The following is a 70,913-nucleotide window of genomic DNA, read 5'->3' on the forward strand; positions in this document are numbered from 1 at the left end:
ACAAAGGCTAAAGTGTATGAGCTGACAGAGATTTGAGGTGTAAATCTAATGGCTTCTATTGCCCATGCACTAAAATATGAAAAGGTAAAACAGGTCCACCACCATTGAATCCTTGAAATGCACTGGCAGAAGGAAGCTTCACATTATTCTGTTCAGTAGCAATATTTTTACCACCAAGGGTTTACAGGATTCCCACAGAAAGTCCAATAAATGAGCTCACATACAAATAATTATAATGCATTGGAGAAAATGAAGATTGTGAGAGATGGAACAGCCAGAGACTATATGTGTACATTATGCATGTAATTCTCTAGGAATGCAGGTCTTTTTATATGTTTACATTGCTCAACTCTTGATAATTATCTCCGATGTTTAATATTGGTCTTTTGCTTTTTTCTTCGGTGTTCTCCTCATTTAAAATACTATTTTCAGTAAGATATCACAAGAAATGTACACACTGCCCTACTATGTAACTGTACCCTTTTTGCACAACACCTTGTCAAAAAATTTGTGTTCAATTAATAAATAAATTTAAAAAAATTCCTGGGCTGGGGATATGGCCTAGTGGCAAGAGAGCTTGCCTCGTATACATGAGGCCCTGGGTTCGATTCCCCAGCACCACATATACAGAAAACGGCCAGAAGTGGCACTGTGGCTCAAGTGGCAGAGTGCTAGCCTTGAGCAAAAGGAAGCCAGGGACAGTGCTCAGGCCCTGAGTCCAAGGCCCAGGTCTGGCCAAAAAAAAAAAAAAAAAATTCCTAGCAAAAAAAATTACTATTTTCACTATTTTAAGAAAAATATACTAAAAGCAAAATTGATGATGGTGTTTTAATCCTATATTTAGTTTTTATTTGTTGTTGTTGATTGTGGGGCTTGAATTCAGGGCCTGGGTTCTCTGTCCTTTATATTCCAAGGCTAGTGCTCTACCAGTTTGAGCCATCATTCCACTTCTGGTTTTCTGGTGGTTCCTTTGAGATAATAGTCTCATGGACTTTCTTACCTAGGCTGGCTTCAGTCCACGATCCTCAGAGCTCAGCCTCTTGAGCATCTAGGATTACAGGTGTTAGCCACTAGCACCGTGGCTTCTATATTTAGGTTTTGAAGGAACCTAAAATGGTGTACAAGAATTCCAATTCCTGACTGACACTAATCTGAATCTGGATGTTTGATAGTAACTGTCTTAATGGGCCTACGCACGAGTACTTTCAGCAGGCAGTCACCGGGGATGGGGAGGTCAGGAGGTTGGAGAGGCCCAGCCAGGTGAGGGCAGGATGGCAGGTGGTCCCTCTTCTAGTAGCTCTGGTCACCTTGGCAGCTAGCTAAGAGAAGGAGTGGTCTGTGTTCGGTGCTGATGGGTTTTCCGGACATATCGGACCTCCCCCATCTCCAGCAGCAGAGGGTGTGGCTTGGAGGCCCGGGGCGGAGCGTGTCTGGTCAGAGGTTGACGTACATACGGCAAGGGGCGTGGCGTGACGTGCGGACGTAGTGTGGGGCCCAGAGGGACTAGAGCGCCAGAGCCCGCGAGTGCTCACTGGTGGTGGCGCCCCGACTGGCGCTATGGCGGCGGCAGCGGTGGGCTGTTGCGGCGCGCTGCGGTGGAAATGGCTCCTTTTACCCCTGAGTCCCGGCTTCCACGTGCCCCGAGTTGGGCCCGCATCCGCCTTCTGGTAATGGAGCCCCTTCCTCCGGGAGCTCCAGCGTCGTACGCTCGGATGGGTGCTCGAGGGGCGCGCCGGCCCTGGTGGCCGGGTGGGCGAGGCCTGGGCCCGACCCAGTGCGGGTGAGGGGTGCGTGCGCCGCGGCCGGGCTCGCTGTAGCTGTGACCCCGCGGCGGCCTTAGAGGCTCGGGGGTCGTCCAGCCTGTCAGTGCGCGGACTGGAGACCGGGGAGGTACATTTGCTCGCCAGCGTTGACTCCCCATTGCTCCCCGGTTGGAAGAGGCGCCCTGCCCAGAGTGTGGCTGGGGTGGGGCAGCCTGTAGTCCCTGCTTCGAGGGCAGTGGAGATGCGGCCCACACCAGGAGAAAAGTAGGAAACCTTGGCCCCAAAACAAACTAAAGCAAGCAAAGAGGGCTTGGCGTGTGCCTGCCTAACAAGCACAAGGCCCCAAGTTCAAACCACAGTACCATCAAGAAAAAGAACACCCCGAGAACTTCAGTGGCCCGTTAGTGCTGAGTGCTGGTCACACTAGAGTCATGAAATCCTGGCTTCCAAGTCTCCCTAGCCTTTTCCTACAAAACTTCTCTCCTCCAACTGTCTTCAGCTAAAACAAGAATGACAAGAGAAACCTGGCGTCATCTCCGACGTGTTGTCTAGAAAATGGCTGTTCGTGGTCTCCAGAGACAGCCTGAAGTTTACCGAGGTTCTGTTCCAGCCAACATACCTACACATACACATGTACACTCATATACAAACATACACAGTGCATGTATGCAGTTAACTAGAAATGAACATTTGCATTAATGAATAGTATTTCATTTCTACCGGCATTTAGGATCTTACTTTAAAAGCTACAAATTAAAACTTAGTTTGGAAGAAGAAAGGACCGCAAATCTGACCAGCTTTAAAATTTTCCATAGTGTAATTGACTAGCTTTTGAGTTTCGTACTTAGGTTTCTTTCACTGGTTTAGAATTTCTAGAAGTTTTTCAGGACTTTTGGTACAGGCGGACAAACATGTCAGTTGCTGCAGTTATGCATTTTAACTGAAAAACGGGCGTTTAATCTAGTTTCCTGTTTGCAGAAAGGATTGGGATGAGGTTACTATATTGCACTGTATCATACTTCTGATAGATAGTGTAGTGGTTGCAGGCAGACCCTAGCCACCTTGCTCCTCTCTAGACCAGTCTTTCTTTCTCTCTTTTTTTTTTTTTTTTGGCCAGTCGTGGGCCTTGGACTCAGGGCCTGAGCACTGTCCCTGGCTTCTTCCAGCTCAAGGCTAGCACTCTGCCACTTGAGCCACAGCGCCGCTTCTGGCCGTTTTCTGTATATGTGGTGCTGGGGAATCGAACCTAGGGCCTCGTGTATCCGAGGCAGGCACTCTTGCCACTAGGCTATATCCCCAGCCCCTTTCTTTCTCTTAACAAACATGTTTTGGGGCTGGGAATATGACCTAGTGGCAAGAGTGCTTGCCTTATATACATACATGAAGCTTTGGGTTCAATTCCCCAGCACCACGTATACAGAAAACGGCCAGAAGTGGCCCTGTGGCCAGAAGTGGCAGAGTGCTAGCCTTGAGCGAAAAAAGCCAGAGACAGTCCTCAGGCCCTGAGTCCAAGCCCCAGGACTGGCAAAAAAGAAAAAAGAAACTGGTTTCTCTGGACTTTTTTCTGTCACCTTACAAATAGAGTTAAAGATCAACTCAGCACAAACCTGAAAGCAAGTAGTGCTGCTTAATCCTTAAAAGAGGTGGCAGCCCCATGTAAGTAGGTAAAAACATTTCTGAAATAAACTGCCTCAAAACAGCTTGTATTTTGAACTTAAAACTGAGCGGTGTGCCAAAAAACTTGCTTGTAAGTCTGTTGTTTGGAATTAACCACCCTGTTCTTGTTTTGTAATCCCAAGGTGATTTGTTCCTGGCTTAGTACAAAAGTGTTTTCTGCCCTTGTGCTCAGTTACAATATTAATATTTACAGAATCTATCTGTTGAAAGGTTTTTTTCTTTAGCATACATTATTTGTACAAGAGGGTTTTATTGTGCCATTTCCACATCTGTAAACAATTCATGCCAACCAACCTTACTCCCTCTTTTACTCTCCCCCATCCCACTTCCCCTTTCTAAAACAATTCCAGTAGGTTTCCTGGATCTATTTTCATACATGCAAATACACTAACCATATTCTTCCTCACCCACCTGCTTTTGCTTACCCCTCTTCCCACTGGACCTCACCCTCTCCAACCTGTTTCAGGTTTTGGTGGTGGTGTTGTTTTTTTCCTGTCATTCTTTTTTTTTTTTTTTTTTAGTGTGTATTAATTGCACCAAAGGATTCCATTATAGTATTATTCCAGGCATTCACACACACACACACACACACACACACACACACACACACACACACACACACGTTTTGTTTAGAATAACTCTCCATTGCTTTCTCATCCCCTGCTCCCTCAATGGGAAAAAAAATATTCTGAGTTCAACCTTGGGACACCCAGTCAAAGATGAGCTCCTATCCTTCCCCAATCCCTGCCACCATCTCTATCTGGCAATCGGACTGAATGCTACACCAGTGCCTGAGCCCTGCTGGGCACATTTTGCCCTGAGATTGGAGAGAAAACTTGCTACTGCTTTCTAGACTCTTGCCTTGTAAAGTTTGTGAGAATTTGAAATAATGAATGTGAAGGGCCTAGAGCATAATAATCAGTAATTAGGAGGTATAATTAGTAATGATACAAGTAGTAATGGTATAAGTAATAATATAATATATAAAAGGCATATAAGTAAATTCCCAACATTCATTAAAATTTAAGCCCTAAGGGTAACTAATGGTTACCCTTAGATAACCATTAGTTTATAAGAAATAAGGGAGCACAAACTGAGGGTGGCTTTTTTTTTTGTGCCAGTCCTGGGACTTGGACTCAGGGCATTGTCCCTGGCTTCTTTTTTTTGCTCAAGGCTAGCACTCTGCCACTTGAGCCACAGCGCCACTCCCGGCCATTTTCTGTGTATGTGGTGCTGGGGAATTGAACCCAGGGCTTCATGTATACGAGGCAAGCACTCTTGCCACTAGGCCATATCCCCAGCCATGAGGGTGGCTTTTGTTGCTAAGTTAAGTGTGAGGCTGCAACCTTCAGATGCTCCCCTCTGCAAGGCTGGTTGTGAGTGCTGATTGGATTATCTGACCCTTTACTCTTCACTTCCCCTATGGTAATATTAAGTGCAATGTGCACTTCAGAGTGAAATTAATAGCATATGAAGTTCCCAGTAGTCAGAATGCAGACTCAGTGACAAATTCTGGGTATAGCTCAAGCTGGGATGTCCTTCCCTCTCTCTCAGAGTCAGTGTCTCTCTGAGGGCAGCAGCTCTGCCCCCTCAGTACCTTTGTGTTCCTTACACTCTTTCCAGACACAAAAGGAAAAGGGAGTCAGGGACAAATCTGAAGTGGGAAAGTATGCGTTCAGGGAATTGTAGAAATTTTATCCTCCAAGAAATTAACATTTTTAATACATTTGTCTTCAGTGTTGATTGCTTCTTGGAATTTCCTAGATAAATAAAAAAACTGGTAGCCTAGCTTCCAATCCAGACGTTTTGATGTAGTACAGCCCAGGTATCATTTAGAAGTTTTGGCAGATGATTCAGATTGAATTTGAGCCCCACTGAAATAGTGGGAGTCAGGAATTGTTCTTGTAAAAGAAGAACTGAGTAGGTGGCCACGTAGAGGGGTTGGTGAAAGTAGATTGAACTTGGTGACTTGAACCTTATTCCAGGGTCGCTGTCCCATAGCTTCTCTTTCATAAGATTGCACATGGTACATTGCGAATGCTAGTGTAAGGTTACTTACTCATCTCCTGATTGCCTCCAGGCTGCCGGACAATACAGCCTTAGTGCCCAGCACCAAGTAGGTGTTTAGGAAATTCATGCATTTGGCAAAGTTTTGGTGTTTTTGTTTTTTGGTGTTTTTTTGGTGGTGGTGGTATTGAGCTTTGAACTCAATGCCTAACACTTGAGCCAAACCCCACTGTGTGTGTGTGTGTGTGTGTGTGTGTGTGTGTGTGTGTGTGTGTGTGTGTGTTTTGGTACTGGTTCTCTCTTTTTACACTCAAGGCTGGTGCTGTATTAATTGATCCACAGCTCCATATCTGTCTGGTTAATTGGAGATAATCTCTTGGATTTGCTTGCCTGGCGGGCTTTGAACCAGGACCAGCCAGCCTCCTAAGTAGCTAGGAATACAAGCATGAGCCACCAGCACCTGGCCCCTTTTTGCTTTAGTTTGTTTTCATATAGGGTCTGCTAACTTTTTTTGCTTGTGCCATCTTCTAGGTGCCATCCATCTCCACCTCTTTAGTAGGATTGATAGAAATTTTGGTAGTTTTAAAAGCAGCTCCCAGGGCTTACATCAGGATTATTGAATGTCTTTCAGGATTGTCCCTTTAGAACACTTGGGTTACAGAGATGTTATTAGGAAGGGAGAAGGATTGGAAAAGACAGATGGACAGCTAGATGAAAGTGATGGATTTTTGTCTTCTGTTTCTTTTTTCCTATCCAAAAATTGGGAAAATTTTATCTTCAATGTGACTCAAGTAGTGAACAGCTGTTAGGGCTATTGAGGACCTTGTCTGTGTGACCTACTTTTCTTCCAGTGTGCACATAGTTGTTAATCCAAGGCCTGGGATGTTTTGAGAGGTCTTCTGATAAGCTGGAGCAAAAGTGTATTCATTTCAGATATCTGCATTTCTGTGGAAATAAAGCTTTCAGTAACTCTGTTGTCTTTAAGAATAAACCTTTTCCTTATGTTTGAAGTTGATTTGCTTCTGTTCTATTTATGAACAAATAGTCCTCTATTTTCCTTCTGTCACTCACAGATGGATGAAAGGTGTGGCATCTCCAAGGGATGCGCTGATGTGCTGATGCAGGTCCCTTAGGTGTACACTAATAGGAGAAGTGGACAGAGCACTAGAGAGGTCCTTTCTCCTTAGGCTAACTGCAAACCCTTCACCACCAAAAGCCAACCATAGCTCCCTCTGTCTTCACATTCTTGCTGTTGAACTTGGGCCTTTGGTCATGCTAAGCTTTCAGAAGTGTCCTCCCCATGACATTGTTTCTCAGAATTTTACCCATCTTTGGAAATTCATCTCAAAAGCTACTTTTCTTCCCTCCAGATCCCTCTACCAAGCTTTGATATGAACTGTCTCTCTGCCAGAGCCCCCTTCAAAATCCTCTGCTTTTGAAAATCCTTCTCCAGCATTGACTCCCATACAGCTGAACTTTATAGACTACATGAATTCATCCCTGGTTTCCTTGTAAACAAGTGATTTGGGGACTGTGGTAACTAGAAAAGGCACCTTTGGAACGGGCAGTCAAAGCATACATCCAGCTGAGAGAAGTTAGGTTTTTACAGAAAAAAGGGGAATGGCCATGGAAAAGGAAGGAAAGAAGCCTCTGAGCTGGTGCTCTGCAGGGGTGCAGAGGTATAGGGAGCTCTACCAGCAACCTTTCACCTGAAAACCATGCGTTTATGCATTGAGGAAAGGTTCAGCAGGAATGGGAGCCCTGGTCTCTAGAGTACAAGGAGTAATGAAGGGGAATGGTGGGGCTTTATTTTTATTTTTATTTTTTGGCCAGTCCTGGGGTGTGGACTCAGGGCCTGAGCACTGTCCCTGGCTTCCTTTTTGCTCAAGGTTAGCACTCTGCCACTTGAGCCACAGCGCCTCTTCTGGCCATTTTCTAGATATGTGGTGCTGGAGAATCGAACCCAGGGCTTCATGTATACGAGGCAAGCTCTCTTGCCACTAGGCCATATTCCCAGCCCTGTAGGCTTTATTTTTAACGAGAACCCTGTATGTGCTGTTGGCTCTCCTCAGGGAATGATCTTGTTTAAGCAAGTACAGGAAATACTAGCAGGAATTGTCCTATCCAGGTGCCTCAAAATCTCTTCCTCAGTTATAACAGTCCTCCTTGAAGGTTTGCAGAGCAAGTCTCCCATGTCTTTATTGTCCCTCTTGCTCAATTGGGAACAAAGCAGATACATCAATAAATGATTGTGTGCTAAAGGGAGCCTGTATTCACTGACTACATTGATTTGCTTCTGTTCTGATCCTGAGATAGCTGAAGTCATCCTAACAATGAATTAAATTCTTTAGAGGAACAGGAGGTTAATAATTAGGATATTGGTAGAATCAGTGTTGCACTGAAATTGCTTAATGGCCTTACTATATTGCTTATTTAGTAATATTTCTGCAGATAATGAACTTATGTTCTCTTATGTCTTCTTCCCAATTTCATCTTAAATTTTCCAGGAACTTTGTTAAGATTTGAAGTCCATTCAACATATTCTTTTTCCTGTGCTCCTCATTACTTGAAGTTGGCAAGTCAGATAAAACTGAATGAGGAAACAGGATTTTTTTTTTCTTCAATAGCGCTGTGGATGACCATGAGGTAGGAGTGCAGTTTCTCCGGGCATCTCCCCTGACATGTCCCCTGTACACATCACTGTCTTCTGCAGATGGGTGGGGAAGCTCTTGGAGCATGTATAGGAGCTTTGTACAGGCAGTACTGGTGCATATCCCTGGAGAGTCTGTTCTGGAGCATCCGGAAAGGCATAAGAGCCTCTGACAGGACGAACACTGGCAGAAGCCCTGTTGTGAGGCCTTGTCTGTGGCACACAAGACACAATTCTGGAATATGGACTTTGAATGGGCCACTTATGGGCACACAGGAGTATGTGTGTGCCATACTTGAGTGATTTAGAAAAGCCCCCTTCCACAAAGAATATATCTGCATGTTTACAATCAGCAAGATCATGTCAGTACAACTGGTGTTCCTGACTCAGTCCTGTTGCACATGGCTGGGTCACACAAGAAGTTCTGCACTTAAACAATAGTCTGAGACCAGGGCCTTCACTGGGGACCCCTGAAGACAAGCCCACCTTTATTGTGCTTCCAAAGCTGCTAAAGGTTCAGAAAGCTCATCTAGATCTACTCGGGTGCAGATCCGGCTCCAGGCTCCGCTCCTGTTGCCAGCTCTTCTGTCTCATTGTGCACAGCTCCATATCAACCTGCATGTGGGTATTCATGACCTCCAGCTCCTCAGGACCATGGGCATATATGGATGGATATTGATTTCAGTAAACCCTCTTGGTGCTTTTGTCAGATGAGCCCCTGACTGGGTGCTGCAGCAGATTCTAATGGGAAGATTCAGTTCTGCTAAGGAAGATGCAAACTCATGTTACAGTATAAGGCTGAAAGCTGAGGCACACTTCTGTATCCATGATGCCTGAGAGGGCTGCTATGCTGATTCATCCGTGAGAGGCATTTCTTTCATATTAAGTTTGTAAGTTCGGTGTGCTAAATGATTTTTCTTTTTCTTCCAGCACCACTGTGACCTCTGCCAAAGTGGCTGTGAATGGCGTTCACCTGCACTACCAGCTGACAGGAGAGGGTGCACATGCTGTCCTGCTGCTTCCTGGGATGCTTGGTCTGGATATTTTTAATGAATCCACTGTGTTATCTATGTTGTAATCATGTTACTAGATGTCAAATATTGATGGTTAATCTTAGTGCTTTGCCAAAATGTTTTAAGGGATATTTGCTATAGTCACATTAGAGTTGTTTATTAGCATAAGCCACTGGTGCTCAGCTTATTTCCTAGTTTCTAATTATAATGACAACATCTTTAGGACTGTTCATTTTAACTTAGTAAAATGCCATCTGAAGTTTATAATTTCCTTTGAATAACGTGGGTCAAAGATCATTACAGATTTTATTGTGATCTCTCTTATTTATGTCATTTTTTTTTTTTTTTTGGCCAGTCCTGGGGCTTGGACTCAGGGCCTGAGCACTGTCCCTGGATTCCTTTTTGCTCAAGGCTAGCACTCTGCCACTTGAGCCACAGCGCCACTTCTGGCCGTTTTCTAGATATGTGGTGCTGGAGAATCCAACCCAGGGCTTCATGTATACGAGGCGAGCTCTCTTCATTTCTTTATAATAAGAAGAATAGGTAATCAAGAACTAAACCATATTCATACATTTATTTCCATACAGTCTCATTAATTCTGAAAAGCTGAAGTAGTAATGGATTAAATGAAGACATAAGACCTCTGTCCTTCTCAAAAATAGCCACTAAGGGGCGATCAGCAGCAAGTTTTGTAAGCCCTGGGTAAATGATTCAGTCCTTCTGAAACTACTTTCCTGATTATCTTCAAAATAGCAGCTAACCCCTTTGTATTGAGATTATTATTGTATCTTTTTTCACTCTGATGTTTGATAGAATAAAGCATTAATCAGTTTGTAACACAGTGGCTGTTTTCAGGAAGCGGAGGGACTGATTTTGCACCCCAGCTTAGCAGCCTGAATAAGAAGCTCTTCACAGTAATTGCCTGGGATCCTCGAGGATATGGACATTCTAGACCTCCAGATCGGGACTTCCCAGTGGACTTTTTTGAAAGAGATGCAAAAGATGCAGTTGACTTGATGAAGGTGGGCCCCAGGGAACTACTTAGGGGGAGGGAATGGCTGGGACTGTCTTCATTTATTTTCTGTCATTTTTTCTCTAAACAAAGGCAGTACGCTGTGGTGTCTATAAAACAGGGATGGGAAACATCTGGCCTACAAAATCATTTGTTACGTGACTGGACATTCATTCTTCTTTTTAGCTGCCCACCATCCATCTGTCTATATTGATAATTTTGTATGGCCCTTGAATGATGTCATAAATATCCAAATGACCCTTGGCAGAAAAAATTTCCCCACCCCTGAAAATCCAAGAGTTCCAAGTAGATATAAAGAAGTAAGTAGATTTATTACATAGCTTAGCACTTAGAGACACCACTGCCAAGACTTTTAAGGCTTTGCCTTTCTGACAGATCTTAAGTCACATATAAATATAGTTTTTTTTTTTTTGGCCAGTCCTGGACCTTGGACTCCGGGCCTGAGCACTGTCCCTGGCTTCTTCCCGCTCAAGGCTAGCACTCTGCCACTTGAGCCACAGCGCCGCTTCTGGCCGTTTTCTGTATATGTGGTGCTGGGGAATCGAACCCAGGGCCTCGTGTATGCGAGGCAGGCACTCTTGCCACTAGGCTATATCCCCAGCCCTTAAGTCACATATAAATATAGTTTTGTTTTGATGGCGTGTACTGTATCCAACATTCTTCCAATTCTCTGTTTTCAGTGACCAACTTGTTAAGGAGAAACCTTTTCCTTACTGATGCATTTGTATTTGTCTTACAGTAGCTGCAGACTGCAGATGTCCTTTTTATCCATGGTTCTGCTCTTGATGCACTCTAGAAATACTAAGTGGAAAATTCCAGAAATTGTGTGTGTGTGTGTGTGTGTGTGTGTGTGTGTGTGTGTGTGTGTACCAATTCTGGGGCTTGAACTTAGGCCTCAGTGCTGTCCTTTAGGTTTTGTGTTCAAGGCTAGCACTTGAGCCATAGCTTTTTGGTGGTTAATGGGAGATAAGAGTCTCACAGATTTTCCTGCCTAGGCAGGCTTTGAACTGCCATCTTCAGATCTCGACCTCCTGAGTAGCTAGGATTATAGGCACAAGCCTCCAGTGCCTGGCTTCATAAAGTTTTCAATTCCTTTTTTTTTTTTTTGCCAGTCTTGGGACTTGGAACTCAGGGCCTAAGTACTGTTTCTGGCTTCTTTTTGCTCAAGGCTAGCACCCTGCCTCTTGAGCTACAGTACCACTTCTGTATTTTTCTGTTTATGTGATGCTGAGGAATCAAACCCAGGCCTTCATGCATGTGAAGCAAACATTCTACTGCTAAGCCACATTCCCAGCCCAAGTTTTTAATTCTTTTTAAAATTAAATTTTAAATTATTTTAATTAACACATTAAAACATAAAAATTATATATATTAATATGGCATGATGTTTTCATACATCTATACATTGTGTAATGTTCAAATTAGGTTAAACAGCTATCTCCTCAAACACTGATTAGTTCCTTATGATAAAAACTTTCAATATATTTTCTTTTAGCTTTTTGAAATGTAATTTTTTCACTATTGTTATCATAAGTTTTAAATTCCATGCCATTATGAGCACTATGATGAAATCTCATACTGCCTCACTTCATTCCTCCATCCACCTGGGACCTGAACCATCCCTGGTTTAGCATATTCATTCTGTTCTGCATGTGTGTAGAGAAAACTGTGTTATCAGATGCCCAGTGTGGGGCTTCCAATTGTCCCTACAGATTTCATTGTGTAGATACATTGTATCTAACTCACTTATCATGATGTTACCTAATTGAGTTGGATTTTAATTATAAATAGGAGTATAATAAACATTGTTATTAGTGGATTTAGCCTGCTTTCCTTGCTATTATGAATAATATTGTGGACATTTGGGATTTATTTCCTAGTAAACATGTGCTAGAATTTCATGTGAGTTCAGGAGACAATGTGCTGGGCTATAGAAGGTACATTCATTTATAGCTAAGTGCCAAATGATTATCCATAGTAGTTACACAACAATATCCTATCAAATATCTTGGACTAATATTTGTTAATGCTTCAGCTTATCCTTCTAGTCATTCTACTTTTATTCTAGCAACATCTCCTAGAAGCTGTGTCCATTTTCTTTGCCAAACACATTTTCAGAATCCTGGTTGTCTCACTGATGACTTAACACTCTTGTCTCCAGCTGTCTGCTGCCACAGGTATCGCCAGTGACTTCACCAGATTCCTGACTTGATTTCATCCAACAAATTGAAAGTTCCCTCTCAAATCCACAGTTTTGCTCTCAAAGCCTTAGTCACACACAGACACAGACACACAGACACACACACATTACATACACACACTATATGTGTGTCATGTCCAAGTACAAGTGATTTCCATTGCTCCTACTCCTTGACATTTTTATCCAACCAGAAGTCATATAGTTGTCATGTAATTCAAAACAAGTTTTTATGACAATTAGATACATCCCAGAGGAATAGAGAGAAAACACCATGTTCTCAAGTAGAACTTTCTAGGATTTTGCTTTTATTACTAATTGATCCTCCTAATGCTACACTTGTATTGGTTTTCCGCATTGTTGATGAATGCTCCTTTATTAGAGAAGAACAATAACTGTGCCTTGCTTTATCCTGTATTTATTACAGGCACTGCGATTTGAGCAGGTCTCCTTGCTGGGCTGGAGTGATGGTGGTATAACTGCACTCATTGCTGCTGCGAAGTACCCATCTTACATCAACAAGATGGTGATTTGGGGAGCAAATGCCTATGTCACTGATGAAGATGACAGGATTTATCAGGGTAAGTTCTGCCAACTGGAGATGTCACAATGATGATCCTTTTTTTTTTTTTTTTTTGTTAGTCATGAAGCTTGAACTTGGGCCCCGGGTGCTGTCTCTGAGCTTTTTTGTTCAAGGTTAGCACTCTACCACTTTGAGCCACATAATCACTTCCTGAGTAGCTAGGATTATAGGCTTGAGCCACAAGCACCCGACTGATAATCCTTATTCCTCTTTCTGTCTTATTCCAAATATGTATGGATAAGTCATATCCACTTCAGTTTCCATATCTCACATTGGAAGAATAATGGATTCTTAGAAAGTTGTACAACTAAGGAAAAGGCCAAAGAAAAGTAGTTCTTGGTTTACTACCATGAATAGTGACCTTAAAAGAAAGAGGATAAATGTGAAGTGTTGAGTCATAACCTCATTTAAAAGAATGTGAAAACTGGGAATGGTAGTCTTTACCTGTAACTCCATTTTTCAGGAGGTTTAGACAGGTGGATCATAAACTGGCTTGGGCTACATAGTGAGAACTCATTCCAAAAACTAACAATAAACAGAAAGAAAACCTACACGAGTGTTAAGGAAACATTAAATTTGAATATGAAACCTTATATTTTGGTTAAAAGAATTTCTGTGCTATTTGCATTTTTTCTTTTAGTGGTACTGGTGTTTGAACTCAGAGCTTATTAGGCAGGTGCTGTACTACTATACTACTCAGTCCATTTTGCTTTCATTCTTTTGATTAGGGTCTTGCATTTATGTCTCAGCCAGCTTGGACCATAGTCCTCTATTTATGCTTCCCAGGTAGCTCTTAGATAACAGTAGCATATATTCCATGCTGGATAGCAGGCATAAATACCAATGCTTCCAGCTTTTCATTAGTTAAAGTGGAGTCTCTTGAACCTTTTTCCTGGGCTGGCCTCAAACTGATTCTCTCATCTCAGCCTCCTAAATAGCTAGGATTCTAGGCATAAGCCACTGTGTCTGGCCTGTTTTCATTTTTAAAGTGGTCCTTCAGGCTTCTCTTTGAGTGTTTTAGAGTCACTAATGCATAGGTAAGCACACTGTAGGTCAAATATGGCCTGCTGCTTTCATTTGTAAGGCCTGGGCACCAGTTGAAGCAAGTTGTATAAGCTGTAGACACTAAGCCAAGTTATCCATCCTCATTTCTCTTGTACTCCCAGCATTGTTGCCCATGGTCTGCACTGGTAGCCTGAACAGTGGGGACTTTTGGTAATTGCTAGGCATCCAGCCATAGAATTACTCATCCTATGGCCAGTTGAGATGGTCCACCCCAAATATTTGGGTATAAGTGGGTCAGGCATTCCCTCTCATATGTATATGTGTTCATATCATGCCTTTAAGTAGCCTCTTGGCCTGCAAAATCTGATATATCTACTCTAGCCTTATATAGTAAGACATTTTTGACCGTGGGATTTCATAAGCCTAATCCTTTCCAGCTGTTATACTCAATGGCTATGTCCCATTATAGAATCTTAGTTCATTACAGACATGTTTCTCTTTTTAAATCTTATTTATTTTTTGTTAATGTGGTACCAAAAAATCAAACCCAGGGCCTCATGCATGCTAGGCAGTACTCCAATACCCAGACATCCTATTTCTTAAGAAACTATTAAAGTCTTTAGTGGCAAGCTGATTGAGTTACCATCCTGTCATAATCTGTTCTCCTTGTCATAATAGTTCTCTTTCCTGGCTCTGGGTCTGCCTTGGGCAGAGCAGGCCATTCCACTGTCTTGCTATCCTTTCCCTCCCATGCCTTATGTCATGGATACCTAACTTCCCCTCAGTCAATGATTTCTCTCCATTGGACTCTTCCTCAGCCTACAAAAGTGGGCACAATTCCTCCTTCAAAGCATTGTCTCTCTCACCTGTAGTTACTACCTTACTGTGCTTTGTTCTTTGATCTGTTTTCTGCTTCTGCTTCTATGCATTGTTTTTTTTTTTTTTTTTTGGCCAGTCCTGGGCCTTGGACTCAGGGCCTGAGCACTGTCTCTGGCTTCTTCCCACTCAAGGCTAGCACTCTGCCACTTGAGCCACAGCGCGGCTTCTGGCCGTTTTCTGTATATGTGGTGCTGGGGAATCGAACCTAGGGCCTCGTGTATCCGAGGTAGGCACTCTTGCCACTAGGCTATATCCCCAGCCCCTATGCATTGTTTTTTTTTATTCCTTCTTCAGTTCCATTCTGTTTTGTGTTGGCCCCTCTATTTAATGGGTTTCACTGTACCAAACATAATCTTGTCAAAGATGATGGATACTTTCGAATTGTCTATAGTATTCCTTGTCTATAGTATTCCACAGCCAAGTTCCATTTGGATATTGATATTTATTTTTTTCCATTTCCTGGAGTTCATTTCAATAAATGTTATTTTATGATGTTCTTTTTTTTTTTTTTTTTTTTTGGCCAGTCCTGGGCCTTGGACTCAGGGCCTGAGCACTGTTCCGGACTTCTTTTTGCTCAAAGCTAGCACTCTACCACTTGAGCCACAGTGCCACTTCTGGCCATTTTCTATATATGTGGTGCTGGGGAATCAAACCCAGGGCTTCACGTATACAAGGCAAGCACTCTTGCCACTAAGCCATCTTCCCAGCCCTTCAATAAATGTTATCTTATATGAAGCCATTGCACCTTCATTTGGATATTTATAACAAATAGTCACAGGCCATACAATTTATCAATATGGACAGACAGGATATGGGCGACTGATGAAGTGTCTGTCCTGTCATATAGCAAATGGTTATATGTCCATGGGCCAGATATTCCCCACCCTGCAAAAGTTTATAGAGTCTATAGCAAACAACCCTTATGTTAGTCAGTTTTCTGGTGCTGTGACAAAATACCTGACTATCTAATTTCCAACTAAAGGGAAGGAAGGTTTATTTTGGCTTAAAGTTTCAGAGGTTTCAGTCCACTTCTGTGTATCTGTAGCAAGTCAGAATTTCCTGACGGTGGGAGTGTGTGGCACAGATCATTGCTCACCTCATGGATTTCAGAAGCAGAGAGGCAGCAAGTGGCCAGGATCACAACACACTCTTCCAAGATAAGCCCCCAGTGACTTGTTTCCTCTAACCAAGCCCTACTACCTAAGAGCCCACTCGTCTACCATTGACAAGGTCATCACCCTCAGGATATAGCCACTCCTCAGTAGCACCACCATCTGAGGGCCAGGCCTCCCACATAGGAGCCTTTGGGAGCATTTTATATCCAAACCACTAGCTTTTGGTTTTGTTGATTTATTTCTGCTATTTTTGTTTTCAGTTTCATTGTTTCTGCTCTGATCTTCATTCTAGTTGCTTTGGGCCTTGAGTCTCAAAGTAGAGTCATGACTCATTGAGACCTTTCTTTTCTAGTGTAAGCTTTTAATGCTGTAAATTTCCCCCCAGGAACTGCTGAATATAAACATCCTACAATTTTTGATAAGTTGTGTTTTCATTCAGTTCAGAATATTTTCTAATATCCCTTCAGACTTCCTCTTTTGCCCATAGGTATTCAAAAGAATAATATCTAATTTCTGAAGAGTTAGGTTTTCCTAGACACTTTTTTGCTATTGATATATAGTGAAATTCCATTAAATTCAGGAAACATACTTTGTATGATTTCAGTTGTTTTGTTCCCCAGAACATGATCTGCCCTGGTCTAAAACTGAGCTCATTATTTCCTGACCTTTTCCATATTCCACCCTGCTCACTTGTTCTTTCCTTAATCACTATCTCTAGCTATCAGCCACATCTTCCTCGGACATGTAAGCCAGAGTCCCAGAGTCACTTTTCTTGGGCTATCCTGAGGTATCCTGTGCATCTCCTGCATGTAATGAATTGCCACTGCTTTCCCCTTCATTTCCCTGTGCCCTTGCTCCTGCTGTTGTGCTGGCCTGCATCTGCCTTCCTTTCTAGACACATACTCCTCAGAGTCATTTTTTCACCTTTGTATTCTGCCCCCAGACCCTGCATCAGAAGGCATCCCAGACCCCTTAGGCCTGGTAGAGCTTTCCTTAGAGATCCTGCAGCTCTTGCACAGACTTGCAATGTGGTCCTTCTCCTTGGGCACTACCATCCTCAAGACTTTGTTTCACTCACTGTATTATCAGCTCACTTTTTGGTGACTCTGACTCTCCTTTCTCTATGAACAATAAGTAAATCTGTCTTTCGAATTCACTACAATCTTTACTCTTTGGTTTGACATCTCTTCCCTTTCTAGCCATTGTTGCTGTCTTCTTATCTCTTAGTTCTGCCCTTTGACCAGGTGGCTTCTGACCCATTGGTCTAATGGAGCCAGTGCCTTGTGGACACTTGGATGTCCTCCAGTTCTTTGATCCTTCAGAAACATTTGGTGGCTCACTGCAGCATTTGCTCATGTTGTGTGTAATATTGACCACACTCCTCTTATTGAGGACTTTCTGTGCTGAAGTTCTGGCTGCTATGTTCTCTGGACATTGCCCCCTCTCTTTGGTCATTCTTTAGCTTTGATGTGTCCTCAATCTTCTCTGTGGGTCTGAAATGCTGGGGTCTTTGGGTGCCACCCATGATGTGCCTTATTTCTTTCTCTCTGTTCTCTCCTCTGTCTCTGTCTCTATCTTTCTGTCTCTCTGTCTCTGTCTCTGTCTCTCTGTCTCTCTGTCTCTGTCTCTGTCTCTGTCTCTCTCTCTCTCTCTCTGACAGTCTTTCTGTGTTGCTACTGGCTCAAGCAGTCCTCCTGCCTCAGACTTCCAAGAGCTGGGACTACAGGTGCGTGCTGCCATGTCTAGCTCTCTTCTCTTATCCCCGTTGCCTAGCTTGACTTAACTTCTGAATCCCAGATATTTTAACATTGTATTGAAGGGTGGGGATTTAGCTCAGTGAAATAGCACTTGCCTGCAAGTGCAAGGCCCTGAGTTCTGTCCTCAGCTCCGGAAAAAAAAAGGAGGGGGGGCTTCAACATTGTATTGACTTTTTTTATCTGGTAGCTCTGGACATACCTCAAATTTGGCACATCTAAAATGGGAACTTACAGTCTTTCCATAGACTTGTTCTTCCTGCTGGATTTCTTTTTTGTTAAATGATATACATTGGAATACAGTAGTTCCTGATTTTACTTGGTTTTAGTTTCAACAGTTTTAGTTATCCCTGGTCTGAAATTTTAAATGGGAAATTCCAGAAATAGATGATGATGATTACATTTAAAGTAAGAATAGAATGGTGTATAATCTCACCAATCTGCTCTGTATTGCTACTTTCTGTCTGGAACAAGAGTAGACCTTGTCCAGAATATTGACACGGTGTATACTACCCGCCTGTTAGTCACAGGTAGCCATGTTGATTACCAAACCAACAGTTAAGACTACATGGTGCTTGTAGTCAATAGGGCTTATTTTACTTATGGCTTCAAAGCATAAGAGACAGTGCTGAAATTTTTATATTGTTGTAATTAGCCTGTTTTATTAGTAGTTATTAATCTTATATTATTTCTAATTTATATATTAAACTTGTTCATGTATGTATGTATAGGACTATATGTAGTGATTGGCATGTATAGGGTCCTGTGCCATCCAAGATTTCAAGCATCTGTCTTTCATGGAAAGGGGAAACTGCTGCACATAGCTGCTGTTTACAAGTTCCTGACTAGACTGTAAGGGCTTAGAGGCCAAGCCTTGTGTCATCCGAGTATATATTGGCTGTAACTGGTTCATAATGCTTATGAACATTAATGGAGAGTGAGCAAGTTTCCTTTATTACAGTTCCAGGTTTAGCACAGATTATATGCTTAAAAAGAAAGTATATCAGCTGGCTGCCAGTGGCTATAATCCTATGCCTATAATCTTAGTTACTCAAGAGGCAGAGATCTGGTGATGAAGGTTTGAAGTCAGCCCTAGCAGGAAGGTCTTTGAGATGCTTATCTCCACTAAACTACAAAAAACAAACCAACAAAAAAAGCCAGAAATGGAACTGTGGCTCAAGTGGTAGAGCACTAGCCTTAAGCGAAAGAAGGTCAGGGACAGAGCCCAGGCCCTGAGTTCAACCTCCAGTACTGACACACACACACACACATGCACGTGCACAAACACACACGTGTATCAGTTTCTTTTCCTTCATTTGAATGCAGATTAGTTCTCCTTTGAATCAACACACAGTTTGATTCAAATAATTATTTTTGAGAATTTAAGCATAATTACTACTTAATCTTTGTTGGTAATTATGCTTTGGGTCAAAACAGTCTTCTATTGAAATAAATTAGCAAAAGCAAATATATAAATACAAAGAACATTTCTGAGTGTATATTACATGCCAGGCATTGTTATTTGATAATTTTTTTTTCCAGTTTTGGGGCATGGACTCAGGGCCTGAACACTGTCCCTGGCTTCTTTTTTGCTCAAGGCTAGCACTCTGCCACTTGAGCCACAGAGCCACCTCTGGCTGCTTTCTATATATTTGTGGTGCTGAGGAATAGAACCCAGGGCTTCATGTATACCAGGCAAGCACTCTTGCCACTAGGCCATATTCCCAGCCTTTTTTGATAATTCTTATGTTAATGTATTTCTCGTTATTTCAGACTGTTGTTATGATTATGATAAGGAAACTAGCAGAGAGGCCTAGTAACTTTCTCAGTTATCACAGAGCTGAGCTGTGATTGACCCATATACTTGTATTGATTCATTATAAAGGCAGATTTTATTGTTTTTTTTTTTTTTACTAATGAATCATCTACAAAATAGCTTAGAGTTCGTATTTAGCTTTAATACCCAATTTCTTCCATACCAGAACTTAAAATTTGTAATTTGTGTTTCTCAATGTGTCAGAAAAATGCTGTTATATAGACATCACTAGTCTTCTGTGTCTCTGTGGGGTTCTTCATCTATGGATTCAAGAAACCATGGTTGAAGGTAGGCAGTATGGCTCATGCCTGTTATCCCAGCTACTCAGGAGGTAGGGAGTAGGATAGTGGTTAGTGGCCAGCCTGGACAAAAAGTTCATAAGACCTTCATTGCAATCAATAGAATGTGGGTGTGGTGGTGCTTGCCTGTCATCCTAGCTGTGATCAAAGTGTAAATAGGAGAGCCATGTTTAGGCCAACAACTCCATCTGGAAATAATGAAAGAGAAAAGGGCTGGGCTGTGGCTCAAGTAGTATGGTACCTGCCTGGCAAGTAGAAGGCCCTGAGTTTAAATTCCAGTAGTGAGAAAGAAAAGAAAGGGTAGGGGAAGGGGAAGGGGGAGGGGAGGGGAGAGGAGGGGAAGGGAAGGGAGGGGAGGGGAAGGGAAGGGAGGGGAGGGGAAGGGAAGGGAGGGCAAGGGAAAGGAGGGGAAGGGAGGGGAGGGAAGGGGAGGGGGAGGGAAGAGAAGGGAAGGGAAAGGAAAGGAAGTACGGCTGAAAATATTAGGAAAAATTATATCTGTGTGTCTGTGATGAATATAGACCTTTTGTCATACAGGATTCTGTTTAGCATTAAAATTGTGTTAGCTAGAGTAAATAATGTAGAGACGATTTAAAGTATAAGGGAGAGCCAGGAGCAGATAACTCACACCTGTAATCCTAGCTACTCAGGAGGCTGAGATCTGAGGATCATGGCTCAAAGCCAGCCCAGGCAGCAAAGTAAATTACTAAATAAATTACTAAAAAAAGCCAGAAGTGGAGTGATGGCTCAAGTCACAGTGCACTAGCTGTGAGTAAAAATAAAAGCTCAGGGACAGTGCCCAGGCCCTGAATTCAAGCCCCAGGCCTGGCAAAAAACAAAAAGTATATGGGAAGAGCTTGAACATCCTTTTTTTAATCCATGGGGTTCTTGGATCAAATCCTTGCAGACACTAAGAGAAAGCTATAACATTACTGTTATGCAGTCAAGTTAGGGAAGTATTTCCTTTTATCTTATACTTTTAACTGACAGCATTCAGGGCCAGTCTGTTTTCACTCACTAGAAGGCACAGGCGTAGGACCCAGTGTAGAGGCCTTCTGCTCAGTGTAGACCTTGAAGGAAGACAGATAATTACCTGTGAATGTAGGAAACAGTGCAGAGCTGTGAAAAGTGTTCAGAAGAACAGACAGGGAGGGTGATGAAGTGGCTTCCTGACTTATGAGCAGAGACCTGGGAGATGTGAGGTGTGGACCAGACAGGCACTCGGGAACCTTGCAAGCAGGGGTCAGTTAGTGTAAGAAGTAACACATGCCAGGGAGTGTTAAAGAAAGTTAGAATGATACTAGAATGATACATCTTGTCCACACTTGTATTTTTCAGGTATCCGAGATGTTTCTAAATGGAGTGAGAAAGCAAGGAAGCCCCTAGAAGTCCTGTATGGGTATGACTACTTAGCCAGAACCTGCGAAAAATGGGTGGATGGCATAACAAAGTTTAAACATCTACCAGATGGTAGGTGGCTTGTGATGGTTCCTATGCTGATTAGATAGATGTATGCATTCCTCCCTGATGTCCCAAGATTTGAGTGATTAATGTGCTGACCATTTTCCTCACACAGAAAACAGTAGTTCTATGCAATATGAGCTTTTGTGTGGCAAGTCTTCTTTAGGCTCAATGCAGAGCTGCATGTTGTAAAAGTTCACTCTTCTGAGCCTTTATAGCATATGTCATTTTTCCCTTCAGTCTTATGGAGGTGATGACAAAATAGTTCTCCAGAAGCCTCTGTTTCTCTTTTCTAATTCCAGAATGCATAATTAGCAACAAAGTCATGGTATAGACAATACTTTGTTTTGAACATTTAGACATGTCACTCCACTACTCATCTTCTCTCACAAGGACAAAACAGGAAGATGTTCCTGTTGTGGTCTTCCACTCTAGCAGAATTAGTGTAAAGAAGAGAGCCCTGACACCTTTCTGAAGATGACTCCCTATGATCAGTGACTCCCTTCCTTTATCTGAAGAATCAGCAAGATTATCATGAGCAGTAAGACTTGATGTATTTTAGAGCCCTTCTGAATTAAAGTCTTTTTGTATGAGCAAGCTTTCCAGATAGCTGCCTTAGCAGAAAAATAAGGTTTATTTTAGTTTACATTAGTCCATGATAAGGGAGAGGCAATGGGGCAGAACATCATGACAAGAGCACATGGCATAGCACAGCCACTTATCTCATAGCTGAGAAGGAAAAAAGAAAGAGAAGGCGTCTGGGGTCCTATAGTCACCTTCAAAAGTGCACCCCCAATGATGTGAAGACCTCTACTAGGCCCCACCTCTTAAAAGATTTATCATCTCCCAATAGTACTCTGGGGAATAAGTCTTCAAAACATAGGCCTTTTAGGGACCTTAGTGATCTTTATAAACCTTGGAATCTGTTTGTTCTCTCTCTTTCTCTCTCTCTCCCTCTCTCCCCATCTCTCTCTTTCTTTCTCTCTCTCTCTTCCCTCCTCCTCCCTCCATCTCCATCTCTGTTTACCTCTCTTTCTCCTTGCCTCCTTTTTTTTATAATCATGGAAAGAATAGAGTAGCTAGGATTTAATCTGGAAGACTTACTGACACAAAATACTTGTGATTGAAGGACTAGTTTGTTCTATCAGGTAGTTATTTCCAGTGTTTCCAGTCATATCAAAACTTGTATAAAAAGAAATTTGGAAATGTTCCATTCCTGGTTTAAGTTCAAAATAGCCTTGTAATGATTCTGTTCCAATGCAGCATCTGCCTTTTAAACAGGTCCTTGAGATGTATTTTCCTCTGATCTTAGAAGAAACTTCTGTAAAACAATTAGTTTACACTGTGAAATGTAAACTTTTGTATTTTATTGAAGAGTGCAATTCCAAGATAGGAAGATCCAAGGCAGAAATAGAGTTTGAACAATGATTCAAAGCTATATATAGCATGATGTGGAGGATCCAATAGTGCAGAAATATCTTGTAAGATCCCTTTATTTATAGTTGTCCTCTAAGATTTACGGATGCTTGGCTTAGTACAGGAGTTAATTGCACAGCTTCACAATCAGGTGGGTCTGCATTTGAATTATAGCTCTATCACATGGCTTTCTGTCAAAACAGATGGAGGCAGATGACTTAACTTCTCTGCACTTTAGTTTCCTCTCTGTTACTGGGCTGTGGTAATACGTACTTCATAAAATTGTTCAGATTGAGTGGGATAAGACATGCCTGTCCTAGTGCACTTTACAGTGTTTGATAGACAATTTCTGTTTGTTATTATAGAAGCACTCAGTTTCTATACAGTGACTTACTGAGTGAGGTAAAATGTGTAAGCCTTGTAAATATTTAATAGCATACCATTCTTGGCACACAGGGAGTGCTTGGCTATGTCATCATGATCTGAATAGATGGCAAATGTGTGCCATCCCAGCCTCAGGAGAGGGAGGCTTCAAAGACCTAGACATCTACTTCCCCTGTCATCAGGCCATCTCATTTGGTGGCGAGCCATCTGCAGAGGTCAAGGCCTGTCCCTTGTGGGCAGCGGCATGAGGTTGGCTCCTAGCTAGCTCTGCTGTAGTTCTTTCCTATCAACACAGGCAGAGGTAGGAGAGGGTGAAGGAAAAGTTATATGTAAGGTTAGCCCCTTCCATGTGGCGCCCTGTGTAGGTTTACCAACCACATGGAATTAGGATTTTTCCTGTTTTGAGACTGAAGCTGAGCCTGGGCAGAAGCTGGAACACAGGCTGGCCATCACTGCCTCAGTAATTCTGCTCTCATCAGGCCCAGATCCGGACCCTCAGGTCTCAGAGCATGGGAGTTGGGAAAACCACCCAGGCTCCAGCAGTAAAAATCAGCAGTTTTCCAGGAGCACATTACAACTCCTATCTGTGTGATGGGTTGCGGGACCTTACCACTATTTTGAGATGTGATCTCAGAAAGTGTCACATCTACCCAGTGGCTGATGGGCCACCCTGTACGACAGAAAGACTTGTAGTTTTCTTTGTTTGATTTGTAAGTTATTAATTTAAATTAGGCAAAGCAGTTTGTTTGCTAAGGATAGCTTATCAACAAACACAAAAGAGCAGAGAAATGCAAATAGAAACCCAAGGCTGTTAGAATTGGAAGGAGTCCCAAATTCAAACCAGTTTTCACAGACACAGAGGTAGGCATTAGTCATCTTTCCATCACTAACAAAACACCTCGGTTCCAGTTTGTGGTAAAGAGGCTCCATGGCTTTGGTCTCTGAGGCAGGGCACTGTGGTAGGAACATGTGATAGGGCATACTGGCATACATCATAAGTCAGGGAGCAAACGAGAAGAGAGGATGAGATGGGGCCCTCCAGTCTCCTTGACAAACACTCCAATGACATAAAAATCTTACACAAGTCCCCATCTTCTAAAGGTTCCATCATAACCTACTAGCCCTTCTCCAGGAACCAAGCCTTTACCACCACAAGATCCAGGCTGCATCAGTGAGGCTGTGTGAGCTGCTTCTTCCTCTATCAGAATGCTTGCATTGAGGTGATTTCTGAGCTTTGCCTTGCAGGTAACATCTGCCGACACTTGCTGCCCCTGGTCCATTGCCCCACCCTAATTGTGCATGGAGAGAAGGACCCTCTGGTTCCACGTTTCCATGCAGACTTCATCCATGAGCATGTGAAAAACTCAAGGTGAGTCCAGCCTCAGCATCTCTGAAAGTAAGCAGGAGCAGTGGAGGTTTTGGGTGTGTATGCCCCCATTCATTTAGTAGCAGTGCATTTAGGGTATCATAGGGACATGGAGGTCACCAACCCTGTCCAATGGGAAGCCAGTAGCTGCAAAGAAAGGGCTTCTCTGAGTCTTGTGATGGGTAAATGTGCAGATGGGAGCTAAGTTTAGTTTTTTTTGTGTGGTTTTTTTTTTTGTTTTTTTTTTTTTTGGCCAGTCCTGGGGCTTGGACTCAGGGCCTGAGCACTGTCCCTGGCTTCTTTTTGCTCAAGGCTAGCACTCTTCCACTTGAGCCACAGCGCCACTTCTGGCCGTTTTCTGTATATGTGGTGCTGGGGAATTGAACCCAGGGCCTCATGTATATGACTCTTGCCACTAGGCCATATCCCCAGCCCTTTTGTGGGGTTTTTTGGTGCTGGTCCTGGAGCTTGAGCTCAGGGCCTGAACACCATCCAGAGCTTTTTAGTTCAAGTCTAGTACTCTGTCACTTGAGCCACAGTTTGCCTTGTAGCTTTTTGGTGGTTAATTGGAGATAGAGTCTCATGAATTTGCCTGATTGGGCTGTTTTTGAACCTTGATCCTTAGATTTCGGCCTCCTGAATAGCTAGGATTACAGGTGTAAGCTACAGGCTCCTGGTGCTGTTTAGATTTATCAATCTTATTAGCTGAAACAATTTTGTATAATTTGGGATATTTTAGTTTAGTTTCTGTAATTATAAAAGTACTGCCTACCCAGGAAAAAATGCATAAACAGGAAAACATACATGTTTAAATACTGTCATCATTTTAATGCATGATACATATATATTTATATGTATTTACCTATATTAGTTATATATTTTATATATAATTTTTATATGTTTACAGGTTTCATATATATTAAAATATATTTATACATTATTTTTATATATTTACCTATATTTGTCTGAGACTGGCTTTGTTTCTCACTTGAAATTATGTTGTAAACCTTTTATATATTTCAACTTTAAATATGCATACACAAAAATGAAGAAACTTGTTATCAAGAATCTCAAACTCCTAGGGCTGGGAATATGGCCTAGTGGCAAGAGCGCTTGCCTTGTATACATGAAGCCCTGGGTTCGATTCCTCAGCACCACATATATAGAAAAGGCCAGAAGAGGCACTGTGGCTCAAGTGGCAGAATGCTAGCCTTCAGCAAAAAGAAGCCAGGGACAGTGCTCAGGCCCTGAGTCCAAGGCCCAGGACTGGCAAAAAAAAAAAAAAAAAAAAAAAAGAATCTCAAACTCCTGCATGTAATGGCTAGAGTGCAGATCCAGTAAGGAGCAAAGACAGCTGATAAATTCAGATCATACTGTGGTCAGGCACTGTGGCTCACATTTTAATCCTAGCTACTCAGGAGACTGAGATCTGAGGATTGTAATTTGAAGCCCAGGCAGAAAAGTCTATGAGACTTTTATCTCCAACTAACCACCAAACCAGCTAGAAGTAGAGCTGTTGCTCAAGTGATAGAATGCCAGCCCCAATAATGGCCCCCAAAAAAACCCCAAAACAAAACATCACATTTTTAGACAAGTTTTCAGATTCTTCTTTTTTTTGGCCAGTCCTGGGGCTTGGACTCAGGGCCTGAGCACTGTCCCTGACTTCCTTTTTGCTCAAGGCTAGCACTCTGCCACATGAGCCACAGCGCCACTTCTGGCCATTTTCTGTATATGTGGTGCTGGGGAATTGAACCCAGGGCCTCATGTATAGGAGGCAAGCACTCTTGCCACTAGGCCATATCCCCAGCCCCAAGTTTTCAGATTTTTAACAAGGTTATAAATTGATTTAAAAAGCAATAAGGTATTTTCAAATTAGACTTCATAAAATTAGAATATTAAGTCATGGTTGTGGTTTAAAATGAAAACAATTCTATATTATGAAATTTGAAGTTTTTATTTATTACTATTAGAGTTATCCTTTCATTAGTCCTTCTAAAAGTTTTCTTATAATTTGTTTTTTTGCTTTAGTCTGATTTCATATTTTTAGAATATGTACATGTGATTTTCTTCATAGAATTTTATATTTTAAAAGGTATTTGGCATAAAACACCTAATTATTTTTTACTGCAAATTTATGAAAAGTAATACATTCAATTTACAGATAGAAAGCAAAGCAGTTCCATGTTAAATATTTTTCAGGTGGCACAGCAGTAAATGATAAGTTTTGGATTTTCTCCTACTGTGGTGTGTTTCCACCACAGCCCAGCTGTATCTTGTGAATGAATTCCTAGAGCTGTGGGGTCAGCTCTCTGGAGTGATACACCAGGTGGCCTGCTTAGTGGTCATTCAGCTCAAGAAGAGATAGCATTTTCCACATGGACTTTCTGGAGGGAGATGGAGATGCGGAGGGAGAGGGGATGCAGAGGGAGAATTTAGTAACGTCGGGCTATAAGAAAGTTCAGTATGGCAACTCTTCCAGAGCCATTGCCTAGCTACAGAGTACATAGATATGAGACAAAAATATGCTCTCTTCTGTGAGAATTAATCATTCCATCAGACTGTTTTGTGGAAGATCATTTTTCTATTGTAAGCTTAGAAGAAATGGGCTGAGGGTAATGTGTTATTAGCAATTATTCTTTCAAACTGGCCTGTGTTTTCTACTGTCTCTTCTAAAAGAGCCCTTTACATTGGGCAGGAATGTACCTAGAACATTCTTGGCTTATTTGGGAACCCATGAAAGGAAGCTGGATACCCGGAGTTCTACAGTCCAACTATGACTGTGCAATCTGACAACAGGGCGACAGCTCAGGAAAGCAGGTCCCTAATGAACCTGACATTTCATTACCTTGCCGGATACATTATTAGTTACACTAACAGACTGCATCCGTCCCATCACATGTTTTAGCAGGACATTATGCATGATGAAAGCCCAAACTAGGAGACCTACTTTCTTTCTTCTAGCATATGTTGCAAACCATTTGTTCTAGTTATGTCCTCATCCCCAATATTGTCAATATATTGGGTTATTGCAGGCAGAATCCTGCTGTAAATCTGTATTTTTGTCATCGTTCTAGAGTCTAAGCACAAGGCAGGATTGGTTTTTGCTGAGTCCTTTCTCCCCAAGTTGTAGCTTCACCCATAACTTCATGTGATCTTACCTCTGTACCTATGTCCAAATTACTTCTTATAAGGATACTAGTCACCATGTGGCCTCATTTTGAACAAATTAAAGACCCTGAGATCTCAATGTGTTAATTTAGGGGGCACAATTCAGATCTCATAAATTAGGGGCCCAGCAGAGACCAGCATCTGGGTTCCATAGCCAAGTACAAATGGCTGGTCCCTTGCCTGGACCCTCTGCAGCCCTTGGCCTCTCCCTTTTCAGTGCACCCTTTCAGTCATGGCTGTTCTTCAGTGAGGTTTCTCAAGAACCCTGAGGTCTGTGGCTCTGTAGTTGTACCTTATTTTTCCATTTTTTCAACTGTCACTTCTTGTTTTTATTATTAGTTTTATTGTTATTATAAAGGTGATGTACAGAGGGGTTCAGTGACATAAGTCAGGTAATGAGTACATTTCTTTTTGGACACTGTCATCCCTTCCCTCGCTCTCTCCCAGTTTTTCCCTCCTGCTCCTACCTACTAGTTGTATAGTTCATTTTCCACAGTGTCTAGTGAATACTACTACTGCATTTTTTCACTCTTCGTACCTCCATTTCTGTGCCCCTCCATGCCCATTCAAAGGCAGATAAAAGAACACACAAGACAAAAAGAAAAGCAAACAAAAACAGCAATGAATAAAACCTCATTTCTATTTCTTCAAGGTCATTATTTTATATTTTATATTTTATATTTTAAGTATTATTTTATATGATCAGATGTACATAGGCATTTGCCTTTGTATTCCTCTCCTAAGAATGTCCTTCTTTGGTCTCATTTTGTATGAGTGTCTGGAGTCCTGTGTAATTTATCATGTCCTAGTGTATTTTAGATTTAGCTTCTACATATAAGAGAAAACATGCTTGGCTCACCTCACTTAACATGATTTGTTCTAGGTCCATTTCCCTGAAAATGACATAATATTCTTTCACATAGCTGTATAAAATTCCATTTTGTATAGGTTCCAGATTGGATCTACTCATATATTGTAGGGCATTTGGGCTATTTTTATAATTTGGCTGTTGTGAGTAGTATGGCACTGAACATGGATATGTAAGTGTCTTTATGATATCCTAGCTTATAATGTTCTGGGTAGACGCTCAGGAGTGGTATGGCTGGGTGGTAGGGAAGATCTGTGTTTAGTTTTTTGAGGAACCTCCAGACTGTAGTCATACCTTTTAAACAGCTGTTGGCATGTGATTTCCTTCCTCCTGTTGACAATTCCAACATTTCTTACTAATGCTTTATATTCAGCTGCCAAGAAAAGGAAGCCATAACTGCATTAGGAAGGCCCCAGTCACATCCTTAGGGTCCTAACTGGTTTGGGAAGGCTTTGTCTTCCATACATCATATAAGAACATCAGTCAAATGGCACCAACAGGATTGGTCCACTTCAAGCTGCAGTATCTCTGGGAAAGCAGCTTCTGGGGCAGTTTTGTTTTCCAATGAGTGAGACATGGTTGGAGTGAAGCAAAGTTACTTCTCAATGAGATGTCTGCCTCTTCTTCAACCTACTTCAACCCCGAGCCTGGTAGAGTAAGGCTTAGGGAACCTACTCTTGCCCAGCTTTACTGGCAGCAAGGAGTTTGCACCTTACACTACTATTACCTTTTCCTTGGGGCTTTCTAGGAGTAGCAGGATTAGGAAAAGGTTCTGTTTCTGAAGAAAAAAGGGCTGTTACAGGCCACTGGGTTTTTGTGGCCATGGAAGAAATGCCTGGCAGGGACAACCTTCCTGGAGCCTAGCTGCTCCACATCCATGATGAGAAAGATCCTGCTACAAAAGCCAGGTGCTCTTTTGGTCTCCAGTGCAAACAGAAGTGTTCAGCCTCTTCCTGGCCACTGTGTAGGTTCTAAGCAATTGATATTTCTGTCACACTCATCTGAGGTAAAGATACCCAACAGGCAAGATCAGAGCTCCCTTATGTCCTGCCCCGCCCTCCCCCACCCTCCCCCCACCCCCCATGGCCCTCAGTCAGCTTTGAATGCTGGAAAAGTGAGCATGAAAATGGGTCACTTCTCAGCCATGTCTTCCCTCCCCTTCCTAACTTAGAAGGACTGTATGAAGCAGCCCTTGGTACACTGTGGGACTGGTCAGCTTCTCCTCCAAAGAGCCAGAGTCACCTCTTTGTCTAAAGCCACCAGATGCTGTGGGGACCCATCATGGCAAGTAGGAGCTTGCACACTTCCTGAGAGGCTGTTCCACTGCCAACTGAGCTTGTGTTTGATGGCAGGGGCTAGGGGTTCCTGCTACTCTGAGACTGTGACTGTTTGAAAACCACTTTGCATGGGACATGGGGTTTGATCCTTCTGTTGTATTTATCAGCAGAGTTGCTGCATAGCCTTGATGGCCAATATTTATACCTGCCCATAGGAGTCTTGTTCCTAAGGAAGAACACTTGTTAGATTGCAGGTAGTGAGAGTCCTTTGCCAGACTTAAAGGAGGAAAGTGTACTAAAGACCTCCAGATGACTATCAAGTTATCAGGGATAATAATAATTTCCTTGATACTTTTATCCTGTCTTTCTACCCACTCACATCTAGGGCATTTGTACCATGTTTTTAGTGAAGAGGATTGGATTTAGATTTTATTTCCCTAGGACTTAGAGTTTCCAGAAAGACTGGATCAGAACATAAGAGCTAGAAAGAAGGGGTTCACAGCTTTTTACTGGAAACCAGCTATTTGTAGAAATAGAGTAGAGCATATGACAGCCACATTGACTCCATCCAGAGTGAACCTTCCAGACAGTCAGGTTTGGGCTTCTCTTCCTGCCATCCAGCTTTGGTCAGGTTATGGATTCAGTTAAGCCAGGAGGACATGTCCTTATTTCACCTCGGTTCTATCTCAGGTCTTGAGCATCCCTACAAACCCCATGCTTTGTGAAAGGCAACTGGGATGCTACCTTTGAGGTCAAAGCAGCTTATCTTTCTATTCTGCACAGTACAATTTGAATTTACAATAATCTGGTTATTATCAAGAACATTAGCCTCCCAGTGGCCTCCAAAAGATTCCAAAGATTTATCTTCCAATTTGAAAGGAAGATATCTGGATCCCTCACTCATGACAGAGTTACAAGAGGTCTGATACCTTCTCAGGCCAGCTCCCTTCTCCAGAGAAGGGCTATGTAGAGCTCAAGTGGTAGAGCTCTCACTACCTCAGTAGTAGGTAGTGAGAGATTTACACAATGCATACTGGAATTTTGCCCCAATGTAGTCTTTGCTACATCTACTTATCATTGAAGACCTAATAGCTTGAACTTGTGCTTACATTCTTCAACCTTTAATTTGTTTAAATTTTTCCCTATTTCTACATTTAAGTAACTAATAAAATACAGAACCCAGAGACAGTTATTTTTTTTTTAAAGGAATTGCAAACCAGCCTTCTTTGACCCATATTCTAAGCCGCTTCCTACCCAAACCCAAAGCCTTAACAGGACAGAGGCTGCCACCAAGAGGAATTTCAACAGCTAGAGAAGCAGCTCTAGGTTCAGGCCTTGCTAACAGCCCTGACTGGCCTGAGGTAGCTTGCCATCTGTTTGGTGGCTGGAGTAAGGCATATTTGCTTAGTGTTACAAGCATGAATCTGGAGCAGTAGGCTAATGGTAGCTTTGAATTCCTATTTGCTCTTTCCTACTATGCAGATAACCCCAAGAAACTCACCTGTTCAACCCAGTGTATTCTGGACATGTTTTGTTTTTATTGTCCTCCCAGCCTTCTCTCTTTAAATCAACTTCATTAAACAAGATTTTCACTAAACCGCCTCTCTCCTGTTGTCCAAACCATGTATTACAGGCTATGATTCCAGATAGGCTGTTTCAGTCCCTGTTAGGTGAGCACCACAGAGTCAAGGTCAACCCAAGTGCTCACAGCCTAGAGTGGCTTTTCCCCCATGTGCCCCCTGTTCACAGAAAGTTTGCACAGTTCCTTCCATGGCTCCCCAGTGTGAATAGTTGGGAGACTGGCAGTTTTTCACTTCAGATTTTTATGAAGCCTTGAATGAAAAGGATTTTAGGTGGTGTTTCTGTCATTGGTGAAAATAATTTTTGTTTGGTTTGTTTAGGTTGCATCTGATGCCAGAAGGCAAACACAACCTGCACTTACGTTTTGCAAAAGAATTCAACAAGTTGGTGGAAGACTTTCTACAATGAAAATGTAACTGAGGATTTGTGTGCTAGAGGTTCTGTGGTGAGGGCTTTGATCATGCTGCTCTATCACCAAGGTACCTCAGAACTGCCCTCTGCCCTTGCATCTTGCCTCAGATCCTAAGAATCCTGTTCTCCCAACAATGTGATCAAAATCAGGTGGGCTACGTGACACGTGGGAAAACCTCAAGTTTTAATGGCTCCAAAATGAAGACTGATTTTTGTTAACATTAAATTGTGCATTTCTATCATTGCCTTAAAAATAAGTTCCTACCATGATTTATTTTCAGATATGCTTCAGGTAGAAAATTTATTCATGTCTATTTACAGTATCTAGAATTTACAGCACACCATTATCTTATAAGGTAAAAATGGGCTTGTCTTCATCACCTTGTTCCAAAGGAAGGTAATATGATCTTCAACAACTCTGTTTCTGTGTAATTGTAGAGTATCAGGAAAACAGCAAAGAAGGGCAGGTTTGCTTTATCCCCAAACTACTCTTTACTCCTGGTTACTGAGAAGTGTTTAAAAGCTGCCTTTGGGATGTAGAACTGTAGCTCTAGTGGTGGAATACTAGCCTTGAGCCAAAGAAGCCCCAGGCCCAGAGTTCAAGCCTCCTCCCCTAAACCACCTGTGCTGGGTCCATTAATTAACTAAAAGTACTACATAAGCTTGGCACCTGTGCTTCTATTTTGTATCTACTCCAGCCATTCTCTCTGCAGTCACTTTGGAATCCAGGAAGAACTGTTAATAATGTCTTTCCAACAGGGATGGAAGGAGCAAAAGACCCTCCTCCAGACAGCCCCCCACCAGACAACAGGGGTAGAAGGAGCAATAGACCCTCCTCCAGACAGCCCCCCACCAGACAACAGGGGTAGAAGGAGCAATAGAGCCTCCTCCAGACAGCGCCCCACCAGATAACAGGGATGGAAGGAGCAATAGAACCTACTCCAGACAGCCCCCCCCCCACCAGACAGTGATGACTTGTTTATCCTCAGCAGTGAGGACAGTGATAACTTCTCCAGAACTCTTCCCAAAATAAAGGTGGAAATAACCCATCAGGCCACACTTTGACCAGGACTGTGTAATAATTATGCATTTATGCATACCTGTCTTGCCCTGCCCCTATCTCTTCATTAACCTAAAGCTCATTTTTAAATCTCAAAGAAGACCAAAAGGGTATACTGAAATGCTGCTTTCCCATGAAATTTCTGTGCCATGTAATCTTTCTCTGCTTTTCACCAGGCCTCTTTGTTTGGCACAATAGAGGTGAATGGCTGGGTCTGATGTGTTGAACTCCAAGAGTTTGGCCTAGAGACTGAAAACTCTGGTTTCATTGGCTCACTATTGAGAGGTTTCTTTTTTTAATATTTTGGCTAGGGGAAATAAAAAGATATATATAACCTCTTTACTAAAACAGCAGGAATGCAATTAGTTAAAAGTGCTGATGTAGAAATCCTAAATTGCTATTAAAATTAAGTTTGAGCCAGGTGTTGGTGGCTACTACTAGCTTCTTAGGAGGCTGAGGTCTCAGAATTGAGGTCAAAGCCAGCCCCAGCAGACAAATCTGAGGTAGTCTTACCTCCAATTACCCTGCAAAAGACAGGAAGTGGAGATAATGGCTTAAGTGATACTATGCCAAGTGAGAGTGAGATTTCAAGTGCCAGAGCTGACATTTGAAAAAAAAAAAAGGTTCAACTTTGTACTTGAGAAACACTTATGAAAGAATGAAAGCTATTCAAACGATAATAAAGACCACAGGTATAGTACACATGCTTCTTTATTAACATAGATATGTTAAAAGACAATACTGTAATCTTTAAAGGAGATCCACTTATTACATCAACAGTGAATTTCTGACAGAGGCAAAACTGAGCACCATGGTATACAAATAAAAGACCATGCTGGAGGACAATAAAAGTTCACTAAGGATGCACGATTTATTTCAGAAGTTCTTAAGCCTCATCCTCACCCTCCTCCTCCTCAAACTCCCCCTGTTCATCAGCAGTGGCATCCTGGTACTGCTGATACTCAGACACCAGGTCATTCATGTTGCTCTCAGCCTCGGTGAACTCCATCTCGTCCATGCCCTCACCGGTGTACCAGTGCAGGAAGGCCTTGCGCCGGAACATGGCCGTGAACTGCTCGGAGATGCGCTTGAACAGCTCCTGGATGGCCGTGCTGTTGCCGATGAAGGTGGCCGACATCTTGAGGCCGCGCGGGGGAATGTCGCACACGGCCGTCTTCACATTGTTGGGGATCCACTCAACGAAGTAGCTGCTGTTCTTGTTCTGCACGTTGAGCATCTGCTCGTCCACCTCCTTCATGGACATGCGGCCTCGGAAGATGGCGGCCACCGTCAGGTAGCGGCCGTGGCGGGGGTCACACGCAGCCATCATGTTCTTGGAGTCGAACATCTGCTGGGTGAGCTCGGGCACCGTGAGGGCCCGGTACTGCTGGCTGCCCCGGCTGGTCAGGGGGGCGAAGCCAGGCATGAAGAAATGCAGGCGCGGGAAGGGCACCATGTTCACAGCCAGCTTGCGCAGGTCTGCGTTTAGCTGGCCTGGGAAGCGCAGGCAGGTGGTGACCCCACTCATGGTGGCTGACACCAGGTGGTTGAGGTCTCCATAGGTGGGGGTGGTCAGCTTCAGGGTGCGGAAGCAGATGTCGTACAGGGCCTCATTGTCAATGGAGTAGGTCTCGTCTGTGTTTTCTACCAGCTGGTGGACAGACAGTGTGGCATTGTAGGGCTCCACCACAGTGTCTGACACCTTGGGCGAAGGCATGACACTGAAGGTGTTCATGATGCGGTCTGGGTACTCTTCTCTGATCTTGCTGATGAGCAGGGTGCCCATGCCTGACCCGGTGCCACCTCCCAGAGAGTGGGTTAGCTGGAAGCCCTGGAGACAGTCACAGCTTTCTGACTCCTTCCTCACCACATCAAGGACAGAGTCTACCAGCTCAGCTCCCTCTGTGTAGTGGCCCTTTGCCCAATTATTGCCTGCCCCGCTCTGGCCTGCCAGAGGGAAAGAAAATGTCAGATACAAACTCAAGGAATAATGACTGTGTCATTTAAATTGTGGATATGGTATGACTTCCTAGAAAACCATTGATAATTTCTTAGATATACATTTGTTACATGAAAATATTTTCAGTTTATCATTGATCTTCAAAAGTCCTAGGCATCATGATAAAGTAAAAAAGCTGGTTGAGAAAGGATACATCTTAACCAAACCAAGCCTCTAAAATGATGAACAAAGGCTTAGTTGGTAGATTGCTAACCAGTGAGTGAAAGCCTCAGGTACTGAGTTCAAGTCTTGGTCTCAGACCAAAAAAGAAAGATGGAGAAAATAAATAAAGTGAAGAATATAACATTGCAAATAGTTGGGTATGATTGAACTGGCTTTTGTGGTAGCCCATGTCTGTATGTCAGCTCCTCAAGAAGTGGAGAAAGGAGAGTCATGATCCAGGGACACTCTGGCTCCAGAAATAAAAGTGAGGCCCTGTCTGAAAAATAAACTGAAACAAAAAAAAAACAACCCAGATAATAGCAGAGGGTGCGAGTACAGTATTAGAGCACTTGCCTGGCAAGTACAAGTCCTTGAAATGAAACCCCAGTACTCTCAGAAAACAAAGCTAGTAGAACAGCAGTATGGTCAGAGAAGATAGGCTTCAAGCACTTGTCTAAACAGTGGTTTTATATATAAGCTGTGCTTGACCATTGCCATCCCCAAATGGTTACTGGTTGTCCAGAGTTCTTTGAAATTACCTGCATTTGTGAAGCCCTAGTGGAAGATTTTTTTGTTCTCTATTCATTCCCTTCAGAGGCTGCTCTGTCACTGAGGGCTGGCACAGCCTCTGCAGGCTGGCACTGATCTCTAGGCTGTCGGAGTAGTCTGAATTATGACCTCTGTATAGTGGGAAGGTCAGGCCAGGACTGAGACTGTGTGGACACAGGTTCAGCACCACCCTGAACATTGCGAATGGTGGTGTGCATGGTCATGTCCTATGAACCATGAGGACATACCGAACACAAAGTTGTCTGGCCTGAAGATCTGGCCAAATGGTCCCGACCTCACTGAATCCATGGTGCCTGGCTCCAAGTCCACCAGGATGGCCCGAGGAACATACTTGTTGCCTGTGGGAACAAGAACTGATTTAGACCTGGGCTTGGCAAGCAAATCATGGCAGGGCTCATAAGTCTAGGTAGCTCTCACAGCAGAATTTATTATAGACAATTCGAGCACTTGAAACAAAAAGAGGAAACAGAAATGGACATGCTGAGCATGCTTCATCCAGCAGCAAGCAGTCTTCAGCAACTAAGCACACTATTTATTTGCAGTTGGCACTTAAAACCCTATGCAAACAGCATTTCCTTGCCATTTGTATGCTCCCAGGCCCTTTGCCACTTAGGGAAAGCCAGGTTGCCACCCGAATACTTACCAGCAGCTTCATTGTAGTACACATTGATTCTCTCCAGCTGCAAGTCACTGTCACCATGGTAACTGCCAGTGGGGTCGATGCCATGCTCATCACTGATGACCTCCCAAAACTGAGATGAAATTGAATCATGTCATGATCTGGAATCCTAACTGTCACCAAGGATGGCCTTGAACGGTAGCCATTCTGGTCAGACAGTGAAAGAGTATAGAGAGCTGCTGCCCTCCATTTCCTGCAGCAGCTGCTGCAGAGGGGCTTAGAAATCCACAGCGCATCACATCAGCCATATTAAGAGCACAGACTGAAAGGCTGGGAGGAGCCTGGGGTGAGGGCATAGAAAATCCTTTTCTAGGAAGCTCTGGAGGGAGAAGGCTGTATCTCTCTAAAAGAATTGAAACCGGGCTAAGTCTAGGCTGATTATTTGGTCCAGGTAAAAGTGGTTCCAGTGGCCTCACCCAGTATTGCCTCCAGGGATCAATGGCATCTGGCACAGACAACCACATAGCTTTCAACGGGCCAGACTTATGCCACTGTCCTACTTATTGGCCTCTGGGCACTGACTCCTGGCTGGGAGTGGGCTAGGAAAATCAGGCACAATCCTGGAAGAGTGCATGGGCTGCAATGGAGGGAGCTGGCCATCATGAGGCAGTCTCCTTTGTGAATTAGCAGCAGGAAAGGGGGTGGAACATAAAGATTAGCAATATGGCAGTTTTGAAAGAGACCATGTCCTTGTAGGGGCGCCTGCCTACACCCATACACCATGCCCACTGCTGCCTCCCATGGCCATCAGGAGTGACAGCTCCCACCCAGTGCAGTCACCTGCTTCCTTACAGATGAGTAAGACCATCTATCTCCCTGTATGTACATACTGTCTAGACAGTGCCTGGATTCAGAGAATTTTGCTTTTTCTTATACTTACTGGCATTTATCACATTAAAAACCAACATTAAGAAAATTGCAAAGCACTTATTCAGTTTTAAGGCACATAACAAACCACATTTTAATTTACATGTTCTCATGAAAAAATGTGCTTTCTAAAATAAAAATAATGATAAAGGTGGCATTTTACAATTTTGCTAATCTCTTCCCTATCTGGCTTAATAGAGGACATTCAGCCTCTCATATCTGTATTCAATCTATTGCAGTACTATATTTTGGTTGGATTATATAAAGAGAATCTGGCCTCACAGGATCTCAGGGATGTTCACTGAAACACACTGAAAATACTAAGCTAGAAAACAGCCCATCTTAATGGAAATGTGGGGAATGAAGTCCTACTCGGGAAAGAACTGTTCTTGCCTATCTGACACCTGTCTGTTGACCTAAAGAGAAGCCTCTATACCTGTCAGCCCAATGACACTGCATTTCTTTACTTCAAACCGGACAAAAATGCACAAGGAACATTCACAGTAGACTATGGCTACGTATGATTTTAGCCTCTTGCAGGGCTAAGACACGCCCAGGAATGCAAACTCACCCCTGCTTGTGTTGCCTCTAAATAATTTAAAAGGCCTAGATGAAAGGCCAGCACAAGTCGCCCACTGGCATCCCAGCAGGTTGAGCGGCTCCCCGGCCACCCCGCCCAGTAGCCTGGCCCGCCTAAGGCGCCACAGAGGCAGCCGGGGACCACCGCAGGCTCAGCTGGGCCGAAGCCCTGCACCCTCCCCGACCCGCCAGCACCCCACCCGGTGACCGCTTGTCCCTGACGGCGACCCCACAAGAGGCGCGCCCACCTTGGCGCCGATCTGGTTGCCGCACTGGCCCGCCTGGATGTGCACGATCTCCCGCATGTTGCCGTCTGTGGAGCAGGGGGAGGCGCTGTCTGTCTCGGGGAAGACCGGAAGGATCCCAGGGGCAAAGACAGGGCTCCGTGCCTCGGTGCCTCCTTTTATACCCCAAGCCAGTACGGCCCACACTGACGTAATGGTGGGCGGGGCTGCGGGCGCGGCCGGGACTGCGGCGCCGCGAGGGGGAGCTGGGGCGCGGTGCGAGGTCCAAGGGGCGCTGGGGCGTTTCGCCGGGCCCTGGGGTGGGAAGGCAAGGGCGGTGCCTGGGACTCGCTCCAGCCCGCCGGCTGCCCTCTCCATGGCTGGTCACGTCGCAGTCCCTTCCTGGGCTCACCCTGAGCCTCCTGGAGGGCGGAGCCCGGGCCCTGCACCAGGCTGGGGTGCCCTGTCCATGGCCGCGGCTGCCACGAACCCAAACCACTGCACCCCGCAGGGTCCTCGGCCCTGTGCCGCCTCTTTCCATTCTGTGGGGAATTAACGACCTGCGAAGGGCCCAAGGGGACCTTCGGGGGGAGGAATAGGTGAGCTGGGGGAGGCGGTGGGCGGCTGTCTTCAAGGACAAGGATGGAGGCGTGGGGACTGACTACTTCTACAAGTAAAGCCAAGGGCCGGGGGAAGTGTTTGTCACAGTCTCTGTAATAACAGCCTCTTCGTGTGTGTGTGTGTGTGTGTGTGTGTGTGTGTGTGTGTGTGTGTGTGTGTGTGTGCCTGTGTGCGCGCGCACGCCTGCCTGCGTGAAGAAGAGGGATTTTAACATCAGCATGGATGGGTCAGTGATGTGTGCATTGCCCGTGTTAGGCCACGTTACCCTCACTGAATTTCATAGACCTGCACCATACAGCCACCTATGGCCGTGGAGCAGCTGAAATGTAGGAAGTTTGAACTGAGATGTTACAGCTGTTAGGTGTGAGGCACACACTGGCTTTCATGGGCGGTCTAAATTACAATGTAAGTCATTCCCTTGCTTATTTCTATATTGACTACAAATGAAAATTATGTTTTGGATGTATTGTGTGAAAGTAATTTTGAAATTAATTTCACTTGTTTTCCTTTAACTTAAAAATGAGAAAGGGCAGGCTTATGCCTGCAATCCTAGCTACTCAGAAAATGATCATTCTGAGGATCATAGTCCAAGCCAGCCCAGATAGGAAAGTAGGTGAGAATTTAATTTCCAATTAACCACTGAAAAGCCAAGATGTATGACTCAAGTGGCAGAACACTAGCCTTGAGCAGAGAAGCTAAGGGACAGCACCCAGGCCTGTAGTTTAGAGAGAGAGAGAGAGAGAGAGAGAGAGAGAGAGAGAGAGAGAGAGAGAGAGAGAGAGAGAGAGAGAGAGAGAGAGGATGAAAAAATACAGAATTGGCTCACTGAGCAGCACTTCTCTAGACCCAGCTTTATATGACCCCAATTTCACTGGCAGGAAGGAAAGTGAAAGACCTGACCATCCACAGAGCTGGTAAGTGAAGGAATCCACATTCCTTCTATAAAGACTTTAAAGCCCATTGGACTTTCAAGTGCTTGGGCAGGAGGGGTTGGGGATAACCTGAATTATTTTTCAAGAAGGTTGTGAGCAATGTGCAGGTGCACAGGGGCCTCCACCTTTTACTTTTTTGCATATAAAACAATGGTAATTGTGGACACCCTGGAGCTGGCTTTGTGAGTAGGAAATGAGAAGCTATGTATGAAAGCAGGTTACATTTATGGAGCAAACAAGACTTCATAAGCCCAAGACAATGCTGTCATTAAAACATGAACCCATCTTGCCCTACTAACAGCTGGTCTGCATCACAGGAGTAGGGAGAAGCCAGTCAGGAGTGAGTCATCTCTTGGGCTTGTCACATCTTTATCAGCCCTGCCTCAGGAAGCTAGACACACCTCCAGGGGCCTCAGAGCAGTGGGGTGGGCTCCTGCTCTCTCTTCTCAGAGTAGTCATGGACTTCCTAAATTCTCTCCTCTTCCCCTCTTCCTGCCCAAACTGCTGGCCCCACTGGATAGCTTGTCCACTCATGCTAGTCCCAGGCTTAGCCTCTGCCTCCTCCCCACACCTGCTTTTAGATCCACATCTTAGTACTTCACCATCAGCTGGAGCCTTCCAGAACCTCTCCAAAGAATCTGTGCTCTGGGGGATGTCACTGATTACAGTGTTTCATGCATGATTCTGGAGGTAATTGTCTGCCCGCTTTTGCTGTTTCATTCAGTGGTGAAGTTTATGACCAAGAGGAGCAGAGAATGAGCGTGGCAGGGGTAATTCTGGGGGACAGGGGTCCCTTTACATGAGGGCATTAGATCACCTGAAGGAGTGAGCCTGATCTGCTATAAAGTGTTATGCACATTCTTATGCCAAATACTAATTTGGGCCTTTTAAGCAAAAAATTCTACCCAGGGTCACATGTTAAATTCTCACTAGGCAGCATATTTTCTGTTGATAAAACTTAAAAACGTAGAAAGTACTAAAGAGCAAGCATGTACCTTTCCACTGTTCTCTAAATGGATTTTCTTTCACAGTTTCTGTCTCATGCATTATTTTCCTTTTCTTTCTAGAGATGATTTTAAGTATACAGGAGGGTGTGTGTAGGTTCTACACGAATACCGTGCCATTTTATATAAGAGACTATTTGAACATTTGAGGATCTGGGTATCTGTAGGGAACCTGGAACCAGTCAACCATGGATACCAAGGGACAACTAAAAGTATCCACTGGGGTTGTTACAGGACTGAATGAACTAATATGTGAAAATGCTTACAATACCACTTGTCACCTAGTAACTGCCACATAGGCCTGAGCTGTTACAATTATAACTCTTCCTACCTCCCTCTCTGCTTCCATTTTCCTACCTGGAACTCTTCTCCATAAATTCAGTATTGCTGCTATAGTTTGGATATTGAATATCACCCCAGTGGCCCATGTGTTAAAGGCATGGTCCCTATCCTGTGGCAAGTGGTAGACCTCTCAGCAGGTAGGCCTAGTGGGGGTTAGGTAACTAGCATGTGCCTTTCAGGAGATAATACGATCTTTCCCCCTCTTCTGTCTTTTACTCCTGTCTACCATGTGGTAAATAGCTTCCTCCCCCTCTCCCTCATGAGCTCCCACCATAATGTACCATTCTACCACAGGCCACAAAGCAATGAGCTTTTTGCTTATGGTCTGAAATCTCTAAAATTGGGATTCCAAATAAACCTTTACTCCTCATCAGTGGTTTACCCCCAAGTATTTTGTTACAGTCACACAAAGCTGACTAATAAGTCACTTTCTGTGTGATGTTCTTCTTAGGCAAAACAGCCCCCTCCTCTGTGCTTTGTGTTCATAACTCCCTGTGATACTCCTTGGGCCTGGCCCAAGCGAAGGAAGGTAGTCTGTAGATACAAATAAGCAGCAGAACTCCTCAGAAGTGAGTTGAGGCATCATTTGGAAGCTCCTCACCTACCCATACTCAGAGAGCCTGCAGATCTGTGAGTGACCCTATGCTTGGCAATTCTGGGCCCCACAACCCCAAGGCAGTAGCCTCGCCAGCTCCTTAAGTTGCCAGGAAATCCTGATCAGTATTTTCCTGTCACTTGACAGCTTTCTGGCTCCCTTGCCACCTATTTTCTGAACACAGGCTCCCTTCACACTTCACTGAGATCTAGGTTGCCAAGAACTTGGGTGTAAACTGCCCTCCATTTGGCCACACCAGTACAGAAAGAGTCTCTGTCATTTGTCTTAGAAGATCCAGAGCCCAAGATCTGTTCCATTTCACTTTCAAGTCAAATAGCAATTACGGAAAAGGTAAGGTCAACATTCCCCTGGTAGTGATGAAGCCAGTGGTTGTGGAGAGCCTACTAATTCCACCTCTGCTGACAGCATGCAGGGCAGAGTTTTGACGCAAATAGGTATGACTGGGGAGGGGAAGGAGAGAGCTGGGACCAGAGGGCTTGGCCAGTAGGCTGTCACCCTGTCTGCTTTTCCCTTAGTCCCCTCCCAACATGCCATGTCTTGCCAGAGCCACACCCCACAGTGCTGCAGAGCAGCCTCTCCTGGCCCACCCCCACCACACTTGACATTGTGTTTTTTTTTCCTCAATTTTTTTTATATCAAACTGATGTACAGAAAGGTTCCAGTTTCATAGTTAGACATTGGATATATTTCTTGTACTGTTTGTTACCTCCTCCCTCATTCCCCTCTCCCTTTTCCCCCTTTCCCTTTCCCTCCATGAGGTGTTCAGTTCACTTACACCGAACAGTTTTGCAAGTATTGCTTTTGTAGTTGTTTGTCTTTTTTTACCCTGTGTCTCTCGATTTTGGAATTCCCTTTCAATTTCCTAGTTCTAATACCAGTATAGGTGGTTTCCAATATACTCAGATAAGATTACAGAGATAGTGTAGATACAACCACAGGAAGGTGATACAAGAACATCATCAATAGTAGAAGCTACAGATACACATGGACGTTGGAAGTAGTTACAACTGTGATATAACAATCGTTTCCATAACATGGAGTTCATTTCACTTAGCATCATCTTATGTGATCATAAGAGTATAGCTATTGGGCTCTTGTGATCCTCTGTTGTGACTTGCCTAAACCTGTGCTAATTATTCCCAATAAGGGAGACCATAGAGTCCATGTTTCTTTGGGTCTGGCTCACTTCACTTAGTATAATTTTTTCCAAGTCCTTCCATTTCCTTACAAATGGGGCAATGCCATTCTTTCTGATAGAGGCATAAAATTCCATTGTGTATATGTACCACATTTTCCTGATCCATTCGTCTACTGAGGGGCATCTGGGTTGGTTCCAGATTCTAGCTATGACAAATTGTGCTGCGATAAACATTTTGACATTGTTTTAAGAGCAGCCTGCAGTAGGAGCAACCATCAGCCACCACCATACCAAGAAATAGCCAGGGAGAATGCTCTGGAACACCAAGGGTAGCTAAAAGAGAGTGACTTTTAGAGGGTGTGGAGCATTTTTGATACTGGGATGTCTAGTCTTCAGCCTCCTCGGTTATACAGCCTGGATCTTCATAAGAACCCCAAATTGGCCCTGGTTTCTAGGGTTCCCTCAACACTTTCACACATGTGCTAATACAGGAAGACCTTGTATTTGGGCTTGTGTTCAGCTGACCCAGAAAACCCAAGCAGGTGGTGACCTCGCTAATGGTGGCTGACACGAGGTGGTTGAGGTCTCCATAGGTGGGTGTACAGGGCATTGCTATCAATACAGGTTTCATTTGTGTTTTCCAACGACTGGTAGATGGACAGTGTGGCATTGTAGGGCTCCACCACAGTGTCTGATACCTCGGGTGAGGGCATGACACTGAAGGTGTTCATGATGCGGTCTGGGTACTCTTCTCTGATCTTGCTGATGAGCAGGGTGCCCATGCCTGACCTGGTGCCACCTCCCAGAGAGTGAGTTAGCTGGAAGCCCTGGAGACAGTCACAGCTTTCTGACTCCTTCCTTGCCACATCCTGAACTGACCCTACCAGCTCAGCTCCTTCTGTGTAGTGGCCTTTGGCCCAGGTATTGCCTGCCCTGCTCTGGTCTGCCAGGGGGAAAGAGATTATCAGACACAGACTCAAAAAATGCCTACTGTATCATTTGTACTGTAGACAGGGAGAGACTGGTCCTGGGGTACAGATTCTTTTCTTTAGCTGCAATGTTTTGTTTTCAGTTCTTGTTTTTTTCCTAAAAGATAATTTTATTTATTTTTTTTTTTTTTTTGCCAGTCTGGGCTTGGACTCAGGGCCTGAGCACTGTCCCTGGCTTCTTTTTGCTCAAGGCAAGCATTCTGCCACTTGAGCCACAGCGCCACTTCTGGTCGTTTTCTATATATGTGGTGCTGGGGAATCGAACTCAGGGCTTCATGTATGCGAGGCAAGCACTCTTGCCACTCGGCCATATTCCCAGCCCTAAAAGATAATTTTTGGTGTATCAGAGATACTGAACACCAGGAATTAGGAGATGTGGTTATGAGTTCTCCGTGACCGTTAAGACACAGCTCTGCTGTGTGTGGCTGGGTGTGGTGGTCATAGCTAGCAGTGGACAGTGTGTGGCAACATACTAGAAGATGGGATTTTGGAAGTTTTTATCCTAAAGAAATGTTTGAGAAGATAAGTATGTTTAATCTGATTTCAAGACTATGCATGTACCAGATATGTCATTGTGCCTCATTATTACTACAATATTTGTTCTTTATGTATCAATTGAAAGATTTGGGATAATAAAATACAAATCCAAGTTGAACAAATTGAAAATGCTTCTAAAAGGAAAAACTGAACATTCTATAAATACTCTAGGTGCAATTCAACGCGGGAAGAGAAGAACCCAGTGTGATCAGAGGGTAGAAAGAGCCCCAAGCATTTGTCTGTACCTGGGTCATAAGCTGTGATTTGACCTTTGGCGCTATGAGGTAGTTAGAAGTTGCCCCTTTGCAATTACCTGAGCCTGTAAAATCCTGGTGGAAGATTTTTTTGTTCTCTATTCATTCCCTTCAGAGGCTGCTCTGTCACTGAGGGCTGGCTCAGCCTCTGCAGGCTGGCACTGATCTCTAGGCTGTTGGAGTAATCTGAATTATGACCTCTGTATAGTGGGAAGGTCAGGCCAGGACTGAGTCTGTGTGGACACAGGTTCAGCACCACCCTGAACATTGCGAATGGTGGTGTGCATGGTCATGTCCTATGAACCATGAGGACATACCGAACACAAAGTTGTCTGGCCTGAAGATCTGGCCAAATGGTCCCGACCTCACTGAATCCATGGTGCCTGGCTCCAAGTCCACCAGGATGGCCCGAGGAACATACTTGTTGCCTGTGGGAACAAGAACTGATTTAGACCTGGGCTTGGCAAGCAAATCATGGCAGGGCTCATAAGTCTAGGTAGCTCTCACAGCAGAATTTATTATAGACAATTCGAGCACTTGAAACAAAAAGAGGAAACAGAAATGGACATGCTGAGTATGCTTCATCCAGCAGCAAGCAGTCTTCAGCAACTAAGCACACTATTTATTTGCAGTTGGCACTTAAAACCCTATGCAAACAGCATTTCCTTGCCATTTGTATGCTCCCAGGCCCTTTGCCACTTAGGGAAAGCCAGGTTGCCACCCGAATACTTACCAGCAGCTTCATTGTGGTACACATTGATTCTCTCCAGCTGCAAGTCACTGTCACCATGGTAACTGCCAGTGGGGTCGATGCCATGCTCATCACTGATGACCTCCCAAAACTGAGATGAAATTGAATCATGTCATGATCTGGAATCCTAACTGTCACCAAGGATGGCCTTGAACAGTAGCCATTCTGGTCAGACAGTGAAAAAGAGTATAGAGAGCTGCTGCCCTCCATTTCCTGCAGCAGCTGCTTGCTGCAGGAGGGGCTTGGAAATCCGCAGAGCCCCGGCCATATTGTGGAAGGTGGGAGGGGCTGAGAGAAGAAGCAGGCAGCTTGTAGCAAACTGAACACAGGGGCTTTTGTCAATCCAAGCAGTACCAAATATGGCTAAATCCAGGGTTTGATGGTTCCTGGTTGCATACCCCACACAAACCTCAACAGCACAGGTTTATGACTGTTACCCATTTTGGCTTCAGGGCACTGATCAGGAAAGAATACACCAGTTATGGAGGACTGGATCCGAGGAAGGCACCAGGTCAGCTTAAAATGAGCTGGCCACTGTAAGAATGCAAAATCCAGCATGAGGTTGAAGCAGCAATGAGAACAGAGAGAGACATTCTTACATCTGTGCCCATCAACAGCAACCCACCATAGCTGCAGCTGTCTCTATATGGCATTGTAGCCCCACCCAGTTTTGGCTCCTTTATAACTGGAAACAAGATGATTGTGTTTTATGTCATAACATTTACACTTATCTGTATGACCCTATGGCCAACTAAAACCTAATCCAAACTTAGATATAAATTCATGATGGGCTCTGGTGGCTCATGACTGCACCCCTAGCAACTCAGGAGCCTGAAAACCCATGAGACCCTTGTCTCCAATTAACCACCCAAAGATGCAGATGTGGAGCCATGGCTCAAGTGGTAGAACACTAACCTTGAGGAAAAAACTCAGGAACAGTGCCCTAGGCCCTGAGTTTAAGCCTTTGGACGCTCTCTCTCTCTCAACAAAAAGGACCATTATGACTGGGAGAATGATTTTGGTCTCAGTAATCTGCAACCATGTGAATTAAATAGGTAAGGGATTGATGAGAGTAGCTTCCAGGAATTTTGTGTAAAGGAATGGAGCATCAAACAGATGATGGCGTAAAGAGGTCCTGGTGGAAGTAGACACTAACTCTGCACTGGTGGTTGACCAATGGTGGATGCAAATGTTCAAGCTACTACAAAAGGACAGGAAACTACAAAGTCACATGTCTTTGGGTTAAAATACATGGCTTTGTGTTCAGGATAAAAGTTGGGTGTGGAATTGAAATAAGCCATTGAAACATTTACTGTCTTCAAGGGGTGATAACGCCACAGAAAGCTGCATTAGATGCCTTCATGTTCGCATTCAATATGGAAGGTCTTAAGAAGTGTCCACATTGGATACATTCCTTCCCTTCCCTGGGGATCTCAGGAAGAGGGAGTGGAAAAAAAAATGTTGGTATGATTATGCTATTGTTCAATGTGCATCTCAATTTCTTTTTTTTTTTTTTTCCAGTCCTGGGGCTTGGACTCAGGGCCTGAACACTGTCCCTGGCTTCTTCTTGCTCAAGGCTAGCACTCTGCCACTTGAGCCACAGCGCCACTTCTGGCCATTTTCTGTATATGTGGTGCTGGGGAATCGAACCCAGGGCCTCATGTATAGGAGGCAAGCACTCTTGCCACTAGGCCATATCCCCAGCCCCTGCATCTCCATTTCTTGTTATTCCTACCTGATACAGATAATGCCTGACAATGTGAGTTCACCTCCTCTGGAAAAACTGGATTAACATGGAATGTAGCTGTGTTACCTAGCAATGTTAACTAGTGGCCTCTAGTATCTATGAAACTCTACCCAAATGAATGAGTGTGGACAGAAGGAGATGCACTCTTTACACTGATGGCTTCTGGCCAGTTTTTCCAGCACAGTGACAAAATCTTGTAACCTTTCTAAAAGTGGAAACATTTGATAAAGATAAAATGATGACTGGATGTCGGGGATGGCTGTGCCTTTAAGAGGACAGCTGGCTTTAGCCCGTCCCACCTCCTTCTGGCTTCAACCAGAAGAGAAGTCCCCACCCCTGGAGGTGAGCACGTGCGTGCCATCATGGCGGTGGAGTCCCCAGAGACCTGGTCCTTGGGGGGCTGTGGTCTCTGCCCATAGAGGAAGTTCCGTGACATCACCTGAGGGACAGCCCATTCAGCCAATCGTTAATATTCAATTAGTCCCTCCTCTTCCTGCCCGCCATTACCATTATAAACCCCTCCCTGATTAAAGTTTTTTGAGACTGGTGGAACATCCAAACCGGCTCCCTGAGATCTCTGTCTTGTGTCTACTCTGGACACGTGAGGGGGTACGGGGGGCAGGTCTCGGCATCTTTTCTCAACTCAGCATAGCCCATAAAGACACGCTTTGTTCCTTCTGCAGGCGGGGGGGGGGGGGGGGGGTAAAGCCGAGTGTTTTTTTTTCACAATTTGGGATTAACATCTCCCTGGGTGAAGCGGGGAGAGGGGGTCTTGAGCCCTGACAACTGGAGAGAAAGAGAAAGGAAGGTAGCTGAGAGTAAATGGATGAGTATTGGCTTATGCAATTAAGGCAAATCAGTGTTTATATTAAGAGACTCAGAAAAAAAGACCACATTGTCTCTTTGCTCAGTTATAGGAGATGCCTGAAAGGATCAAGCTATATCGAGCTAAGACCATCTGCTTTGGAAACCTGACAGAGTTTTCAAACTTTGTCATTCAAAGAGATACTGTGGTCATAAAATGTGACAATGGACTAGAATGACTATTAATGATTAAGTAGGGCCCTGGCAATGTGGCAACATTTTTGTCTCTTATCTTTTTAGGTTACTGTTTTGAGATGTGGTATAACATTGGCCTTATCATCAATAAGATGTAACTACCTTATGTAAGTAGGTTTTATGCTAATGCAGTAGGTTTTATGCTAATGATCAAATGCACTGAGTAACTCAGTTAAAGTTCCTTTAGGATGTGATAAGATAGATGACTGACTTGAAGAAGAACCGGGTTTAACTTATCATTGCTTCACTTCTGTGCAAGTTTATCATAAGGTACAAATAGCAGTAAATCATGACGGGAGGGGTCTTAGTCTGTTTTTGTTGTTGTTTGCTTTAACAATACTTGACAGCAGATGATTTGTTTTTAAGCAAGGTTTTTCTGGAAGCCAAGAAGTTCAAAAGAATCAACCTGCCTTTTGCCTGACCTCTGGAGAGGCCTTTGTCACATGCAATAACCTGAAAAAAGATAGAAGGAATCAGCCAGGTACTTGTGGCTGATGTCTATAATCCTAGCTACTCAGGAGACTGAAATCTGAGGGCTGTGGTTCTAAGCCAGGCCAAGCAGGAAAGTCTGTGAGACTCCAATTAACCATCCAAAAGCTGAAAGTAAAGCTGTGACTCAAGTGGTATAGCACTAGCCTTGAGCAAAAAAACCCAGGAACAGCATCCAGACCCTGAATTCAAGACCCAGAATTGGCACCATAATAATAATAATAATAATAATAATAATAATAATAATAATAATAATAATAATAGAAAAAGAGGAAGGAAGAAAGAGAAGATAAAGGGAGTCACATGTGAGAGGGGAGGAAGGAATATAACTGCTGAATGTTTTTTATAGCCTCTTGCTCTTGAGATAATTAATCCCTTTCCATGTAAATGATATTAGTCTCTTCATGAGAGTAGAGGCCACCAGGATCCCCAAACCTACCATCATCATAAAAGGAGGGGGTTGTGGTGTTGGACAGGGAGGACACTGTGTTTAGCTGAAGATAGCTTTATAAGATGAGTTCCTGAGAGCCCCAGCTCCTAGCATCTGGGGAGATTACTACCTCATGGCCCTGAAAGGTTTATCCAGCGGTCTACATTACATGCACTTTGTTAATTGAACTGGAAACCATTACTGTGTGTGTGTGTGTCCTGGAGTTTGAATTCAGGGCCTAGGGTCTGACTTTGAGATTCTTTTGCTCAAGGCTAGCTGTCTAACACTTGATCCATGGCTTTCTGAGTAGTTTATTGGAGATGAGTCATGGATTTTTCCTGCCCAGGCTAGCTTCAAACTGCAGTCCTCAGATCTTAGTCTCTTCAGTAGCTAGGATTACAGGTGTGTGTGAGCCACCACTACTCCAGAAGGAAATAATACTTTTTTTTCTTTTTTCTTTTTTTGCCAGTCGTGGGTTGTGGAGCTTGAACTCAGGGCCTGAGCACTGTCCCTGGTCTTTTTGCTCAAGGCTAGCACTTGGCCACTTGAGCCACAGTGCCTCTTCTGGCCTTTTCTATATATGTGGTGCTGAGGAATGGAAACCAGGGCTTCATGTATATGAGGTAAGCACTCTTGCCACTAGGCCATATTCCCAGCCAATATTTACTTTTAACTCTTTGAAATCTTTGGTGCATGTTGGCCAATAACCTCTAATCATGCTGTATGACTTTGATGGTTACAGAGAGGGTATACTCTTGGACCACACAAACACAAGCATAGTGGGGGGAACTTAATCCAGAATAGGGGGCTAAGTCTGGGAGGTTCATCATTGCCTGTGATTCAAGTGTGAAATCTCTCCAATATGGAGGTGTGCCTTTAGATGGCCTGTTGTTGTCATATAGGTAGTAACATGCATTTGATCAGCAATTCTGTGGCCACGATGCTGTTGCTATCTGTAATTGCCACATCGATTTCCCATTTGTCTCTGAACAAGCAGAGAAAAAAGCAAGTGTTCTTTATGAGGAATGTCAATCCCTACTATGCAGTTAGGCTTATCAAAGAGAAACTAAAATATTAAACATATTTCAAATTTACAGAGGTGATGAGTTAGAAGTATTTGTATTTGAATCGAATTTTCAGTTTACAGAAGTTGATTATCTAGGGCCACATCATGAACTTTCTTGAACTTTGTGTGTCATTCTAGTCACAAAAAATTAACTTCTCATTTATTACCCAAACTGTTCTATATCATGTATATATTCTGTTTATCCAACTGGATAAGTGCAGCATGCTTAGAGGCAGGAAGAAGAAAGCTGCACTGAATGCCAGCTTGGTTCTATAACCAGCTATGGTATACACACACACACACACACACACATACACACACACACACCTCCTCCTTATGTGTGAAGAAACAGGCTCAGAAGGGTTAAGAAAATGCCCTCCCTGAGATCACATAATGCCAGCAAAAAAAAAAAAAGAAAGAAAAAAATCAGTAATTGCATCTCCTGCTGCCCAACAGCACATACGCTGTCGTTTCACATACAAGCCATCGCCTAGGCAACCAGCACCCCACCTCCAGGACTGTCTGCATAAACAGGGAGGACAAGGAAATGTAGCCAGTGCCTCACCCCCTCGTTTCCTGCATTAACAATGCTGCAGCCCTTTGTTGGGTGCTAATGTGGTGAAAGAGAAAGTCCAAAAGCTTGTCCATGAGATTTTTGTCTCAAATGTGTTATTTCCATTACTGGATTCATCCAGCATCCCTCCTGACAGAGCATTGAGCTGTTTCTATTTTCATTCAGCCTACTGTCACTTCCTTTTCTCTCAGGCTTTTTGTCTCTGCAGCAGGCATGAGTTCTCCCTACTCACAGGAGGTATGGCTCTTAAGAAGCCAGAATCTCTGCCCAACCTCTGTCCAGGAGCAAAGGGCTCTGCTGAGCAGGACAGGGACTGGGACTGGCATGTCTCTGTCTCACTTGAGCTTTGTGCCCTGGTGCAGGGTTTTGCCTTTGTGATCCATGCAGACGGCTGATGGGACTTGAAGAACCTGGTCCTCTGGCACTGCTGCAGGAGGTAGGCTTCACCTGAGAAGTGGAGGACACAGGGAGATTGTGCCTAGCAGCCCACTCCCTCGCTGCCTTCCATACTATGATCTTCATTCATGCAGCATTTCCTCTGCCCTTTTACCAACAAGCTGAAATGCACTGGCTTTCATAAGCCACTCTCTCCTGACATGAATATTAATGAAATTCAAGCTCATAGGTGTTACTAAAAACCATTTGGGGGGCTGGGAATATGGCCTAGTGGCAAGAGAGCCTGCCTCGTATACATGAAGCCCTGGGTTCAATTCCCCAGTACCACATATATGGAAAATGGCCAGAAGTGGTGCTGTGGCTCAAGTGGCAGAATGCTAGCCTTGAGCAAAAGGAAGCCAGGGACAGTGCTCAGGCCCTGAGTCCAAGGCCCAGGACTGGCAAAAAAAAACAACAACAAAAAACAAAAACCATTTGGGGGGTGGTAGTGCAGGGAACTTGAGGCACAAGCTGGAAATATCTGTGGCCTGGCCCATTAATAGCATTACTAGCCATTTCATGTAGCAGTGGTCAGCTTCAACTCAGCCATGGGTCAAGGTTAAGGGGCACCAGTCTCACAGTGGTACTGGCCACAGGGATGGGGAATGGTGGGCTTAGTTCCAGAGGTGTGGGAAGGTTCTCACAGCCAGGAGCCTGAGCTGCTAGGTAGAGTGCTCAGCAGTCTCCAGACTTGGCAATGCACTGAGTCAGGCTTTGCATTCTGGAAAGAGCAAGGGGGGAGGGGGAACTGGTTCCCAGGCAACCGGTAGCACCTACTTTCAGTACACTAGAGCTGGCAGCAAGGTATTTGGTGGTATTGGACACTGGTGATACATTCCTTGGGTGTGGTAATGACATTTTTGTTACCTAAGATAATGTTTTTGGCTTAAAGAGGTGTGGGCTAAAATATTTAGGAGTCAAGTGGTATGATGTCTTCAATATGCTTCAAATAATTTAGAAATATTGTATATATGCATGTATGTATATATGTGTATATCTTTATCTACTTTGTTACTTGGGAGGTAGGAGGAAGATCACAGACCAAGGCAAGCCAGGGGAAAAGTTAGAGGAATCCTATCTCACAGACAAGCCAGCCATGGTAGTTCGTACCTATAATTCCAGCTATCACTTGGGAGGTAGAAGAAGGATCACAGATAAAGGCTAGTTAGAGAAAAAATGTGAAAGCCTTCCTGAAAAGCAAACTAAATGGCAAGGGACCAGGAGTAACTCAAGTGGTGTAGAATACAAGTATAAGGCCCTGAGTTCAAACTCAGAATGAAAAAATCACAACAAAACAAAAAGGGGTGGAAACGATTGCTGCTAACCCTGAAGCATAAAACAGAATTTCTGGATGACCAGCCAGCATCTTAAAACTAAATCCAGTTAGTGGGGTAGATGTTGACAAGGCTGCTGGCTTCTTCATTATAGATGTCATGAAGCACAGAAGAGTGAAAAGTGGTGAAAAGGCGATCTGCAAATTCACCAGTTAGAAATGCATTTCATAGAGCAGACTTTTGAGCTCCATTTTTATCCTGTGTTTTCTTGTTCTCACATCTTAAATGCTTCATTGTTTTCCTCATTCGGAAGAACACTTTCATCTGATGAGCCGTGGTCCTGTGGCAGGAAGTGGAAGCATGTGCTGCCTAGAGATTACACCACGAAATGGATAGCAAGTCTTCTCAGCTTTTTATGGTTCTGCTCTTAAAGCCTTCAAATAAAAAAATAACCGCAACCAACCAAAACACACATGTCTGGCCATTTGTATATGCTTGGCACTGAACAAAATGGGTTATTTATATTTTGACACGAGCAAACATTACACAAGTACATGGCCCAAATGGGTAAATATATGAAAACTATCTCATGGTATTGATTTCTTCTCCTAGACTGTGAAATCCTTAATGGCAGGAATAGTGCCATATCTATATTTGTACCCCTTGTGCCCAGCACCATAAACATTTGGGTAATGAAAGAGTGAATGAATAAATGATAAAAGTTAAAAAAATAGACATAGGATAATATTTGAGCTCTATAGCAGCCAGCTCATTGTTTGTGTGACTAGGATGCTTGTAGACTAAATATAGATGATTATTCAGTGCTGGGGAAAATGCTCAGTAAATGATACAGAATAAGTACATATCTCTGTCTTCAAATGATTAGATGTAAGTGCTAAAGTAACACTAGAGAGGTGGAATTGGGAGCATTTTTATCCTGTGTACATTTTGTTTCTTAATGTGAATGCGTTTTTGTTTGTTTGTTTGTTCCAGTACTGGGGCTTAAACTCAGGGCCTGGCTACTGTGCTTGAGCTTTTTCCCTCAGTGCTGGTGCTCTACCATTTGAGCCACAGCTCCACTTCTGGCTTTTCTCTGGTTAATTGGAAAGGAGAGTCTCATTGACTCTCCTGTCTGGGTTGTCTTTGAATCCCAATCCTCAGATATCAGCCTCCTGCAAGGATTGTAGGTATGAGCCACCACTTGGTTGCAAGTAATTTTAAAAATGATTGCTACTCCTTCAGGCAATCAAATAGAGGATGCATACTGTGAGGAAATACCATGACATAGAAAATGACTTGTCTCTGTTGTTGTGGAGTCTAGACTCAAAGAAGTACATCTTGATTTTACAGGTTGCTGGGAGATAGAAGGAAGATGCTAAGAATAATAAATCTGGAACTACCCTTGCCTAAGTTCCAGCAGCAGTTGATCATATGGTAGGAGGCTTGGGCAAGTGAGTGGACATCTGAAAACAGAGAGGAACTTCCATAAACAGTATACACAGACAAGAAGTATAGATGATCAGCTAATGTGCAAATACTGTCTCTTAAATGGTCTGTTTAGTAGTTGACCAGCTGCAAATCTACACCCTTTAAAGGCAAAGATAGCAACACTCATGGCTGTGCATTTTGCTTTGTCTGAAGGTTCAGCAGCATACTAAACTATTCCTTGCACTGGATTCGAGTCTGTTCCTCTCACTGCAGTGGATTTACAATTAATACTCCTTCAGTGATGTATGAAGGATGCTTATACATATTAAATACAACGAGATCTCATATTGCAGGAAGTTGGCAATGTTTTTAAATGTGATACTGTTTGAGAATTCTTAGTACTAAACATGGGTATATAAACTGTGTGTGTGTGTGTGTGTGTGTGTGTGTGTGTGTGCGCGTGTGTGCTGGTCCTGAGACTTAAACTCAGAACCTGGGCATTGTCCCTGAGCTTCTTTTACTCAAGGCTAGCCATCTATCACTTAAGCCAAGTTTCACTTCTAGCTTTTTGGTAGTTTATTGGAGATAATAAGCGTTTCATGGATTTTCCTGTCTGGACTGGCTTTGAACCACAATTCTCATAACTCAGCCTCCTGAGTAACTATGATTACAAGTGTGAGTTATTGGCACCTAGCATGGACACAAAATTTTTGAAAAAAAATAAAGGCCTCCTAAATTGTCTGGATAAAAATGCATCAATTTATGCATCCAAACACCTCAACAGTGCCTAGCATTATGAAAAGAAAGAAAACTACAACAAGGCTCAACACAATTCTACTGATGAACACCAGTCACAAAAAAACAATCTAGAGCAGAACATGTATACAGAGAAAAGATACAACATCGACTAATTTGTTATCATAGACTATGTGAACAAGGAGACAATGGAATGACAAGAAATGCTGAAGTAAAGCCAACCAAGAATCAATCCAGTCAAAATATAGCCAAAATATTCTTCAAAATTGGAAATAGAGGTGTGGCTCAGGTAGTAGAGGGTAGCACTGAGAAAAAAAATCTAAGCACAAGGTCCTGAGCTCATACCTTAGTATATTCCCCAATAGATAAAGTCTCATTGAACCCTAGTGTACCATTAACTCCAGAGCTGCCCTAGTGGCTGATGGTGTGAACAACTTATAAGGCAGGAGTTGAGGGAGGCCATCCTTACAGGGGCCCAGTCACCACTGCCCATGCAATCCTACTTGGTGGAACCCAGACACTCTGTGTGGACCATAGGCTGCATGGTCCTCTCCACAGCCTTCCTGACCGCAGCCTGACCTTGACTTTGGCTCTGAGGATAATCAGATTTAGCCTACAAACCCCTTCTTTTCCCAACCCACAATTAAGACACCAAACCAGATGATCTTCACTTGCTCATATGTGGAAGAAGGAGAGAAGGACCAGCCAGCCATTCCACACTGCTAGAATCCCTTGGTGTCCTAGGGATTATGATGCTGTGTCAGTTCCCTCCTCAGGCCACTTTTCCTCCTCATTGCATAATACCTGTTACACACAGCAAGACTCAGACTCACTTCTTCATGTGGCTACCCTAGGAGTCTCAGGAAACTGTGTTTGTTGGACAAAGCATGAGTTGAATGTGCCACCTCAATGATGCCACTCAAGATGATTCATATCTGACCTAGAAAGTTGACTAAACCAGTTAGTCTCTCTGCTTGCAGTTTCTCGCCCCAGTTGTGTTTGTCCTATCATCACCAGGTAATCCTTGGCAAGTTGAATGCTAAGTGCCTACCAGATTCAGTTGTTGATGGTCTTAGGAGGTGGTACCTTGAGAGGTGATTAGGACACAAGAGTGGAATCCTCATGGAGGGGATTTGTGCCTTAAAAGGGACCTCAGAAAGCTACCTCATTTTTTCCCTGCCATGTGAGGATACAACAAGAAGGGAAGCAGTCTGCAACCTGGAAGGAAGAGGGCCCTCACTAGAACTTACCATGTTGGCATCCTGACCTCAGACTTCCAACCTCCAGAACAATAAGGAGTAAATTTTTGTTGTTCACAGGCCATCCAACATGTGGTACTTCATTATAGTAGTCCCAGGGACCCAGAGACCCAGGTAAGTGTCACTTTTCCAAAATACTTAGGACCAGAGTGTTTTGGGTATCAAATTCTCTCAGAATAGTTGCATAGACATTAGTGCTATATCTTGGGATGGGATCTAAGTCTGCCCATCAAAGTTGTTTCTTTTTATAGAATATTTTAAAATATTATAATATTTAAAAATAATTTTGCACATGCAACAGCTTCTTGATGTGGACTTTTTCACCTATGGCATCATATCGACATGTTGTAAATTTTACATTTGGGATTTGGGACTTTTTAATGAAGGTTACTATTCTGTTCATGAGCTGAACTTTCTAATATATTACTACATTGACTCAGATAGAGTGATGGCCAATGTATTTGCAGTGAGGGCCCAGGGTGGGGAGAGCAAGAGAAAGAATTGAAGAATCAGATCCATGGTGGGCAGTGGGACACAGATGTCCGCAGTGCTCAGAGGGGCTGAAAGACTGCCATCTGTCTACTGAAAAATTAAAATTAATTTCAGGCATCAGAATCACAAAAACAATGCAATACCAAAACGTCAAAAGTAGATTTACTGCTGTCCTGTTTCATCTTAGACCTCCAACTCGACAGTATATGTTTCTGCTTCAATATGACCCTAGAAAGATGGCCTCATGGAAATCTACAAGATTTGATGCAAAGCCAATGACTTAAAATGTTATATTGTTGCTGGTTCGTGTGTGTGTGTGTATACTTGAGTCACAGCTCCACTTCCAGCTTATTTACAGTACTTTATTAGAGCCAAGTGTTTCATGAACTTTCCTGCTCATCTGGCTTTGAACCATGATCTGCTGATCTCAGCTTCCTGAGTAGGTAGGATTATAGGCTTGAGCCACCAGTACCTGGTTGTCGGTTCTATTTTATGGATGGGAAAAATGCCATTGTTTTGGGGCTGCTGGTGGTAGTAGTGGTGATGGTATGTGTAATATTTTTTGATAGATGATATGGCTTTAAGAAAAGAACAAGAAAACCAAATATGATTTTAAACCTTCTCTTCTAAAAAGAAAGCACGGGAGTTTAGCAAGTCCGTGACATAAAAGTGTAATGGTTACAACAGCTGTGGAGCTAGGAAAGATGAGTCATGCCAAGTCCAAGGTAAAGCAGGACAGCACTTGATTTAGAAGCAGCAAAGGGCTTGCATCTAACTCATTTCACTAAAAACCATGAGATTTCCAAGGTGGAGCTAATGTAAAGTTTCCAGCACACTTTGTGTCTAAGGGAGGCTTGGTTCTTGGTAGACAATGGCTACATGCCGTTGTCCTCCACTTTGCTTGATGCTGTCCCAACAGCTGGGCTGTACAGTGTTACATACCACAGATGACTCACATTCACTCTGGGACATTTCTCACTCCTCAGCAGTCTGTAGCCCAGCCCTTTACCAGCTGTCCTGCAGCCTGAGCTCAGGCTTTGGAAGCAGGTCAAGTCCATGGGCATCTCAGATGGGAAAACCTGCAGAGCAGAGTTCCTGCCACATGATGTGGAACTTGGACCACAATGCAGTGCAGCACAATTTTGCTGATGGGAAATGATGGAGACATCGTCTATTGGGAAACCAAGTTTAGTGGAGAAAGAAATGATGAGAGACCAATGGGGGCTTCGAGGGCTCCTCCTCCTGACAGGGATGTAAGATAGACATCTTGAGTGAGAGTCAAAGCTTGGAGTCTGGCCAGCTGGCAGTCAGGAAGCCAAGACTAGGAAAATACCTGAGGACTAGGCAAAGCCTGATATAGGTGAGTTGTCTGTTTTCAGAAGGTATAAAACACCCCTGTAAAGGGCTGTGAATGTGGCTTAGTGGTAGAGTGCTTGCCTATCATGCAGGAAGCCTTGGGTTTGATTCTTTAGCATCATATAATCAAAAAAAGTTGGAAGTGGCATTGTGGTTCAAGAGGTAGAGTGCTAGCCTTGAGCAAAAAGAAGCCAGGAACAGTGCTCAGGCCCTGAGTCCAAGCTCCAGAACTGGCAAAACAAAAACAAAAACAAAAAGCATCCTCCTAAGGGCTGAGGAGGTGGCTCAGAAGTACAGTGAGTGCTTAAGTATACTCAAGGCCCTCCGTTCAATTCCCAGCAGCAAAAATATAAACAAATCACTGCCATGCCAGGGTACTTGCCCTTGTACTGTGTTGAGTAGGAGATTTAAGAAGTATCAGGGTCAGGTTTTCATTTCTAGCTGAAGCACAGTGGCCACTTGGTAGATGCTTAGCAAGTATCTGCTGAATGGATGGTCAGCAAAGAAAGGAAAACAAAAACCATCTTTAATAGGTTTAATGGCTGGTTGTAACATGTGGAGCTTCTGCAACTCTGGGGCAGGTGGGTGGGGAATTTGACACAGATATTACTGCCCTAGGAAGCTGTGACTCATATTTAATATTCTACTGAGCACTATTAGGGGGAAGGAGTCACTGAATTAAGCTATACAGACAGCATGCTAAATCTCACAAAATTGTGGCCAGGTGGCAGCCACGGAAGCTTGCTGGATCAAGTGTAGGACTGCTGGCCTCACCCTAGTCCCACAATCATGATTTGCATCTATGAGCTTCCCAGGTGATGAATGGGCATTTGAGATTTTGAGAAGCGGAGTTAACTCAGAAATTCTCCTCTTGCTCATGAGTCATCAGGAGAACTGGGGACAAGTGAGAAGGGCTGGTAGACCCCAGAAAACCGTATTTTTTCAGTCTCTTTTCCTTGAGATAAAAAGTAGTCTCTTACTAATAGAAACCTATGCTTTCCTTCCAAAGCTGCAGCAATTTCATATGGTTTAGCCCAGTACTTTGGAGAGTCCCCAGAATGTGGCTAAGCTCATGCCCACACTCACTTAGCTATCAGGTAGCATTGTCATCTTCTGGTCTCTGACCTGGGTACTGACCACAGCTTCTGAGGTGAGACTAGCAGGAGGCTTTTTTTTTCAGAATGCTTGCTTAGGAGAATTCTTCACTGTCGGGTTTTTTTTAGCCTCCCAGGCTCTCCAGTCCTGCAGGAGAGATGGGAAAACACGCCCCACCCAATTGGCCAAGAAGAGAAAAGGGCCGAGGAACTGCCACCCCAGCCCCCCTTTCGTCGGAGGACACACAGACAGTCCGGGAGCCAGTTAGTGCTAAGACTCGTTTAATGGCGGCAATGAGTTGCTCTTTTAAAGGGGTCGGAGGGCGGTGGAAGGGGAGGGGTACGTGCACCTACATAGGGGCTGTGATTGGACGCCTGAGTTGTCTGTCAGGGTGGAGCTCCAAGGGACCTCCCTAAGGGGCGGCCTAATTCTACATCACAGTCCACAAGACCACCTCTGGGTTCACCACCAGGCGCCATCTTGGCTACACATGGTCCCAAGGCTGGGAGGCAGGGCCAGCTAGAACCACCTCTTAATGATGCAAGGCATCCGGGCGGGCGTGCCCCACACTTCACCATCCTTGATCATTTACTGCTGGGCGTCAGTGGCCCACACCTGTAATCCTAGCTACTTAGGATGCTGAGATCTAAGGATCATAGTTGGAAACCAGCCCAGGCAATAGTCCATGAAAGTTTTATCTCCAATTAACCACCAAAAAGTCAGAAATAGAGCTGGGAATATGGTCTAGTGGCAAGAGTGCTCGCCTTGTATACAAGAAGGCCTGGGTTCGATTCTCCACCACATACATAGAAAAAGGCCATCACCTAAGTGGCGCTGTGGCTCAAGTGGCAGAGTGCTAACCTTGAGCAAAAAAGAAACCAGGGACAGTGCTCAGGCCCTGAGTTCAAGGCCCAGGACTGGCAAAAAAAAAAAACAACAACAAAAATCCCCCCAAAAGTCAGAAGTGATGCAGTGATTCAAATGGTAGAGAATAAAAGCTCAGAGACAGAACCCAGGCTCTTGAGTTCAAGCCCCAGAACAAGCATAAAAAATTAAAAAAAAATTATTATTGAGTATATGAGCTAAAAGCTAAATAAACCAATCAAAGGACCTTCAGACTTTCTGATCAGTTTGAAAATGAGCTAAGTAGGCAAGGCATGTTGTCATATCTTGTAATCCCAGTACTCTGGAGGATGAGGCAGAATGATCTTAAATTCAAGGCTAGCCTGGTGCTACATAGCAAGACTCTGTCCTTAAAAAATAAAAAAAGCAAAAGTTAAGAAATTTACAATGGGAAGAGTGTGTTGTAGCTGTGCACTGTGGGGAGATGCGTCTCAAAGGCTTACACTGAGTCCCATGACCTCTAGTATATTCGTTCAGTCCTGAAATAAAGCCAGGTGACTGGGACAGAACTGAAGGACAGAACGATCATGGGCAAGCTCAGGCAAGCAGTGTGCTTGAGGGAAATCTGATGGAATCAAAGAAGGAAGGCTACAGCAGGTGACGAACGCCTGCAGGTTAGGGAAATATCCAGAACAGAGCACTATAATTTGGCCTATAATTTGATCTTTAGCTTGGCATCATTAGGAAAGGATGGAACCTTTAGAAGGTGAAGCCTAGTGGGAGGAATTTGATCATTGAGGGTCCTTGAAGGAAATATTGGGACCCTAGTCCTTCTTTGTCCTTTTTCTTTTTGCTTCCTGGACACCATGAATGAGCAGCCTCCTGCCCCATGCCTTTCCTCCATGGCGGCCTGCCCTGGCACAGGCCCAAAGCAACAGTGCCATGACCATGGACTGAAACCATGAGCCAAAATAAACTTTTTCTTTTTTTAAGTTGATGATCTCATGTATTTTGCCACAGTGACAGAAAGCTGACTAACATATAGAGGCACTGGACAGACCTGTTCAGATGCCCAAAGCCAAATACTGCATTTTCTGATATGGGATTGATATCATTGCCTTGGCCCTGGGACAGCCTGAGGGAGAAAAAAAGCCCCTTTGGCAGTCTGAGTCCAGAGGTCAAACCCCAGTCTATGCCTAGGAGTGAGAGAAAAAAATCAAGCCTAAATCCAGAGGGCCAAGGACTCCATTTCAGAACCATTGAAGTCTGACATCTGAGTCTCTGTTTGTCCCCCAGGTAGACAGGCTTGAAGCATGAAGAAGTAGGAGAAGAGCCCTGGGAGTGGGAGCAGGGCTGCCATGGCACACACTGGAGTTGAGTTAGGATGAGAACCCTTGTGGCTTAGTCTTTTGCTTTTTACTTCAGAATGCCTAACCATCAGAGAAATTTCTACCCTCTTTTAGGACTATCTAACAAAGGAACTTTCCTGATTCAAATGGGGAATTGGGAATAGAAGTGAATTCCTAGAGGCCAGGATCAGTGGTGACCCCCACAGGACTGGCCTAAAGGCCAGGGCATTAACTAAGGAAGCTGGACAAGGTGGAGAGAGAGTCCAAAAGGGCAGGGGCAGGTAGCTGGGAGTTTCTACTGGATTCGTCCTCTGCCTCTTAGTCAGTACCCTCAGTCTGTGTTTACCCTTAGCATGGTCCCCTTTCTGAGACTGATTTAAGGGAAAGCCTGTATTTCTCTTCATCTACTGGTCTCAGGGCTACATTAGAACCTTTGGCTGTCCAAAGCCCCAGTGGGATGCATTGAGAAATCATCGCATGATCCAGAGAAACACATGTTTTTGTCTCTTGAAATGTCACATTTAGCCCTAGGATGAATGAGTACAGTATTCAACACTAAAAAAAAAAGCATCCTGATGAATAAAATTAAATCACCCACATTGGTGCTGTTTAATGAAGGTCTACCCACAAAGACTGCTATGGAAGCTAGACAGAGGACAGCCTGCCCTGTGCCCATGCCAGTTGCATATACCAGCCTTTTGGCCTCTTATGCAGACAAAGGGTCATGACGATGGGAGATGCCCACCCAGGAGCCAGACTGCAAGCTACCCAGGGGATGGAATGGTGAAGAGTTGGGGATGGACTTCACAGGTTAAGAATGCAGGAAAGCTCCCAGCAGGCCATTCTTTCAGCAGAATGGAAAGCTATAATCATGTATCATTCTCAAGGAGGAGGAGATGGGATCTGCATCAAGCCACAGACACTTTCTGCCTCCCAGAGACCTGCCAAAATTGCTAGGGGAAGAGCAAAAGCAAAACACATAAAAGGAAAAGGAGACATAGCTCAGTTGTGAAGCACCTTAGCATGCAGAACCCCCCTGGTTTTGATCTCCAACATGAAATAAAAGAAGCAATAGTGAAGGTCAGGCTAATGAGGATGAGAAGCATGAAGCTCTATAAAGGAGACAGCTCTAATTACCTGGCTTCATTTTCTTTAATAACATATTGCAGCCATCTTAAGAGCAAATATTGTAAGTCCATCTTGCTATAAGACCTTGCTTCTGGTGAGTATGAGTGCCTTCAGACCTCACTTGGGGATATGAATGGGACCTCCTCTGGGAAGTTTACCCCAATTACAACCCAACAGGACTGAGCAGATGCCTAGGTTCCCACAGCATCTGTATAGTATTTTTGCTGCAATCTGATTGTACTTAACTGTGCTTAGGTTTCTCTTCTGTCTGGCTTGAAAACTCCTGGAAGGCTAGACTGTATCTATTCACATTTATATTCTTAGCACAGTATCATGCACACACATAGTAGCTAATTTGTCAAAGTGGGCAATGACATAGAAATATTCAGGATGGAAGTACAAGATACAAAAGTTAGCAATGGCTTGTTCTGGAACAATGGCAGTGGAGTCATTGCTGTAAACTTCCCTTAGCCTCTCTCCCTTCCTCCTGCTCTTCCCAAATAGACTGAGAAACAAATTCTCTAAACACTCTCAACACTAAAAATTCTTTTTCAGACCAAGTATTTCACTGACAGAAAAAATTCTGGAAGTAGAATCCCACAATAAGTAGGGCAGAATTAAGTGAGGCAAAGGGAAGAGAAGATCCAGGAAAAAAATGAGGGAGGGAGCATCAAAGCCAATCTTGACAGCAGACAATTAAAAAACAACCACATTCTGAAGGCAACAGAAGAGGGAGCTGCGAACCGCACACTTCATAAAGTATGAAGGCCATTCTCTTTCTTCTAAAGCTATAGGAAAACTCATTTCAGTTAAAAATGACTAGCCAGGGTTAGAGTGTAACTTAGTGGTAGAACACTTTGCTATGTGAGAGGTCCTAGCTTTCATCCTTAGTTTAAAAAGTCAATTTTATTTCATTAAAAAAAAAATCCAGAAACAAAAACCAATAACTGATCACCATTAGCTTATGCCTGTACTCCTAACTACTGAGGCCAAGAGTTGCCAGTCATAGTTCAAAGACAGCCAGCCCAGGCAGATAAATCCAAGAGACTCCTATCTCCAAGTAACTAAGCACAAAGCCAGAAGTGGAGGTGTGGCTTAAGGGGTAAAGTGCTAGCTTTGAGTGAAAAAGCCAAGTAAGAGTACATAGCCCCAGAGTTCAAGTCTTAGCACTGGCAAAAAATAAAAAATAAAAACAAAAATGCAACAGAAAAGGTTCATGATCAAATCCCATGTAATAGTCATACAATTCGATATTAATTTGCAAGAAAAATTAGAAAAATATCTGTATAGATGATTTAAAAAATGTCAAGACACAATAGAACCAAACTGATGAAAATCATAACCGAAAATACCAGTCTTTCTTTCTTTTGTCTTCTTCTTCTTCTTCTTCTTCTTCTTCTTCTTCTTCTTCTTCTTCTTCTTCTTCTTCTTCTTCTTCTTCTTCTTCTCCTTCTCCTTCTCCTTCTCCTTCTCCTTCTCCTTCTCCTTCTCCTTCTCCTTCTCCTTCTCCTTCTCCTTCTCCTTCTCCTTCTCCTTCTCCTTCTTCTTCTTCTTCTTCATTGTCTTTTTTTTTGCCAGTCCTGGGGCTTGGGATTCAGGGACTGAGCACTGTCCCTGGCTTCTTTTTGCTCAAGGCTAGCACTCTACCTCTTGAGCCACAGTGCCACTTCCAGTTTTTTTCTATTTATGTGGTGCTGAAAAATCAAACCCAGGGCTTTGTGCATGCTAGGCAAGCACTCTACTGCTAAACCACATTCCCAGCCCCATCAAAATATTTTTAAATCAAGGAAAGGATAACAGATATAAAAGAAAAATAATAATAAAGTTAGAAAAACTCTGGAATTAGATTCTTTGAAAAAAATAACAATCTGTGAAAAATGCAAAGTTAATCAGGAAAGAAGTAAAATAATGAATAGAATCCTAAGTGAAGTCACATCCAAAAGCAAATTAGTTTCCATTATGGCAATAAAATATTAGTATAGGGAAAGAAAAATTTTCCTAATCAAAATGAAATAAAGGATTTCTACTGGGGCTGGGAATATGGCCTAGTGGCAAGAGTGCTTATCTCGTATACGTGAAGCCCTGGGTTCAATTCCCTAGCACCACATATACAGAAAACGGCCAGAAGTGGTGCTGTGGCTCAAGTGGCAGAGTGCTAGCCTTGAGCAAAAAGAAGAAGCCAGGGACAGTGCTCAGGCCCTGAGTCCAAGGCCCAGGACTGGCAAAAAACAAAAAACAAAAAACAAAAAAAAAAAAAAGGATTTCTACTTTCTGCCAAGATGGAGGAATAACGTTCTGAAGCCAGATTCCAGTACACACACACACACACACACACACACACACACACACACACACACACACTCCAGTTATTTTAGAGTTTTAAGATTTTCGTTTTCCACAGAATATTGACTGTAACAACCAATGCAGTTTGACATATATCATGAAAATGCAATTTTCCCTTTATTTCAGATCAGCACAAATACTAGCAGGGATATAACTAGTACATAGACTAAAAGTACTGCATGACAATGAAGCCAAAAGGACTTGTGTTCTTTTAAGTGGTGATGTGTTGTGATATGTGAATTAGATCCTAGTTTTTTATTTTATTTATTTTTTGCTAGTCCTTTGTTTTGAACTCAGGGCCTGAGCACTCTCCCTGGCTTCTTTTTGCTCAAGGTTAGCACTCTACCACTTGAGCCACAGTGCCACTTCTGATTTTTTCTATATATGTGGTGCTGAGGAATCGAACCTAGGGCTGCATGCATGCTAGGCAAGCACTCTACTGTGAAGCCGCATTCCCAGCTATAGATCCTAGTTTTTTAAACTATGAAGAGAAATAGACTACACCCGAATAAGTGTCTCAGGTATGTGCTTGCTAGGATGCCTGAAGAGAAACTTGAAGGGAAAGGAGAAGATAAAGGATGTGAGGAGTGAGGAAGATAACAACAACAACAACAAAAAATATAAAGGTATAAATGGATGCTTCTGAATGAGAGATTTGACTCTGAGGCACATTTAGAAAATTGGGACATTTCTTACTTTGGAAAGCAAATGGAATTCTGGGAGCTATATAGCAGCTTGGACTAGTGTACAATCATACCTGGACTGCCATGGGGCTGTAAGAGGTGGCGGCCCAGCTTCCACCAGCCTTCTACTCATTTTCACCATAACAAGCCCTAACAGACTAGTCCTCTGGTAACCACAATTGCATTAACACATATGTGCATGGAATTTTAGAGCTAGCGAATTCAACATCAACCTTCAAACAGCAACCCCACTAGAGACAATCCATCCAACAACATTGAGTGTGCATCAAGACGCATGTTCAGATTTTCCCTGGAAGCCAGGAAATTCAGCATTCCTTTCTTCACAATCCAAGTGACTTTGCATAGAATAGAGCCTGAGGGATGCGGCTAGAGAGAAAGGAGCAGTGGTTGAAAGATGGGACTGTACATAAAGGGCTCTAGGATCTAGTGGAAGTCTGACTCTGTTTCGTTACACAGTCAGAAGGGTAAATGGGATGACCTTTGAAGGTTTCTTTTTGTTCAAATTGCATTAATCTTTTTTGTTGTTGTTGGTGGTGGTGGTCCTGGGGCTTGAACTCTGGGCTGGATGCTGTCCCTGAGCTTTTGTGCTCAAGGCTAGTGCTCTACCACTTTGAGCCACAACTCTGCTTCCAGTTTTCTGGTGGTTAGTTGGAGGTAAGAGTCTCACCAGCTTTCCTACACTGGCTCACTTCAAACCATAATCCTGAGATCTCAACCTCTTGAGTAGCTAGAATTATGGGTGTGAGCCACTGGCTCCTTTTTGTTCAAATTACACTAAATTTAACACATTTATAGTGTTAAAGTGAGAAATCTAACAGTCTTAGATCTTTCCCAGGCTCATGGAAAGGCACAACCACGTTGGAGCACATCCATTCTTAGGATGACCTCAAGATGACTCCAACGTCTCTTCCTAACACAACCTCTTAATCCTGCTGTGGGTCTTGTACTTTGGGTAGATATTTACCCCAGAAGTGAATGTCCTCCTCTAGGCACATCAGAGAGGAAGACAAAATTTTGGGGAGCTGGAAGAAAGTCCTGAAAGCACACAGCAGCATCACCAAGTCCCCTCCATCACTACCACTAGTACAGCACCTGTACCATTACCATCACTACTATCACCACACCACTCCCACCGATACCCATCTACCATCACCATCAAGACCACCTCTGCTCTCATGTCATCACTCTAACCACTTCACATCACCATGACCACATCACTACCACCAAATCCCATTACATAATGGTAACCTAACAAAGGAAAATATTTCCAACCTACTGTCTCCTGCTGGGTCCCAGTGACTCATGCCTGTATTTATTAGCTACTCAAGAGGCTGATATCTGAAGGTTGAAGCCAGCCCAGGAGGAAAAAATTATGAGACTTTTATCTCCAATTAACCACAAAACTTTGGAAATGGAGGTGTGGCTCAAATGGTAGCGCTAAAGGAGCTAAGTGCAAATAGCTAAAGGAAAATGCTCTGGTCTGAAATTTAAGCTCTTGTACACAGGTATGTATACACACACACACACACACACACACACACACACACACACACACACACACACACACCCCAAAGCCATCCCAATCTAGTATCTCCTAATCCAGGCGTGTCTGTACATTTTCATTTTTTGAGCTGATTTCCTAAGATGCACTAAAAGTTGATGTTAGATTCCAGAGCATTTGCTTGAATGGCCATTTGGCACCCATTGCTTCAGTCATGCCACAATAAGCTTTAGCAGTCTGTAGGCCTGGGTGTGCTTACAGGCTAGTCAATTGGCTGGCTAGTTTCTGCCTATCCTTTCCTTACAAGGTAGGAAAGAGGACACTTCCAGCATGCCAACAGGAGTGTAGCGGGCATCCTTCTCTTTCAGAATTACTGATGACAGGTTGTAGGGAATCTGTGACCAAGGGCAGGACTAAGGGGCCTTGTCAGCTGCTCCAAGTGTTCAGGGCACTTAAATCCAATGTTAGCATTTCAATGAGGAAGCTTTACTCCAGCTCAGCTGAAATGACACCTGCCAGTTTGCTGTTAACTATAACAACCGAAGCTGAAGCCCCTGACAGGTTTGACCCTCAGTCAAGTTTTCCTGACATATAAGACTTGCAAACGGAGTTGCTGCTCTTTTCTATTCATGAGAGCCTTGTGGTAGAATCAACATAGGTGCCATGAATGAAATTGCTCACACCTTTCTTTGGAACTGTTTTAAATTCATTTTAAAATCCATTACACACATTCTTTCTTTTTTGACCATGTAAGTAGAACTATGCAGATCAGATTTAACGTCACCATTTTTTCCTAATTTTGAATTTTTCTAAAAGGTAAAACAAAACACAGAAAAAAACTAGCTTGCTTTCTTTTCTATTTTCTTGCTTTCCGTGTGTGTGTGTGTGTGTGTGTGTGTGTGTGTGCGCCAATACTTGAGATTGAACTCAGGGCCTTGAGATCTTGCTTGGCTTTTTTGCTCAAGGCTGGTGCTCTACCACTGGAGCTTTGTCTCTGATTCTGACCTTTGTGCTAGTTATTTGTCTTTCCCAGCTAGCTTCTAGCCATGGTCCTCAGATCTTAGCCTCCAGAGTCCTTTCTGTAGGAGTATAATTTTGTTCATTTATGATTTATAATTTTCTTCCTCAGATGTGAAACTGACTCAGGTTATAGTGGAATATAGCACCATCTGGGAAAAATGTAGCTTATCTTAGAGGATAAATGAAAATCCGTGAGATCATTGAGATTCCATAGGTTCTTTGATAGTTGAACCAAAGTTTAGAGTCAGGCTTGAATCCCAGATTCCTGAATCCCAGGTTTTCATGGTAAGAATGCCATAAGCAAAGAAATTAGGGCTTGTGTGCTTAAAGTAAAATTCTCCATACTACCTCCCCTTCTCTTCAACTTACATTTTCATATAAATCAAAGGACTAACTTAAGCACAAAGCTTGTGGTATGATTGTCAGAAGTTTTAATTAAAAATCAATCTAACTATAAATCTGTGCCTGTCCCGAAGTACAGAGTTCCCTATGCTTGTTCACACAAAATTCTATTTGTAGGAATCTCTAGGAGAGCAACTCTCATGTGCACAATGACACATGTACAGGAATATTCATTGTAGCACCATAGGAACAAGGGTACTCAACATAAATGTCCACGGGAGGTTGCTGGCTGAATAAGACCTTGCATGGTGTGATGTGTGCATGGAGAGAGGGGCTCTGCCTTTCTTTAGCAAATGCTGTTGACTGGGGAGGCAGCACAGCGGTAGAACACAGGATACAGAACAGTGTGTGTGTATGTGAAGAAAAATGTGGAATTTCACACAAAGTTGTGAAAGTATAAGAAATATTTCTGCAAGAGTATAAAATATTGACAATAATGTTGCCCTCCAGGGAGAAAAAAATGCCTATCTTGAATTTTATAGGAGGAAGAAAATGAACTTCCCGAAACCCTCCTTTAGAAGGGGCTGTGTATACTGGGTCAGTATTCTTTTTTCTAGGTATAAAGGAAATAAAGGTGTAATATTTCTAAATAAAAGCAACACACCTAGTGTGCTTTCAAATATGCATTCTTTCAACTATTAGAATACACATTTAAAGGCATGGACTACTCAGGTTACTCTCTCCTATTAATATGTCAAGGTTATTCTTTGTTCAAATTTGGCCATATCAAACAAGTAAATGCATTTGGGCTCCTATCCTTTCCTAGTTTTTAAAAGAGATTAATTAACATTAAGTGTTCAGAAAGTTACATTTGAATCAAGAATAAAGAGTTCGACAAAGAAAAAAGGAAGAGAAAGAAAGAGGACGCCATCAGGACACAAATGTTTATATGGTTTCAGCCATTACAACAAGAGCTCAGAAATATCTCAAATGTTACATCTATGTCGTCAATATTACAAAAGAAGAAAAAAAAGTGACAGGCAATAGTGAAGAGCACCAGAGACCCAGCGCACACACCTAAGGGAGACCATGCTTCCTTCCTTCAACTGTCAAGGTATTTTCACAGGTAAGCCCCCCACCCCCTCGCTTTTCTCATCAGCTTTCCCTAACCTGCTTCAAGTAGTGAATTTAAGCCTCATCCTCACCCTCCTCCTCCTCAAACTCCCCCTGTTCATCAGCAGTGGCGTCCTGGTACTGCTGGTACTCAGACACCAGGTCATTCATGTTGCTCTCAGCCTCGGTGAACTCCATCTCGTCCATGCCCTCGCCGGTGTACCAGTGCAGGAAGGCCTTGCGCCGGAACATGGCCGTGAACTGCTCGGAGATGCGCTTGAACAGCTCCTGGATGGCCGTGCTGTTGCCGATGAAGGTGGCCGACATCTTGAGGCCGCGCGGGGGAATGTCGCACACGGCCGTCTTCACATTGTTGGGGATCCACTCAACGAAGTAGCTGCTGTTCTTGTTCTGCACGTTGAGCATCTGCTCGTCCACCTCCTTCATGGACATGCGGCCTCGGAAGATGGCGGCCACCGTCAGGTAGCGGCCGTGGCGGGGGTCACACGCAGCCATCATGTTCTTGGAGTCGAACATCTGCTGGGTGAGCTCGGGCACCGTGAGGGCCCGGTACTGCTGGCTGCCCCGGCTGGTCAGGGGGGCGAAGCCAGGCATGAAGAAATGCAGGCGCGGGAAGGGCACCATGTTCACAGCCAGCTTGCGCAGGTCTGCGTTTAGCTGGCCTGGGAAGCGCAGGCAGGTGGTGACCCCACTCATGGTGGCTGACACCAGGTGGTTGAGGTCTCCATAGGTGGGGGTGGTCAGCTTCAGGGTGCGGAAGCAGATGTCGTACAGGGCCTCGTTGTCAATGCAGTAGGTCTCATCTGTGTTTTCTACCAGCTGGTGGACAGACAGTGTGGCATTGTAGGGCTCCACCACAGTGTCTGACACCTTGGGCGAAGGCATGACACTGAAGGTGTTCATGATGCGGTCTGGGTACTCTTCTCTGATCTTGCTGATGAGCAGGGTGCCCATGCCTGACCCGGTGCCACCTCCCAGAGAGTGGGTTAGCTGGAAGCCCTGGAGACAGTCACAGCTTTCTGACTCCTTCCTCACTACATCAAGGACGGAGTCCACCAGCTCAGCTCCCTCTGTGTAGTGGCCCTTTGCCCAATTATTGCCTGCCCCGCTCTGGCCTGCCAGAGGAAAAGAGATTAAGTCAGTGGTGTCTGGATTAAATTCTTTGTATCAAATCTCTTCATATAGATCAAAAGCTTGTGCTCAGATATTACTTCAGTTTTTCATCAAATGGTGAGTCATTAAGGTATTTGACTACACATGTAATTATAAAAAAGAAAGCCCAGGCTTCTGTCGACAAGGGCTGTTAGCCCTGGCAATTATTAGAACCTGAAAGGCAAGCGGTTAATTACCAAGCCTACACTAAAACTCAACCGATAGCTTCATGTTCTACCCTGAGCTGCCTAATGTAAAATGAGCCCCTTATGCCCTCAGCCACTCCAGGCACTCACCAAACACGAAGTTGTCTGGCCTGAAGATCTGACCAAAAGGTCCCGACCTGACTGAGTCCATCGTGCCAGGCTCCAGGTCCACCAGAATGGCCCGAGGTACGTATTTGTTTCCTGCAGGGAACAAAAGCTGTCTTCAGCCTGCAGGCAGAGAGCTCAGGGGAGACTCGCTGGGTATATAGCCCTCCTTGCAGGCAGCAATGTTAGCTTCCAAACAAAGAAGAGCCCACCATAGGTTTTTGCAGGGCTTGGTTGGCAAAGGAGAGAACAACGCAGTGAAAGACTATCTTAAATCGCCTCCCATACATTCCTCTGGGATTACAACAAGAAAAGAGAATACAAAACGAAGGGGGGGGGGGTGGTTTAAAGGTAATTACCAGTAGCTTCATTGTAGTACACATTGATTCTCTCGAGCTGCAAATCACTGTCGCCATGGTAACTGCCAGTGGGGTCGATGCCATGCTCATCACTGATGACCTCCCAAAACTGAGACAGAAAAAGACTGTATTTAGCTAGGCACGACTTCCCTGGAGATGCTCCCATACACAAAGAAAAGCTCCCATGGCGTTCTGAGGCTAAGCTACGTCTTCAGAGCCA

At 43.8% G+C, this 70,913-nt stretch overlaps 3 protein-coding genes and 1 pseudogene across 3 annotated transcripts in view; 1 reads left to right on the plus strand and 3 right to left on the minus strand.

The window, feature by feature from the left end:
- Positions 1-1,519: 1,519 nt before the first annotated feature.
- Bphl (biphenyl hydrolase like) lies at positions 1,520-31,949 on the plus strand. Its single transcript, XM_048348579.1, has 7 exons — positions 1,520-1,667; positions 9,028-9,131; positions 9,966-10,132; positions 12,768-12,921; positions 21,130-21,261; positions 24,298-24,421; positions 31,633-31,949. The coding sequence occupies exons 1-7, from the start codon at positions 1,558-1,560 to the stop codon at positions 31,718-31,720; spliced, it is 879 nt and encodes a 292-aa protein (XP_048204536.1). The 5' UTR covers positions 1,520-1,557; the 3' UTR covers positions 31,721-31,949.
- A 1,527-nt stretch (positions 31,950-33,476) lies between these two features.
- LOC125353113 (tubulin beta-2A chain) lies at positions 33,477-37,998 on the minus strand. The gene is made up of 4 exons (XM_048348578.1): positions 37,888-37,998; positions 36,158-36,266; positions 35,742-35,852; positions 33,477-34,730 (listed from the first exon to the last, which is right to left on the minus strand). Exons 1-4 carry the CDS (start codon positions 37,942-37,944, stop codon positions 33,670-33,672), a joined length of 1,338 nt encoding a protein of 445 aa, XP_048204535.1. The 5' UTR covers positions 37,945-37,998; the 3' UTR covers positions 33,477-33,669.
- A 4,905-nt stretch (positions 37,999-42,903) lies between these two features.
- LOC125353683 lies at positions 42,904-45,147 on the minus strand (annotated as a pseudogene).
- Positions 45,148-68,351: 23,204 nt separating this feature from the next.
- LOC125353112 (tubulin beta-2B chain) overlaps positions 68,352-70,913 on the minus strand; it is a 3,456-nt gene continuing 894 nt past the window's right edge. Inside the window, exons 2-4 of the mRNA XM_048348576.1 lie at positions 70,694-70,802; positions 70,320-70,430; positions 68,352-69,986 (exon numbers count right to left, since the gene is read on the minus strand). Coding sequence (XP_048204533.1) covers positions 68,926-69,986; positions 70,320-70,430; positions 70,694-70,802 — 1,281 coding nt within the window. The 3' untranslated portion in view covers positions 68,352-68,925. The remainder of the gene's footprint in view (positions 69,987-70,319; positions 70,431-70,693; positions 70,803-70,913) is intronic.

The sequence above is a fragment of the Perognathus longimembris genome, chromosome 6 (assembly GCF_023159225.1).
Source record: "Perognathus longimembris pacificus isolate PPM17 chromosome 6, ASM2315922v1, whole genome shotgun sequence".
In the NCBI taxonomy this organism is placed as follows: Eukaryota; Metazoa; Chordata; class Mammalia; order Rodentia; family Heteromyidae; genus Perognathus; species Perognathus longimembris.

Excerpts from the sequence above, each read along its gene's own strand:
- Bphl (XM_048348579.1), top strand. The coding sequence starts at position 1,558 with ATGGCGGCGGCAGCGGTGGGCTGTTGCGGCGCGCTGCGGTGGAAATGG. Across the intron at positions 10,133-12,767 it reads ATGCAGTTGACTTGATGAAG|GCACTGCGATTTGAGCAGGT; the intron begins GTGGGCCCCAGG and ends TATTTATTACAG. Across the intron at positions 12,922-21,129 it reads AGATGACAGGATTTATCAGG|GTATCCGAGATGTTTCTAAA; the intron begins GTAAGTTCTGCC and ends TGTATTTTTCAG.
- LOC125353113 (XM_048348578.1), bottom strand. The coding sequence starts at position 37,944 with ATGCGGGAGATCGTGCACATCCAGGCGGGCCAGTGCGGCAACCAGATC. Across the intron at positions 36,267-37,887 it reads GCAACCAGATCGGCGCCAAG|TTTTGGGAGGTCATCAGTGA; the intron begins GTGGGCGCGCCT and ends ATTTCATCTCAG. Across the intron at positions 35,853-36,157 it reads GTACTACAATGAAGCTGCTG|GCAACAAGTATGTTCCTCGG; the intron begins GTAAGTATTCGG and ends TTGTTCCCACAG.